Source organism: Pinus tabuliformis, chromosome 2_1 (genome assembly GCF_031772625.1).
Source record: "Pinus tabuliformis cultivar Carrire ecotype Pingquan chromosome 2_1, CPIR1, whole genome shotgun sequence".
Lineage (NCBI taxonomy): Eukaryota > Viridiplantae > Streptophyta > Pinopsida > Pinales > Pinaceae > Pinus > Pinus tabuliformis.
In genome coordinates this window covers 163658005-163730093 of record NC_142299.1, presented here as the reverse complement: position 1 = coordinate 163730093, position 72089 = coordinate 163658005, and positions in this window count along the sequence as shown.

The window sequence follows — 72089 nt, the reverse complement described above, 5'->3', positions numbered from 1 at the left end:
CACTCGCGATTTTGGCCTCAAAGATCTTTTCCAGATTGAAAATTTGATCTCCAACTCACAATTAAATATTGCAACTCAGAAATTCACTGGAATAAGAAGTGATAGTTTTTCAATGGAGGTTTCAAACAAATGAAGGTGAATCTAGAAAATCTGAAACACGGGTTTTTTCTAGAACAGACCGAATTAGATTTTTCAATAAGTATTTTTCCAAAATTCGGTCTGTATTAAGAGAAACAGAAGGTTCTTCGAAGACAATTTTCTCAGATTTGTTGTTGCGGCCGTTTTCCAAATTCTTCCAGTTGCAATACCAAATTTGACTTGTTCTTGCTGAATGTTGAGAATGTTGATGGAAATATCTTTTAGATATGATCTTTCCTATCAATTTGTTTTGTATAATCCAAATTCATAATGGAAATCTTTTTTTAATCATCTTTGTTGTAACTTCCCTTTGCTCTCTATGTATTTAAATGAAAACAAAGATCAAAAAGAGGGGAGAATTAGAGATTTAGAGGATAATTGAGAAAGATAATTGGGGAATAATGAGAGATAATTAGCAGATAGGAGATGGAAAATTCTTAGATAGGATGTAGGAGAATAGATAAGAGATAATAGATGAGAGGATGAACAATTGTTGAATTTGAGGCGAAGCCAAGAGCTTCATTATGCTATAATTATTTCTCTCATATGTTATAATGAAGGAAGTTATCCATTGTGTTCTACATCCATTATTTGTAGTATGATCTGAGTTATTTCTCAAGGCGGAACTAAGTCTTGGGCAGTTGGGCCCACTACCTTGGACGAGGTGCTACCTTGAACATGTAAATTAGTTTACTTATGTGATTTTTTATTTGAATTCCAATTGTCATTCCTTAAAGTAGATTTCCTTTCTTTGAAATAATTTGTTGTTTGCTGCATTTTCCAGATTTGTTATTTCATCCAATTTCTAGATTTCATTTGATTTGCTGCTCTATATTAGCATTTGAATTTTGTTGACTTCAATAGCTTAAATTTCCAATTCAGCAATTTGTGATTTAATCTAGCAACGATTCAAGTTGTGTGATTAGAATAATTGTTTTTCCTGTCATTTGCTTTCTTCTTTTTAATTTTAGTTTTATTATTCGAGTGATACATTGTATTTTTTGTTAAATGAGCTTGATAGTATAGAACACAATCATATAGAACCAGTGTTAGTTGTTGGTATTGTTATGCATATATTTTGCTGATTGCCTTGAAATAAAAAGACACTCCTCGGGTTGATAATTAATGTCTAGGAGATTAGTTGTTTTATTCATTTATTAAGAAATTAATTTTACCCAACAACATCGTCTTCGATTATATCATAAACCAGCTTCAAGGGATTCATTTCTCGACATTGTCTCGGAATCTGGCATTCAAATTGTAGGGGTAAGGGAAAATTCTCCTGCGCTGGCAAATTTTTAATATTTAGTAAGTGTAACAGCTGAAAAAACAACTTTTGTTCGTGTTCGATACACAAAAATATAAATAAAAAAGAGAGAATTAATAGCAAAACATTAAAAATAAAAAATAAAAAATTCCTATGAGACCTCTTATAGGGGTGTAGGCAGATAATGGTAACAGTTGAAAACCATTATGTGGTGGTTGTTATACATTTTTTTTTCCTGTAAGAACATAATTTATTTCATATTTTATACTCTGTTGTTACAAGCTTAAGCTTTTTTCTTCCTTCTTTTGAAAATGTTTTTAAAGTACCCTTAAAAGTATTATAAATAAGGGTTCTATTGTAAAGAGTAGTATTAGCTATTACATTTTCTATTACACCTATAACAACTAACAATTTGAAACAACAAATTGGGCACAACCATCCACTTCAATAAATGATATCACCAGTACAATGCCACCGGAATAAATGACATAACCATTATGCTGTTGCCAAAATCAATCACATCACTAATACTTTTCCTCTGCATCACCACTAATAAGTCATTCAAAAGGTATATTTATTTTTATTTACTTAACGATTATGGAAATTAATATGATGTTCCGTTCGAGGGCCAAGGATGGCCATTGCATTAAAACTCAGGGGACGGTGAATCATTTTGTGATCCATAATTTAACCAGACTTAAAGTGACAAACCTTGTAATCATTAGCAAATACTGCAATCATTATCATCCTTTTTTGTCAATTGTACCATTTGTTTAAATTACATTTAAGATAGATTTCTATGACCCAAGATTAATAATGAGATGATAATGAATATAGTATGACCCCATGATCTGACATCTCTGCCTTTACTGCCTCAATATCTCTCCCAAACGAAGCACTACATCTTCATTTCACAGAATTCTTAGAGAGCAAGTAGACAGAGCACAAAGGGTATTGTTTGAAGAAGATATGGGGGGAGAAGCAGTAAGGCACAAGCCTAATTCCATAGAGGCATTGGAGAATTGCCCAAAGTTATGTCAGATTTTCAAAGAAGCAGGGTGGTTCAAAGTTTTCAAATGACCCAAAGTGTCAAAAGAAACTATTTCCCTAGAGTTTTCTAAGAATTTGATCAGGAATCAGACGAAGGTCAGAATTTTGAAGTTTGAAGTCACCGAGGAAGTAATCACCAGAGTATTAGCATTGTAACCTAAAGGAAAGAGATGTTTAATCGGAAAATCAATGACCCTTCCCTCAAAGATGAATTTCTTGAAGGGAGGAACAATTGGTTAATAAGGGAAGGGGAATTGGCCAACTGTCACTTCCTCAACCATGGGGAGATGTTTCTTTATTCATCATTAAGTATATTACATGTGAAGGATAGATGAAGATAGTGTTTAACTATCATTTTCCACTATTAAATCATCTCCGACATAGGAAATTGATTAACCTTCCTTACTTCCTGTTGGATAATTTGAAGCATATGTCTATTGCTGTGAAGGTTGCTTCGCATTTGGAAAGTTGTGTCACCAATCATGACCTTATAAAATTAATCATAATGGAGGCCCTAGAGCACCAAGGCTGAAGCTGGGAAGATTTCATGAGAAAAAAGATAAGGACTTCACGACGAAAACAAGTCGAAACCCCCGCTGACGCTTTGAAAGAAGCTGGGGTAGTTGAGGAGTAAGGGAAACCCTCTGGAACCAAAATCAAGAAAAGGTCGCTAGAAAATCCAATAGGTGGAAAAACACCAAAAAGGAGGGTCAAAGTTAGCACCCAGCCAAAACCCCTGACTCCATCCAAAAAGAGGTCAAGAAAGCATGAGGACACAAGGAAGCAAAATAAAGAGGAACATTCCAAGCAAGAAGAGGTTCCTTTGCTAGGTAAGAACGAGACCCAAACCCTACTACATAAAATTAAAGAGTTAGAAAAAGAAAATAAAGAATTAAGGAAAAAAATAAAGGGTAATAAAGTGGAAAAAGGCGTCCCAGGTCTTGATACTTTGGCGGATGTTGTTGACAAGATGAGAACAAAAACTACACTAGGTTATGTATGTACAACATGTGCTAATAATTTACCAACAACAAGGTATAAAGTTTTTTTGCAAGTACCATCTCGAAAGAAACCCAAACAGAACCCTGGGAGGCCGTTATGAAAGAACTAGTTGACAAGACTACTGTTACACAAGAACCAACAATTGAAATGGAGCATCCCATGGAGTTTTACCTTGAAATTGAAACACAAGAACCTATCAATGATGATGATGTTGGAAATAATACTGAGAGGGGGGGGGGGTGAATCAGTATTATCAAACTCTTTTCAATATATCTTCCAGATTTATACTTTAAGTTATTCTTCAGATATTGATCATTAGTTTGTATGTCAGTACCATATAATAATGAGCAAGAACAAGAAAAACAGATAATCACACCAAGGAAAACCAGATATAAGGTGAAAACCCAATGTGGGTGAAAACCACCTGCTGCAATATGTCTCTATCTTCTTTCAATTAGAAACTTCTTTTCCAATGATTTTGTACTGGTGTAGTCCTTTACCAGTACGCAGGCTGCAACCTGCAGAGAGCTACAACCCTCTCTCGTTTTCTAGTCTCTCCTGGAAGGGAGCTACAACCCTCTACTTTTTCTTCCAAGGACCACTTTTCATAAATTTTCAAACTGGATCCATGAACATCAAATAATCATCAAGTACATGTGAATCACCCAATCAACTTTTTTTCAATCAATCAATGAATAAACCAATAACTTCTCAGAATGCAGTAACCATATCAACAATACCAGTAATCTAAACCCAGAACTCTTCAGCAATAGATAAAATACAGCCAACAAATGTTTCAAGAAAGGTCCGCAACTTCACCAATAGAAGCCTGCGAATATCCGCAGCTCTTCTGTGTCTAAAATGCGCAGATCCGCACCTGGTCCTTCTTCTGCTCTGCATACCTCTACACCTGATCCTTCTGATGCCCTACGTACCTCTGCTCAGATCTGCACCTGCGTTGTCTGCCTAATAGCATACCTTTGCACCTGGTCCTTCTATTCCCCTGCGTACCTCCGCATTGTGCCTTCTTCTGCGCTGCATACCTTGCACCTGCGCCTTCTGCTGCATTGCGGATCCCCGCACCTGTACCTTTTGCTGCGCTGCAGACCCCCGCACCTGCGCCTTCTACTACGATGCGGATCCCCGCACCTGTGCCTTCTGCTACGCTGCGGAGCCCCGCACCTACGCTGTGGATCGCCTGTGGACCTCTAAATAGAGCAAAATTAACATTCCTCCAATGTGCCACAGATAGTCAGATCCACAGATCTGATCATGTGCCTGAGAGATCACGACCTATCAATAAATTCGCCTTAAAATTCACCTTGATTTAGATCTAGCTTTTAAAACCGATCACCCAAAATTTCAGATCTTAAGATATTCAATTTTCACAAGTGTCTAGCCAAGTGATCTCCTTTCCTTTTTATAAGCAAGCCCTTATTCACACCATGGGACAAAACCATCGAAAACCAATACAAGGGATACAAACCGGGGTTCAATACTTTAGATCCTATACCACGGACCAAAACCATAGGATCATGATCGACGGGCTAAATACCAAGGGCCAAACATAAGAAACCCCATGTGTGCGCACTTCTCTACATTGGAGTGAGTGAACTGGGGTTCGCACCTTCTGAACGGAGCACCTGCGGATATGTCCGCACTTCTTGGTCGGCGTACCTGCGGGTCCGCAGCTTCTCTTAGGATCACCTGCGGGTATCTCATTTTCTATGATTTTGAGAGGCTGAACAGAGATCCGCAACATGAGTGAGTTGCCATCAAGTACAACACCTGTGCCATAGCGCCAAACCTGAATCATAATGCCAACAATCTCCCCATTTGGACTTGATGGCAACCCCAAGGTCCTCAAAGTCATTCTCCCCCTTTGACATCAAGGGCAAAGGGTTATGCTCCCCCTGAGAACATGCTGAAGTCTCTGCTCTACTGATCACGCTCCCCTGACTATAAACCAGAGCTGCAAAAGAAACTTTCTTCAAGAAGAACCATAATCCACAAAACACCATAAATGATTTTGACAAGAGAGATAGAGACATATTAGCAGCAATATTCAAATCAGCATCCATGTTCTCCTTTTGTACTTTCTCCAATATCATCTACCATAATGCCAACAATGCATTATTAGAAGAATATATGCTCCCCCTGAACCTGTGCCATTCGATCTTCAACCAATCCGTAACCCAGCAAATGTACGCGTATACCCCATATGAAACTTGCATAAAACCAACAATCTCTGAAACAGATGAGATTCAACAACAATATGATGCATCAACAACCCCCAGCTTTTGCCTGAGGTATTCAAAGGTCTCCCTGGGCAATGGTTTGGTGAGTATATCAGCAACTTGTTCCTTAGAAGGAACGTACTCCAACTTGAACTTTTGTTCAAGAACTTGTTCCTGAAGAAAATGATATTAGATAGGTATATGCTTGGTCTTTGAATGCATGACTGGGTTCTTTTAAATGCTGATAGCACTTGTATTATCACATAGAATGGAGATAGGTGGTGTACAAGTGATTTGAAAATCCTGCAAGGTCTGCATCATCCAAAGGAGTTTAGTACAACAAGATGCAGCAGCCACATATTCTGCTTCAGCTGTAGATAAAGCAATCGAACTCTGTTTCTTTCTGAACCAAGATACTAATCTGGAACCCATAAAGAATGCACCACCACTTGTGCTCTTCCTGTCATCCATGCTTCCAGCCCAATCTGCATATGTATAAGCATGAAGTGTGATATCTGTATCTCTAGGATACCATAAGCCATAGTTTTGAGTTCCTTGAAGATACTTGAAAATTCTCTTCATTGCCTGAAGATGAGTTTCCTTTCGATTTGCCTAAAATCTTCCAACTATTCCCACTGCATGGATGATGTCTGGTCGGTACCTGTCAAATAAAGTAGACTTCCAATCATAGATCTATAGGTTGGCTGATGCACTGCTGTTGATTCATCATTTGCACTGAGGTTGCATCCTGTAACCATGGGGGTACATACTAGTTTTGCATCATCCATGCCATATTTCTTCAAGATCTGCTTGAGATACTTGGTTTGAGACAAAAAGATACCGTCTCCATTTTGTTGGATTTGCAAACCAAGAAAATATGTCAGTTCTCCAAGCAAAGACATTTCGAATTCTTTCTGCATCACCAAGGCAAAGCTTTGACTCATAGCTTCTCCATTGCTGCCAAAGATAATATCATCTACATACACAACAAGTATTAGAAATTTGTCATTTTCAATTTTTATATAAAGATTGCTATCTGCTGATCCTTTTGAAAAGCCTTGTTGATGAAAATATTTTTCCAAATGGTAGTACCAAGCCCTTGGAGCCTGTTTAAGACCATAGAGAGCCTTTTTCAGTCTGCATACAAGATTTGGATCATTCCCAAGAATGAAACCATCTGGCTGCTCAATGTATACTTATTCTTTTAAGTCTCCATTCAGGAAGGCTGATTTCACGTCCATTTGAAATACTTTGAACTTCTGAAAGCTTGAGAGAGCAAGGAACATTCGGATGGCCTCAAGTCTTGCAACAGGAGCAAAATTTTCTTCAAAGTCTATTCCTTCTTGTTGAGCATACCCTTTACAAACAAGTCTAGCCTTGTTTCTAATTACTTCCCCATTTTCATTCAACTTATTTTTGAAGACCCATTTTGTCCCTATGACATTCTTATCTTTTGGTCTAGGAACCAACTCCCAAGTGTTGTTCTTTTCGATCTGCTCAAGTTCTTCATCCATTGCCTTGACCCAGCATTCATCTTTGCATGCCTCTCTTACATTTTGTGGTTTAGTGGAGGAGAGTAATGCCAAATAGCTTGAAGCTTCTGCAATTGTTCTTCTTGTTTGTACGCCTGCCTCCTTTTGCCCCAAGATTTGAGATTCTGGATGATTCTTTTGAACATACCTGGATGGAGTCTTCTCTTCTATCCTTGTCTATTCCTCTGGTGCCTCTTGAGGTTCTTCTTCATCTTCAGTCTGATTTGGAGGGTAGTCTTCATCCTCTTCGATATTTTCATAATTTACTTGCCTAGGAATGTTTCCTTTTTCATCAACCACCACATCAATGCTGTCAACAATTCTTCCAAGTCTTTTATTGTAACACTTATATGCTTTGCTGTGGGGAGAATAACCAAGGAGAATGCCTTCATCTGCTCTAGGTTCAAGTTTTCCAAGCTGTTCATCATTATTCTTAATATAGCATTTGCTTCCAAAAATTTTGAAATGCTTTACTGAAGGAGTCTCACCATACCAGAGCTCATGAGAAGTTTGAGTGCTGTTCACTCAGACATTTGTTTTGTTGAGAATAACAACCAAAACAAATGCAGCTTCACCCCAGAAGGTTGCGGGAGTTCTAGACTCATCAACCATAGCACGAGCCATTTGTTGAACCGTTCTGTTCATCCTTTCCACCACTCCATTTTGCTGAGGAGTCCTAGCTGTAGAGAATTCCCTTCTTATTCCATGTTCTTCACAGAAATCAAAAAATTCATTTGAGGTAAAATCCCCACCTCTGTCAGACCTGAGGCACTTAATTTTGTGATCTAATTCGTTTTCAGCCAAGGCTTTGAAAGATTTGAATTTTTCGAATGCTTCGTCTTTGTGTTTCATAAGTCCTACCCAAACCATCCTGGAGAAGTCGTCAATGAATAATATAAATTATTCTTCTCCTCGAGGTGACCTTGTCCTAAATGGACCACATACATCTGTATGGACTAGATCAAGAGGCCTACTGGCTGATCTTTTCTTCTCAGGGAAGTTAGTTCTGGTTTGCTTGTAAAACTGACATGATTTGCATATGGTGTTGTCTGGAATTTTGATATCTAGAAGACCACGAACTGCCTGGTATTTGCATGCTTTCCTTATTTGTGAAAAGCTTAGATGTCCCAACCTCCGGTGCCATAACCAGTGTTCATCATCCTTGCTCAAATAGCATTGTTGTTTTCCTTCTTCAAATATGTATAAATTATTTGGAGTTCTTCTGCCTTTGATCACTGTTTTTCCTGTATCAAGATCACGAACACTACATCCATTTGATCGAAATATTACCTCGGTTCCTTGATCGCACATCTGACTGACACTCAGTAGATTATGCTTCAAGCCATCAACATACAAAACATTTCCAGATTTGACCTTTTCTTTCAATGAGCAGTGCCTCTTCTTTTTGTGACTGCAGGGGTATCATTTCCGAAAGAAACTTTCTTTCCCTTTTCTAGAGCACTATATGATTCAAGTTTTTCTTTATCACCTATCATATGCTTCGAACATCCGCTGTCGATGTACCATTGATTTTCCTGTCCTTTTGCATATAAAGCTATCCCACATCTTTCTGGTTGCAGTTCCTTCATTCTCCATGTTCTGGCATTTGAGGTTTGCTCCTTTTGAGTTGTCTTCCGAAATCTGCTCCTGCATTCAGACTCTTCATGACCGAAGTTATTACAAATAGAACATTTAATTTCACTTTCAAGGGAAAAAAAGTTGTTATAGGTCCTCTTCGTGATTCCAGACATACTTCTTTGTTTTTGAGCTTCTCTAGTCATGATTGTCTTATAGGAAACACATTGAGCTTATTTGTGACCAAAGTTATGGCAAGAGAAACATTGGCCATTGAAGAAACTCCTGCGATTATCAAATATATTATCCAACTGATTGTAGTTTCTACTGTCATCCATTCTTGAGGCAAATTGGGAAGATTTTACCTGTGGCTGGTTGTAGCTTCTGTTTGTCCTTAAGGTAGCTTGCCCCCGATTTTCTTGATAGTCTTTGTTCGTTCTTGAGGTAAATTGTCCCTGATTTACTTGATGATTTCTATTAGGCATTTTCTTGCTCCTCCTTGTTGCATCAAGATAACTTTTGGAGGTGGATGCTTGAGATGCTTCTCCATTATATCGCAGACCTGTCTTGATTAATGGAGAAAGCTGCACATTGATCATCTCATCCAGAGTTTCAGATCCTTTGACAAATTTAAGATTAAGAGCTTTTGTTTTCTCAATCTCTTTTCTAAGACCAACAATTTCACATTCCATTTTTTCAAGATGTTTTTCCCTTTTGGCCAGTTGACATTGCAGAGAATCAATAATCACTTTTTTCTCTTCTAAGCAAATTTTGAGATTAGAAATCTCTTCATAAAGACCTTCTTCATCTACAGCATCCATGTAATCATCATCTTCAAAAGCCATTAAAAGTTTATAATTATTACCTCGTTCATCTTCGTCACTATTTGAAATTCCATCACTATCTTCATGAGTGTAATAGCTTTTCTTATTTGCATTCTATTTCTTGTTCCATCTAACAGGTTCCTTCCCCTTGTCAATCTTATCCTTATGAGGAAATTTTGCATCATAGTGACTGACTCTTCCACAAGCAAAGCATTTTAAGGGTAACTTACCTCGGAATCGTCCAGCACCCCGTTGAAGGTTTTTGAAAAAAATTGATTCTTCTTCTTCTTCTGACACGTGTCCTGACTCATAGTAATCTCCTTTGCCAGAAGCCTTGAAGGCAGCTTCTCTCCTGTCTGATGGTCCTCCTTTCCTCATTTCATAAGCAGTCAGAATTACGTGCAGCTGTGACATGGTAAGGTTTCGTAGATTCTTCTTTTCTTCTATTGCAGAAACTTTAGATTCAAACCTAGGGGACAAAGATCTTAGAACTTTTTCAACCACAACAGCCTCTTTTATTTCTTCACCCAAATTTTTAATACAATTAACAATCTCATCTACATGAAGGAAATAATTAGCCACACTTTCATCATTGTACATTCTGAGATTTTCATACTGAATTCTGAGGGTTTGAAGTTTTGCTCGTTTTACCTGATCATCTCCTTCATAGCTCAGAACAATCTTGTCCCATATTTCTTTTGCGGATTTATACTGCATAACTTTGACAAATTCTGATTGAGATAGACATCCTAATAGAGTATTGACCGCCTTTGCATTTGTTTCATATTTCTTCTTCTCAGCCAGATTTGTAGGAGTTGCTGATGGAAAAGTATACCCTGTATCTATGATATCCTGGACTTCTGTACCCAGAGATTGAAGATAGGCAGTAACTCTTACCTTCCAATATACAAAGTTTGTCCCATCAAAAATCGGTGGCCTGATTGATGCTTCCCTCTCGTAGTTGCTCATGATGATAGATCTTCCTTCAAGCGATCAAGCTTCTTCAGAAGGACCTGCTCGTATACCAATTGTTGGAAATAATACTAAGAGGGGGGGGAGTGAATCAATATTATCAAACTCTTTTCAATATATCTTCCAGATTTATACTTTAAGTTATTCTTCAGATATTGATCATTAGTTTGTATGTCAGTACCATATAATAATGAGCAAGAACAAGAAAAACAGATAATCACACCAAGGAACACCAGATATAAGGTGGAAACCCAATGTGGGTGAAAACCACCTGCTGCAATATGTCTCTATATTATTTCAATTAGAAACTTATTTTCAATGATTTTGTACTGGTGCAGTCCTTTACCAGTACGCAGGCTGAAACCTGCAGAGAGCTACAACCCTCTCTTGTTTTCCAGTCTCTCCTGGAAGGGAGCTACAACCCCCTACTTTTTCTTCCAGGGACCACTTTTCATAAATTTTCAAACTGGATCCATGAACATCAAATAATCATCAAGTACATGTGAATCACCCAATCAAATTTTTTTCAATCAACCAATGAATCAACCAATAACTTCTCAGAATGCAGTAACTAGATTAGCAATACCAGTAATCTAAACCCAGAACTCTTCACCAATAGATAAAACACAACCAACAAATGTTTCAAGAAAGGTCCGCAACTTCACCAATAGAAGCCTGCGAATATCCGCAGCTCTTCTGTGTCTAAACTGCACAGATCCGCACCTGGTCCTTCTTCTGCTCTGCGTACCTCCGCACCTGATCCTTCTAGTACCCTGTGTACCTCTGCTAAGATCCACACCTGTGCTGTCTGCCTAACAGCGTACCTCCGTACCTGGTCCCTCTATTCCCCTGCGTACCTCCGCACTGTGCCTTCTTCTGCGCTGCGTACCTCGCACCTGTGGCTTCTGCTGCGCTATGGATCCCTGCACCTGCGCCATCTACTGCGCTGCGGACCCCTGCACCTGTGCCTTCTACTACGCTGCGAATCCCTACACCTATTCCTTCTGCTGCGCTGCGTACCCCCACACCTGCGCTGTGGATCGCCTGCGGACCTCTGAATAGAGCCAAATTAACAGTCCTCCAATGTGCCACAGACAGTCAGATCCACAGATCTGATCATGCGCCCAAGAGATCACGACCTATCAATAGATTCGCCTTAAAATTCACCTTGATTTAGATATAGCTTTTAAAACCGATCACCCAAAATTTCAGATCTTAAGATATTCAATTTTCACAAGTGTCTAGCCAAGTGATCTCCTTTCCTTTTTATAGGCAAGCCCTTATTCACACCATGGGACAAAACCATCGAAAACCAATACAAGGGATCCAAACCGGGGTTCAATACTTTAGATCCTATACCACGGACCAAAACCATAGGATCATGATCGACGGGCTAAATACCAATGGCCAAACATAAGAAACCCCATGTGTGCACGCTTCTCTGCATTGGAGTGAGTGAACTGGGGTCCGCACCTTCTGAACGGGGCACCTGCGGATATGTCCGCACTTCTTGGTCGGCGTACCTGCGGGTCCACAGCTTCTCTTAGGATCACCTACGGGTATCTCATTTTCTATGATTTTGAGAGCCTGAACAGAGATCTGCCACTTGAGTGAGTTGCCATCAAGTACAACACTTGTGCCATAGCGCCAAACCTGAATCATAATGCCAATAGATGATATTAAACAAGAAGCAACAGTTGAGGTAGAGGTTCCTTAGGAAGAAGAGGTAAGAGTTGATCCACAAGAACCTGTTGATGAAGCTCCTGTTACAAAAGAGGCAGTAGAGTAAGCATAATAACTTGAATCAAGAGATGTTGTTACACCCCCCACTGATGTCGCATGCGAGATAATATGAGATTCTCAAGTAGGGTGGTGTTCAGAGAAACTTTTGCTGATATCAGAGTTACATAAATGGAAGCGGATGACACTCTCTTTGCAAAAGGGAGTGATTTCTTTGGAAAAACATCAAAAAGTCATATATACTCTCAATAATAGTGGTCCAAGATGAGGTTGATGAAAGAATGGACAAAGTGGGAAAGAAAGAAAACTATGAAGGAGAAGGAAGAACGGATGTAATAATTACAGAAAAAGGTTGAGGAATTAACAAATGACAAAGGTAAACTATATAGACTCACCCTGAACCTTTTAGGGTGCAAAAGTCCTTTCACATCTTTACCAATCCTTCTATGGGAGAGGTATTATTTTTTTTATTTTTTTTTCAGTTAAAAGATGTCTATGAGAATAGACCCTATCAGGGTAATTCTACATGAAGTTTCTTAGATGTTTTTCGTGCATGTGATTTTGACGAGAAAAGCTTGTTGTGTGAGATTTTTATACATGACATGATTTGTGAATATGCTATCCTACACATGATTGTACACATTTTCTCCTATATGGGGGACTTGTAGTTGTGCCCCTTCATATCCTTCATGAGAAATCAAGTGGAGTGGCATCTTGCCATGAAGTCTTCTAATGCAAATAAGGAGAAGGTAAACTTGTGGATAAGATCAGAATCTAGCATAGCCACTAAAATGAGGTGCACGTTTAGAAGGCTTCTTAATACTCCTAATATGGTCAAATAATAAACCCTCTACAGAAGGAGTATTGTCATATTATTCCTCAATATATTTACACAACTAAAAATTTGAGCATTAATTGGATGCTTGAAACGTACAGCGGTTGGTAGTGAAAGTTTGCATGAGAGTGATCTTTTTGGGTTTTCTAATTTTGTGGTTTCTATTACATAAGTCCAGGAATATACCCAAATTGTGAAATCAATGGGAAATTTCTAGATAGGAGTTAAACTTAAGTATCCTTTGATCTGGCTTCTAGTCAAAGACTATCAACCCCATTACCAATTGTACAATTATGAAGATGAATCTTGGCTACATCAGCTGATGGATGCTTAGGGTTATAGATCAGTTGACAAAGATATTGTTGGTGCTTATAATTTGATAGAATTACATCGGCGATACAACAGTGTGTTAAGGGAATAAGTCCCCTAGGGCTTTGGGTCAGAACACTATCAGAGCAGGAGTAATCTACAACAAGAAACATGTATACAACTCAGGCAACGTTCTTAAACAAACTAACTATGCGGGGATGAACATGCCCGGATGTCCTTCATTTGGGTAGTTCCAACCAGGGTTCAAACACTTTGTAGCTCCTAATGATCTTCGAACCTGCAAATCAACCAATTTGAATACACATAGCAGCATATAGATAAATCATTTTAGTGAAATCAACTTTATATCATATAAGTAGATGGTTAGTTATACATTGAAATAGTCGTTCATATATAAACCATTACAATAACATCTGATGCATAAAAAAAGTAGATCTCAGGAACAAGACAATGTTTCTTCTTATTGTAGAAAACTATAGTAAACATGGAAAGAGTTTGCCTGAGTCTTCCTCTTCTAGCTCCAAGCAGAACTGTCCTCTAGGTCCGTCCAGTCCTAGTCTTCAACAACCTCCTTCCATAACCAATACCATGATATCTCCAACAAGTGAAAGAATATCAACTCTCAAGGAAACAAGGGTTTCCTGAACTTTGGGAAGTGCTTGAAGCACAGGGATACTTTAGACTTGATCAGGGGATAATATCAATATAGTAATTCTATCATTTATGTCCTCCTTAAGGCCTTCCCATTGAAGTCTTTTTATACTTCTCCCAAATTAGTTTTTTAGTTGGGAAACAGTTGGGAACAGTTGGGCCATAGGGACTAAGAGGTAATCAACATGTAAAACCCGTGATATCTGCACATAATTAAGGAAATTTAATTTTTTTAAGTGTTTTAACACATATACGCAGGTTGGGTATAGACTGACCCGTGTGTACATGCTTTTGTCACAGGGAAAAGTACCATACAGGGAGAAAAACACTGTTTTTAAAATATTTGGACCAAGTCTAGAAGGAGGGGTGGCCCTAGGCCATTAACCAAGCATCACAAACACCAAGGGTGATATTTGGAGCTATGATAGATTCCCCTTAATATATGAGGTCAGAAGGGGTACATGGTGGCCGAAATGTGTTAAGTATATGGAAATGAAACTTGTCAAAAACTGAGAAGGACTTCACTAGATTTCAGCTTGCCAAGCCATCAAAAAGAAGATCAGAAAGAAACAACTGTCTGGGGCGGGCATACCCATGCCCAGAGAAAGTAAAGCATGTCTGCATATCAAGTACAAGTGGATCCACTATGTATACAAGCATAAATAACTGAAAGTACATAATGGATCATCTTATCGTGATCGAACAAGTACATGTCTGAATATCACATATAAGAAGATGATCAATGAAGCTAGAAGATGAAGCTGATCATTGATGTGAAAAACTGATCCCAATAGTACCAAATGAACATGATGGAATAAGATGATACTACATCGCAACTCAGATGCCAGCATATAAGATGTCGTTGTGAAGGACTGCAACATATAAGGTGGAATGGTGTCAACTAGCAACAATAGGAGCAATTGACAAGTGAACCAAAGAATGCTGATACAACCTGAGGTCTTGACCGAAAACTGTCGTACATTTCTGCACAATGGGAATAAATGATCTGAAGTCGACCATGTGAGAAATCATTTGGTTATCGGTCATTGATGTATACAGTTAACAAATGCGAGACTACTCATTGATAATGATAATGAGAGTCAAGGTACCCAGTACAATCTAACAACTGCGAATAAATGAGCTGAAGTCGAACACCTAGAAGAATCTATCAATTAGGGGAAAATGATGGTTTCCCACTGTCGATAGCAAAGGATCTTACATTGATGATTACAAACCCCACGGTACTACCAAATGGACTCTAGATCTTTGCCCCAGAGCAATGAGTCATAGTCAATAGGGAAAGATCTGCTAGAAGGAAGGCATTAAGGCATCCTTCATCAATCTAGCGCAAGTGTAACCCGTAGGCTAATAATGTGGAAGGAATCGGACGAAAGAAGATGTAGTAACCTGACCGAAGCACGTTTTCAGCATACACAAGACATAGCTAGCGCATGATAGAAACCCTCTGAACCAACCAATAATGAAAGCTGACACAGAGGTGAGGTATCCACCAATAGGGGAAAATGGAAACCAAGGCACTACATGAATCCCAATGTGTGATAATGAAAGTTGATGTCAAACACAAGGGAAACCACTCAGTCAAAGACCATGATACTGATTGATGTTGAGCACAAGGTGACCTATCAATAATCAAAATAGGGCTAGGGTGCGGCTCTAGGCTTGCCCTCAGAGCAATATGTTGTCATCGATAAGGACAAGACCCACCAGCAAGAAGTCAATGGAGGCCTTCTCAAACTGGCACGAGTAAAGGACCAATATAACTTATGTGATGACAAACAATACACTGACAACCAGGGATGGCTGATTGAAAAATAGGTCAAGAGACATCGCAGAGAGGCCAACTCAGGCTTACTTCCCTTGAAAAAAAGCACGACCCAATGATGACTATGTGGCAGCATATGATAACTCTGTATAAGTTCATCATGCAGGAGGCACGAATGAACTCTCCATATGATTGGAAGAGATAACAAATCTGAGGAGAATTGACTCAATAACAAGGTTAAGGCATACCTGAGTCAAACTAAATCCCGCCCAAATGGAGGAGAGACTTTCTTTTGAGTGCTTTGTTCAAGGGCGACACAACTGACTCTAGCTGCCAACAATATATGGAAATGTTGTCCCATTCCAACTCTTTTTTGGAATATATAATTTTTTTGTATTTTTCTTTAAACTGGAAAAAGAATAGAAGAATGTTATATTATAATGGAAAGAACAAGTGTCAGTGGAATAGATGATCTAGTTCTTGGGATGAGAACGATCTTATACTCAATGCAGGGAGGTGAAACTAGTCAAGGACACTCAAAGAGATGTTCCTTCCATGGGTCTGAGGGTGTGTCAAGTTGTAGAAGCTAAGGGATTGCGAGTTTGAGTTTGCAGAAGACATGGTCAAAAGGTGGTTTAAACACGAGTCCAAGTGAAGCTGGCTCAAGGCCAAAAGGTGCAAATGATCAAAATGCAATGTAGTAGTACAACTCAACACAAAGGAGCCTCTAGGGTATAAGGCCAGAACAAAGCGAAGAAGCAAAGAGGAATGAGTCTTCAACGCACAAGCCATCGCGGGACTAGAGAGGACTCCTGAGCCTACTCAATAAAATATCATGGGCAACCAATGTCACTGAGGTGCTAACTACGATGCCCATGTAAAGGATGGCTCTACCATCATGTCACGATTTAAAAATCGGTGAGTGAACATGGTTTACTAACCATAACATGATGGGATTGACCCTATGGCAAGTGTATTGAGAAATGAAGGATAGTATTCAAAATGCAACGGAAAAAATGGTTTCCCTAACCTATATGCTAGTGAGTAAATGATACCTACCATGACGAGTCAGTAGTCATGGAACCGATGTGAGATTTCCGAAGAAGCATCCAAAATGTCCTGAAAAAACAACCTATTCCTGACAATCCAAGCTCACAAGTTAAAAGATTCATGAGACGAAAAAAAATCAAGTTTTGAAAAAAATTGACATTTTCAAAGCTTATAAAATGACTTTTTGACTCACCATTTGTACCATTTGTGTTGAGAGCAAAAGCTATGGAGAAAAAAGAGCAAACTTGCCCCCCAAAGAATTGGACCGTTCAAATTGGATCAAAATCATCAGGTAACCCCCAATTCAAGCTTGCATTACTTTATGATTGTTTTTAGAAATTTTAATTGAGGTTTGACCGTAGGAATTTATGTTAAAAATTTCAACGCGACATTTATGCGGGTTGGATATTATAAACCCACGTACACGTAGGGCCTACATGCGACTGTGTATGAAAGGGACCTGCGTATACGCAGTTTGAACTCTAAAAACAAAAATATAACAGTTGAAATCAAATTTTCTTTCAAGATGACAATCACATGGAGAGAGAGGGAGAATACTACCATTGATAATGAAGTTATGAATGATCAGCAGGACTTAGATGCATTGAGGGGAAGTGGCTTGTTGAATTTTTTCAAAATGCCAAATATGAAGGCCAACACCCATTTGCTTGAAATGTTAATCCACTATTGGAGTATCGAAGAAGATGCATTTATGATTGATCAAATGCCTTTGAGGATAGAGGTAGAGAATATTTACTTTATCACTGCTCTCTCCCGGAGAGGAGAAGTTGTACATTTGACTGGCCAGACATGATGTAGTCTTTCAGTGGAAGACTATGTACATATATACTATCCTAAGCATCCAGAGAAAATTGGGAGCCAGATCCCAATAAAACATGTGGAGAGCTTGTCCCTGACGATCTTACTATTCACCATAGCCAGGATAAATGGATCAGCCTCATTGCACCAAGCATCACGAGTATCCATGAACTTGGTCATGGAGTGTCTCACCACTATTTTTGATTGGTATACACCTCTTCTTAACAATATGAAGAGCTAGTTGTCCTCCATTAAGAAAGGATAGACCAAAAGTTTCAGATATCGGACCATTTTATGCTCCTTCTTCTTCGAGAAGGTTCCTGGGCTGCGCCCCAGAGTATCAGTCTCTATCAGTAGCCCCTGAGATCCTTGGATGGGTAGGTGGGCTGACCTAATGAAATGCCTTGGAGGTGGGGACGTGCTAAGGACTGCTTTCAATGATGAGTTCTTCTCCTAGTGGGAACAACAAATCATCGTTGTTGACGACTATCCCTATGCTGGTATGGATTTTAGAGGAGATCCAGATTTGGTGCTACCACCAAATGCAGCATGGTGAGAGATAGGTAACCATTTTTTAAGTTTTATCAATTTTAAGATTTTTTTGTGTTTCTTAAATATGAAAATCAACTTAAAGATATTTTTGGTGGGATTAAAATACTGATATAATGATCATGTTCTAGATGTGGGTCCGGTATGACCAGACGGATTTCCACGACACAGGTGTCATGGAAGAGGTGCTGAAGAGAAGTCTGCTGAGACAGAGAGGGTCTTATTGCAGTACAAAGAAACTTGGTGAGGTTGAGTCATCGGTTACCGATGGTGTCCATCAAAGACCTACCTGAGGATATGTAGCACCGTGTGGTAGGAGTACCACGAGATTGGGTTTGCATTCTTCAGCATGTGGCCAACGCAATGATCACCTTCTTAGTCACTCATCCTGAGCCGGGTCATAGATAGACTGGACATGATTATGGGCATTTAGTCCCAATTTTGTATATTATTTTTGAAACACTTTATGTACACATGGGTGGTTTTATGATATATATATACAGTTCCAAATTTTTTATGTTTGTTTTTATCTGGATGAATGATATCGCAACATGCCCCATGAAAATATGCACAAAATATAATGTATAAATGGAGGCCATTGCTCGGCCGTAACCTAAGAAAAGTACTTCTTGAGGTAGAGCCCATCAGGGGGCTCCCCCAACTAGTTCCTAGAGATGTTTACAGGTACAATTCTTGAACCAATCAATATATGACCTTCGGTAGATAAATGTGTTGGAGCCAAAGGGTTTGACACTGTACAAACATCGCTAGTAAGCATATTGGAGGACCTAGATTCGACTTCATGCAAAGGAGGATGAAGATATGAATGATGATGTAAATCTTCCAATGGTCGATCTACAATTGTCATTGCTTCAAAAATTGCTTCGTCAGATGGAAAAACTATATCTAAGCAATCCATAGCAGAAGTAGAGTCAAGCATCCAAGCAGGAGCCACATCACCATCTAACTCCTCCTCTAAAAAAGGAGTCAGATGGTCATCTACAGAGTTATCGATAAATTATATCTAAGTTCTGCTGCAGACATAGGAGATGCTATTCCACCCACCTGCCCCTCATCTAATGTGGTCGCAAATGAAGGTAAGGTTCCAGGATCCAAAAAATAATGAGTTTGAACAAAATCTTTCCGTAAAGGTTCCTTGGAGGATGAAATCGTATCGATTCTAGCTGAAGGAGGGGGAAGATCAAATACACCCATCAAGGAAGAGTACATCCCAACTCCTAGATTCTTAATAGGTTCATGAGGGTTATCCACCAATGGAACAATAAAATCCAAAGTTGCACGAAGGTCAACTAGAAAATAATCCAATTGATCAACTTTAACAATTCTCCCCTCATGAGGAAAACAAAGGATGTGAAACAGAGTCGAAACTATGACATGCATTTCATAAATCCAATTCCATCCTAAGAGGAGATTGTAATCAAGGTTAGCATAAATGATTTCTACTTCGACATTAACAACCTTTCCTCCAACACATATAGGAAAAGTCGGGATAATCCTTTGTGGCCTATGAGAATGCCCGTCAAATGCTATCAAGAGAGTGGGTGAAGGAACAGTTGAAGGCAATCCAATGGCCTTCCAACATGACATGGACATTATGCACGTGGAAGCTCCCTCATCTATAAATTTTCAGAAAATATTAGTTTTCCGGTACGTAGACTTTATTTGAAAAGCCATATGATGAGGAAGTAGCTTTTTGACATTGAGCATATCAAAATAGAGCACTAAAGAATTGTTTGGATCCACTGCCCTGATCGCTGAAAGCAAAGCACTTCATTGAGAAGGAAACAACTGGAGTACCTCTAAATCAAACATAGCACAAGGACCTCCAGATCCTCAACAATGGAGTAGCTCCGGGTTGCCCTAGCATTAGGGTTGTTAGTCGCACGCTTGGTGGAACGTTTCGGTATCCGAGGTATAGACTCAACAGAGGGTCACTCAATATGAAGTGGATCTATTGTTTCTGGAACATATTTATCCTTAGATGTTTCAGTTTCACCATAATCTCATGATCGTGTAGCCACATTGACATTAGAACTCATCATGAAAACATTTGAGGAATTGTCCCCCTCCTAGTTGCCCCTACAAAGGTACCAGGATTTGAGTTTGCGCTAGCAAGTAGTTGTTGCCCTTGGGGGAAAGGGTTAGTTAAGACAACTTTGGAGCTAGAAGACCCTTGCTACACTAACAAGCACTGAGCATCTTGAATTTTCAGGCAGAGATGAGTCAAATGGTCTCCACTACATAAATTGCATGGAAATTTAACTTTCTTCTTAGACTCTTTTCCACCCTCACCAACACCATTGCTGGGCTTGTTTGCATTAAACTTCCCATCATGATTCTTTTTTTTACCTCATCCCTTCTTCTTCCCATTGAAATTTTGATTTCCTTTGGGGTTAGAAGCATGAACGAAATTTACGGAAGAAGGTTGGGAAGGTGAAGGAGTAGACGGTGCAGCATGATTGGAAGAAGTAGTTTGTAGAGACAGCTGTTGCAATTGGTTCAAAAGCTTCACCGCATTTACATTAATCAATCCAACAATAATGTCATCATGCGGACTTGGCTTCGATTTGGCTATATCAACCGTGGATCTAGGAGCGTCAAGCAAGATTTTCTGAAGAGTCCCAAACTAAGAATATATTAGTTCTAACTACTGGGTGCGAAAGATAGACTACTCTTCTGAATAAATGCCAGAAATAGAAACATCCTTAGAGATCTTGGGTTGTAATGATTTTAAAAACCATTCGAGAGTGAATTTAGGTGGAATTTTGGCTTTGATGAGCCTGTTTCTCCATCTCCATTCGTGGATATGATCCGAAATGTGAGTGGCCACGTCCTAATGAAAATTGGCCAGAAGTTCAGTTCTGGCTTCGTAATGGATAGGCAACTGAAAATGGTTCAATAAAATGTTAGCCAAATCGGTGAAAGACGTAAAGGTTCCCCTAGGCAACTCTATATGCCACTTAGCCACATTCCTGGTTAAGGTGCGCTAAAATAATATCAACCTGAGAGAATCGTTGATCAGGGAGTTAGATGAGCACCATAAATGGAATGTGGTTAGATGGTCGCCTGGGTCTTTACCACTCTTCCCTTTGAATTTTGGAATATCCGATGGAAGTTTGGTTGGGACCGGAGGCCAAGCCGGATTGTATCTGATTGGATCATTCATCAACTTAGTCAAGTCTGGCAGATTAAGCGTGGCTAGAAAAGGAAGTCATGGAGGACCTTGGGGATTCCACCCAGATTGGGTGGGGTTCCCAAAAGTTTCAAAAAGAATGACCTAGATTTTGAAAGGCACCAGGTTGCCCAAAGTAACTGGTAGAACCTACTGAACCAAAAGGTGACCCTTGTGGTCCAGCAAAACTATTAGTTTGACCAACTCCAGCCAAAAAACCTCCGTAATCAGCAAATTTTCCCTGTAACGAATTATTGCAAGGGGTTGATAGCCCCTAGTAAGGGTTCCAAGCATTAGCTAAGGGTGGAAAACTTTGGAATGAATTGATTGAGGAATACGACACATTCCCTTGTTGGTCGAAAAACTAATTCCCAGTCATCCCACTGACCACAGGGTTTGTCCAACTCTGGAAGGGATTACTACCTTGACCTGTGAAAGGAAAGGGCATAGACCCCACTATCGGATTGGAATGTGGTATATGACCACTTCCAAAAGGGAAACCCTGAAAAGAGGTCGATCCACTCATCATGGACGTGGAGGCGATTAATGGTACACTTAATGGAACTGAAGGAATACCTTGAGACGACATTCCAAAAGGGAAGAATCTAAAACTGGATGCATTGGCCTGAGAACTTCCACTCATTGACGGAATGGAAGTAGACCCAAATAAGGATGTGCTAGCAGTAGACCCAAATAAGGATGTATAGGGGATGGAAATAGTTCCTCCCCCTTGCACTGACATGGGAGTCTACATACTCGCAGTACTCGTGGTGGATGCCATGCTTCCAGTAGTGGTCATCAAAGGGATAGATGCGTGTGGACCCAGGTTTGAAGGCCTGTGAGTCAGAGTTCCAGCGTATACCAATACATATGGATGATCAGGAGGCAGAGGAGAATTCGAAGCCACAACTGACTCTGAAAGCTCTTCCACTTCAGTACTATCTTCCGACTGGAAGAGTACTCAAGAAAGAACTTGTGTGTTCCTCTCCAAATCTGTAGCAGTACCAGGTCTATCTTGCGAACTAATGCTCCCAAGCAGAGGATCAATCTTCGATGCACCTACTGCCACTGGTTGAAAACCACTGGCAGAATCACTCCTACGCCCTCTAGGAGAAGGCTCTGGACTCGCAAGTGAAAGCACACAAAGTCTATGGGACCGCCGAGGTGGTCGGTCAGCCACTTTGAATTATTTTTATAAGATCTACTTAAAGACTCAAAAAAATTGAAAGCTAGGCCAACTAGGAGCATAGAACAAACACTAAAAATGTCCCTAAAGAATTCAGCAATCAAACAACTTCCAAGTATTTCCGCTCTCGGTGATTAGGAACGGACACCAAAATACAAGAAAATTAATAATAAGGGCCTTCTGAAAATAGATTGGGGTAATTACACCCCAAGTCTACTATCGAAGGTATCAGAGGTAGTTACGCTGACCTCTAGACAACAGCCTTTGCTAGTTCAAGCCCTCAAGCTTCGCAAGGGTGCCCTCCAAAACTATCATTAAACGTGATGCAACGTCAACCTCAGGTGCCACGGGATTTCCCTCTGTAGCCACCTGTGTAGATCCCTAGGATAGGCAACTAAAGGTACCAAGTCGTATCAGAAGTCGGGTGGAACAGTCATGAGGTAAGACTCGACAAGAGAGGGGGTATCTCGTCCTTATCTTCACAAACCCTCATGATTAACTCCCAGTCACGGAGCTTTCCCAGTCTCCCTAACGCTATTGGATTTCACTCTTTAATTAGACTTTTATGTTTTACAATTTAGAATGGCCTTGGAGAGTTTACTCTCCTCTCACCTAATCCAAGGCCCTAAATAAACCTAAAACTTGTTGGTGTATCTGATTGACAATATAAAAAGTTCTAGTTTATTTTATTAAGCACTTGATTTTAAGTGGTTGTTCTTTTAAGTCAAGGGACAATATGGAAATGAAACCGATGGTGTTTATATGACGCAAAAGAAATTAATGAAAAACTAACTTATATGCAATGAACTTGTTTGTTCTTCGATGAAAAGCAACTTCTACTTGGGTTCTAAGAAACTTCTATAAAGCAAAAAAAAATTCCTTTTCTTTTCTTATAGCAGACTTCACACTCACAAAAACTAAAAACTATTGATGCTTTAATAATGCAAAACTACCCTAATGCAAGGTGTACATGATAATGCGAAATTCTAGATTACTCTAAAAAGAGATGAAAGCAATTGTTTAAAACTTTTTAATAAGCCAACTTAAATGTTTGAAGAGAATGCAAGTTTCAAATACAAATTTTCCTCCAAATAAGCAAGGAAAATCTTGAAAAATCACAATTCATTTCACAAAAACAAAGAAACCAAAATCAAATTCAACGAAAGAAAGCAAAAACAATGTTTTTGAGGAACTTTTCTTTTTCAAGAAGCGATGAAAAAAAACTTTTCAAAAGTACTCAAAATGCCACCAAAGACTCAAAGAACGAAAGCAAAGCACAAGGAAACTTTGTAACTTACCAATTCAACACGAATTAAAACTTGAACAAAAAAGGGTTTTTTAACTTGCACTAAACGATCCAAAAGCAGCAAAAAGAGCTTTAAGAAACTGATCAAGAAATCAGGAAAGACAAACTCTCAAATTCTTCAACAAGAAACTTTTGAAAAGCAAAAAAAAAATGTATGGCCACAAAAATGACGGGAATCAAAGCAAGCAAACCAATAATGAATTTTGACACAAAGACTACAACAATATTCTGTTATGGAAGACCAGAACAATCAAGAACCTCTATAAGAAGCCTTGTGTGTTCAAACATAAATCATAAAACTCAGTCTAATGCAAACCGAGGACAAAACTTTTCAAAGTAGGAGAGAATTCAAAATAGTAAGCTCACTAAATAATTAAAATCTGGAGAGAGAAACTGACCACTCAGAAACCACACAGACCAAGAAACAAATCTTTCTGGGCAGAAAGATTTGAAAAAAGCATGCAAAGAATTGTATATGTGACTGTGTCCCTACATAGGTGCATGTACACGTGCTTTTGCCAAAAGAAACTCGTGTATACATGGTTTCAGTTCACAGAAACAAGTGTGTGTACACTTTTGTAAATAGACAAAGGTGTATATACGAAGTTTTACAAGAAAAATAAAAAATGAGGCATGATGAAAAAGATCAGACTTGAAGTCTGAGTTCCTACAGGAGTAGGCAGTATTGTCATAGCAAGCAAACTAAGAACTGAGCCCCGACTGACACTGAACAACCCAAACTAGGAATAAAAAGATTGTTATCCCTAGTGGAGTTGCAAACTTTGTTAAGGGAATAAGTCCCCTAGAAATTTAGGTTAGAACCCTATCAGAGCAGGAGTAATCTATAGAAAGAAACACACATACAACTCAGGAAACATGCTTAAACAAACTAACTATGCAAGGATGAACATACCTAGATGTCCTTTGTTTGGGTAGTTCCAGACAAGGTTCAAACCCTCTCCAACTCCTAATGATCTTCGAACCTGCAAATAAACCAATTTGAATACACATAGCAACATATAGATAAAGCATTTTAGTGAAATCAACTTTATATCATATAAGTAGATGGTTAGTTATACATTGAAATAGTCATTCATATGTAAACCATAACAATAACATCTGATGCATAAACAAAGTCGATATCAGGAATAAGGCATCGCTTCTTCTTATTGTAGAAAACTATAGTAAACATGGAAAGAGTTCACCTGAGTCTTCCTCTTCTGGCTCCAAGTGAAACCGTCCTCCATGTCTGTCCAGTCCCAGTCTTCAACAAACTCCTTTCATAACCAATACCATGATATCTCCAACTAGTGAAAGAATATCAACTCTCAAGGAAAAAAGGGTTTCCTGAACTTGGGGAAGTGCTTGAAGCACAGGGATACTTTAGACTTGATCAGGGGATAATCTCAGTATAGTAATTCTATCATTTATGTCCTCCTTAAAGGCTTCCCATTGAAGTCTTTTTACACTTCCCCCAAATTAGTTTTTTAGTTGGGAAACAGTTGGGAACAGTTGGGCCGTGGTCACTGGGAAGTAATCAATAGGTAAAACCCGTGATCTCAACCCATAATTAAGGAATTTATTTTTTATTAAGTTTTTTATGCGGGTTGGGTATAGACTGACCTGTGTGTACACTCTTTAATCACAGGGTAAAGTAGCGTACAGGGAGTAAAACAATAATTTTAAAATATTTGGACCAAGTCTGGAAGGAGGGGTTGCCCTAGGCCATAAACCAAGCATCAAAAACACCAAGGGTGATATTTGGAGCTATAACATAGTGGTACTTGAAGATTCTGCATGAGTACATGCAGTGGCTTCAGCTGGGGAGAGATGTTTCATACATATTTTAAGCATATATTAGACACCTCTTTCCCTATTTTTGATCATTTTATCTCTTTAAACCTATGAAATTTATGTCACAAATGCCACTTTCCCTGGCTATAAGAGAAATATTTTGTCCAACATATTATTTTTCCATTTTCTGTTAAATATTGAAAGAAGTGATGTATTTTTGGAATGAATAACCAGGGTAATTGGAAAAGAGGTCTTCTGGTTATTTTTCTCTCAGGTGTTTCCCATATACTAAGGACTAAGGGATTAACAATGGTTGTTGTTACTTACTATTACACTGTGAAGATTTGTTGTTACATTTTGAATATTGTTACACCTCAAGGCTATTGTTGCATGATGAGGATGTTTTTACACCACAATTGCCAAGGACCGTTGTTGTTGTCTTAAAAGACAATTGTCGAGAATCATGAAAATATTGACGGATGGTTGAAGAAACTAAGCTATTATTATTGTAGAATATGGTCTAACTTTGATAGGTATTTTATTTGGAAATTGTTTGTAATGATTTCCATTTTAATATTAATATTGATCAGCATGAGAATCATGAGATTCTCATGATTGATCAGTCCCTTAATTTTTGGGGCTTGTAAAACTTTATAAAAAGGGTTCGGTCCCATGAAACGGGACAGTAACATAGGAACAATATCAACATTTTGATCTTGTAACTTTTAGTAATTTCTAATATAGAACACATCTAGTGATGTTTACACAGATCTTGTGTTGATTTTTCAACTAGTTTTCATTCTATCCCTACACCCTTCTAGGGAGGAAGGACCCTCCTCTTTAGCAGGGATTGCAGCAGTAGTAGATTTTTTTTTTAATTTTTTTTTAAATGTGGATTTATTATTGTCGTTGTATAAATTGTAGAACATATGAACTTCTATTTCGAATTCATTATATGATCTTACACAATATTGGATAGAACTACAATATTTAATCAGTTGATACACTTTCATTAATAATGTGTGGCACACCTGTTCTTTGACAGAAACACGAAGTGTGATGAGTGGGTTTCATTCCTATAGAATGTATTTTTAATTTTTGCATGAGTGCTTTAATTTCTACAATTGCATTTAACGACATTTCTTTCATTTATTTCCCTCTCTATTATGTATTGACATAGAGAGTGTAGACACCTTTGAAATAAAAAGACTTACCCTGGTTGACAATTAAATGATTGCGGTTCACTCAAATTAAAAAGTGATTAAACTGTTTGAACAACTAGACCCTAGCTAGAATGACGGTTACATGGTTATATGTTTCTGATTTATTTTTCTATATGTTGTCATGATTAAGTTATACATGTATCATGTTGATTTGTTGATCTTGTAGATGATGTATCCTCCTTGAACTATACTAAGGTACGTTGGTTTATTGTGATTTGGTTTAGATAACATGATATACCTTGCAGGAAGAATATCCAAATGGCTAGCAAGATGGTAGACTACAAAGACTCTCGCTATGGATTACATGTGAATCACGGTGTTGGGAATTATTCTGATTTTCTAGATACATTGAGAAGTTTAAAGGAGGAAATAAGGAGTTGTAAGGCACACAATGACCAAATAATACAAGCACAAGAGAAATTAGCAGAGGTAAATGCAATGATGCTTCAATTTGTTAGAATTTCACTGATAGGGACCACTTCAGATCAACCATGAGAAGGAGGAAAAAGCTAATGGGGCATATGGTAGTAGGTCACATGGTGGTCATAGGTTAGATAGAGAGGACACAGTTATAGATGATAGATTGTTGGATATTCCAGATAGGAGAGGTGATAGACACATGTATTATTCTAGTTCTGGTTCTAACAACCATGATGATCGACATCGTTATCATCCTTATAGGAGGAGATATAGGGCATATTTTCCAGATGAGTTTAAGAGAGAAAAGGCACCTATATTTGATGGAGAGATGAAGAAATCATGAGATGAAAAGGCATGGTTTCTTGGCATAAGGAAGTTCTTCAGGTTGCAAGATTACTTAGACAACATGAAAACCGTAATAGCTACATTCAGTCTCAGAGGTAAAGCAAACATTTGGTGGGAAGATGTGAAGAATTTCAAAGGTATACATGAGGATAGCTTGACTTTGAATGAGTTTGAGTGGATATTCCATAAGAAGTACCTATTAGAGAGATACTTTGCTGACAGGGAAAAGGAATTCTATGAGATAAAGATGGGATCTATGATAGATGATGAGTACACTAGAAATTTCTTAGAGCTACTGAGGTATATGCCTTACATCAAGGAGGAGAAGGCCAATATTTATAGATTCACTAGTGAGTTACCAATGACATTCAAAGACAAAATTGAGTTCGATGAGTCTATGTCATTAGAGGAGTCCATTAGAAAGCTGAAGCATTTCTATGAACAATTAATGTCCAGGTCCGAGACTAATCCAGATTGGAATGTTAATGCAAAGAACAAAGGAAAATAGTACAAGAAGAAATAAATACCTTAGGATTTAGGTAATAAGGAGAATGTAGTTCCACCTAAGAAGTAAAGCATTTAAGAAAGGATAAGGACATTAATCGGAAGAGCAGAACAAAGATGCCTGTTGGAAGCCTATAGAGTGTTGGACTTGTGGCAAAGATCATTGTAGGAGATATTGTCTAGAGAATTAGGGTGGTATGCCTTGGATATATAGTGCACAGGAGGCACATGCTATTAGGGATGTTCGTTATAATGTTCCTCTTATTTATGCAGCATTGGATAACAACAGGTAGACCATTATGCATCTATCATTTAGATGGACGGTAAGCTTTGTGGTCAAGTTATTTCTATTTGGATTGACCCTAGATCTAATTATAGCTATGTTAGTCCTCATGTGCTGGATAAGTGTGGTTTGAATAAGGAATTGCATGCAAAATCTTGGTTAGTGCATTTGGCTATAGGTACAAAGAGGTGAGTTCATTATTGGGTAAGAGCTTGTGCATTTGATTTGAATGGTATGCCTACTACAACACACTTGAATGTATTACTATTGGGATCATACAATATGTTGTTGGGCATGGATTGGTTGTACCTTTATAGAACCAAGGTGGACTATTATGACAAGGCCATTGAGTGATTGGATGAAAATGGGGAACCAAGAGTCTTACAATGGAAGAAGAAAGCCTCATTAGTTAGAATGGTGAAAACTATGTAGAGTGTGTGTTATTTGCAGTACATATTTCTAGTGACAAAGGTAAGGAAGTTGAGGATGCAAATGTTTTGGGCAGGTACCCAGTTCTACAACTGTTTCAGGATGTATTCCTTGAGGAGATTTCAGAGTTACCACCTCACAGGGAGGTAGAATTTTCTATTGAGTTAGTTACAGGGGTAGCTCCAACATCAAAGGCACCTTACAGGATGAGTACACCTGAGAAGGTAGAGTTGAAGCTACAATTGAAGGAAATGTTGGAAAAGGGATACATTAGTCCAAGTGTGTCACCTTGGGGCACACCAGTATTGTTTGTGAAGAAGAAAGATGAAACTCTCAGATTATGCATTGACTACAGGAAGTTGAACAAACTGACCATCAAGAATAGGTATCCATTACTAAGGATTGATGACTTGTTATATCAGTTGAAGGGAGTGGTAGTGTTCTCAAAGATTGATCTGAGATCCGGATATCACCAAGTATGAATCAAAGAGGAGGACATTTACAACAAAATTTTCCGTACTAGTTATGGGAATTATGCTTTTTTTGTAGTTCCATTCAGTTTTACTAATGCTCTAGGTACATTTATGTGCTTGATGAATAGTGTGTTGTGTTTGTATTTGGATAAGTTTTTTATTGTGTTCATTGATGACATATTGGTATGTTCTAAAAATGAGGAAGAGCATGTCGAGCATTTAGCAGAAGTGTTGAGGTTGTTGAGAGAGCATCAATTGTATGTTAAGCTCAGCAAGTGCAGTTTCTTCTAGACTATGGTACATTACTTTGGGCATGTTGTCTCCAAGGAGGGCATTACAGTAGATCCATAAAATATAAGGACCATCATGGAGTGGGTAGCTCCTAGAAATGTAGATGAGGTGAGATATTTCATGGGGTTAGCAGGCTATTACAGGAAGTTCATCAAGAACTTCTCGCATATTTCTTATCCTATCACATCATTGCAGGAAAAGGTAAGAAGTTTGAATGGAAAGAGGAGTGTGAGACTAGCTTTGAGTATCTCAAGTAGTTGTTGACACATGCACTAATGTTAAAGATTGCAGATCCAGACAAAGAGTTTGTCGTATGCACATATGCTTTCAAGAAAGGACTTTGTGGAGTCCTTATGAAGGATGGATAGGTGGTATGCTATGATTCATGAAAAATGAATGAGAAGGAGCATAACTACCCCACACATGATATTGAGTTGGAAATGATCATACATGCATTGAAGATGTGGAGGCACTACCTTCTATGCAGGAGGTTTGTGTTGATGAGTGATCATAGTGGTTTGCAATATCTATTTGAGAAATCAAACCTAAATGGTAGGTAGGCTCAGTGGTTGGACACAATCAGTGAGTTCAATTTTGAGATTAGGTATATCAAAGGTAAAGAGAAAATGTTGGTATATTCTCTTCATAGGAAGATACAAGTAAATCACTTAGCATCCATGAGATCCTATGGGACAGACTTATAGGATTGGATCTTGCATGTAGATCAAAAAGATGTGAGGTATATGGAGATTATGCATAGAATGGAGTAGAGTATAGGTACATGTACATGTGATTGTATAGGTACAGGTACATGTACAGGTAGTAGTACAGGTACATGCATAGGTATTAGTACAGAAACAGGTGCAGGTGCACATGATGTGGACTATTTACTTACAGAAGATGGATTGGTTAGATTCAAAGATAGCATATATGTGCTAGATAGTAGTGACATCAAGAAGGTGATCATGAGGGAGTTTCATGGAAAACCATATTCAGGTCACCCAAATTATCAGAAGACATTGAAAATAGTGAAGAAATTTTATTATTGGTCTAATATGAAGAAGGATGTAGAAGAGTTTGTGGCTAGGTGTTTCGATTGTTAGCATGTAAAGGTAGAGTGTAAACATCCAAGTGGACTGCTACAGCCGATTGTGATTATAGAATAGCAATGAGAGGTCATTTCCATGGAATTCATCACAGGTGGTGATGTAGCAAGGTATTAATTAGAGATGTGATCATATTTCATGGAGTTCCAAAGAATATTATGCTAGACAGGATGCAAAGTTCACTTCCAAATTTTGGAAGGATTTGATTGCAAGTTTGGGCACAAATTTGGCCTTCAGTACAACTTATCATCCACATACCGATGGACAAACAGAGAGGGTCAATAGGATATTGGAGGACATGTTGAGGATTTATGTGATGCATCAACAAAAAAAGTGGGAAGAGTATCTTCCACTAGTAGAGTTCGCTGACAACAATGGGTATCAGACATATTTTAAGATGAGTCTGTTTGAGGCATTGTATGGGTGGAGTTGCAATACTCTCATCAGTTGGAGTGATCGAGTTAACATGGTGTTGATTGGACCAGACATCTTAGTGGACATGGAACAAAAAATTTAGGTAATCAAGAAGAATCTAAAGGTAGCACAGGATAGACAGAAGATCCACGTAGATCAGAATAGGTTGTTCAAGGAGTTCCAAGTTGGGGAACAGGTGTACTTGTGCATCAAACCAAAGAAGAGGTCCTTGCGATTGGATCACGTGCCAAGACAGAACCATGGTTTTGCGGAACCTTATGTATTATTGATAGGATTGCGCAAATAGCCTATTGACTTGCACGTCCTCCGATAGTGAAAGTACATGATTTTTTCCATGTGTCATTTCTTAAGAAGTATGTTAAATATGTTTATCATGAAATGATTGAGAATTCTTTATTATAGGTGGAACCAAAGGGAGAATTCAAACCGTAGCCTTAGTGTATATTGCTGAAAAAGTTGGCCATGCTCTGAAAATGAGAAATCAAGAAAGTTAAGGTGCAATGGAAGCACTTTGGGCCCGATGAAGCTACATGAGAGATGGTGGATTAGATTCGAGATATGTATCCTTCATTATGTTTTGTTGAGGCAAGTCGTTTTGTTATGGAATTTTGGTATATGTCTTGATATATGTTTTGGTACATGTAGAAAATCTGTATGTAGGTTAACCCGATAATGCAATATCAATCAAAGGAGAATACTATAACCTAATTCTACTATCAATTTGCAGAAGCTTAAAGATCGAGCTAAAAAATATAACCAAAAGAAGAAGAATCAATGCACAATACACATGAAAATACTTTGGGGAAAGCCTCAGCTAAAAACCCCACTCTATTGTATTATCATACAAGGTGGAAATACATAGGAATTATACAAAGCCTTAGCTCTCATAGCTAGCCACCTCTCAGTACAATCCTCACAGATGCTCACAGGTAATCTTGGCTTCTCTCAAGTCTTCCTCTCTACCCTCCAAGCTCCTATTTAGTTGCGTTATTCCTTGTGGGTGATTCTCCTGTTACCAAGTGGAAAACCTCCCTACCAAGTGGATGATCATCTCCAAAATTGTGCTATCTTTAAGGATAAATCCTTGACTACATGCATGAGTTTTCTCTTTGATAAAACACATGCAACTGATAGTACACCATCCTTGATGTTAATCTCAATTGGGTCTTTCTCAGAATATACATGCATGAGTTTCTAATGAGGGAATCTTCAGTTAACTGGAGTAGCACTAGTTGAGTGCATGCATGCATCAATTGATTGTTAACTCACTATCAGTTCCTCAAACAATTTGGAACTAATTTAACTAGAATTAACTTAGTAAATAGAGTTAACTAATTAGAAATCAAATATAACTCAATCTTATATCCTTAATTTGAGGGATAACTCTTGCATGACTTCAGAAAGACTTATAACTTGAATTTCTCCAACTAATTAATTTAAAATAAATTAATTAATTATTTCCAAGTAGTTGTTAAGACTAAATTCGATTTTAATTCACAATTTAATTCAAGGACACATTAAATTAGAATATTCTTGTTGCCATATTTCAACACTCCCTCTCAACAAGAAATGGATTATTTGCCTCGATCATGTCTCTATGGAACTCAAATTTACACTTTGACATTGCCTTTGTCAACATGTCATCATGTTGCTCCTCTGCCGAAATATATTGCAGCAACATGATCCTCCTTGCTACATAGTCTCTGAGATGATGATACCGGAAGTCGATGTGCTTGAACCTATCATGAAATACTAGATTCTTAAAGAATTTGATACAACTCTGATTATCACAATAGATCACAGTTGGATCCATCCTCTGATCAAACAAACCAACTAGGATTTTTTGCATCAAGATGGCTTCACATGTTTCCTGACTTGCAGCAATGTATTCTGCCTCTGCCGAGCTGAGTGCAACCGACCTCTATTTCCTATTGTACCAAGAAACTGCCACTGACCCAAGGTTGAAAATCCCTCCTGATGTGCTCTTCCGATTTGATGGACTCCCTGCCCAATCTGTATTTGTGAAGCACTGTAGCTTCACTCCCTCTATCTGTCTGTACCATAATCCATACTGAGATGTGCCTCTGAGGTATCTCAATACATTCTTTGCCACCTCCAAAAACATCTTGGTAGGCAGAACCATCGCTCGACTCAGTTGGTTCACCGCATAGAACAAATCTGGTTGTGTTTTCACTAAGTACATCAGTGAACTCACACGCTGCCTATAAACAGTAGCTTCCACTACTTCCCCTAAAGTAGCATCCTCCTTCCTCTAGTTACCTACTAGAGGAGTCTGCATGGGCTTGCACTTCTCCATGTGGAATCTCTTAAGTATCTCGTTGGCATACTTTCCTTCAGACAAACAATTCCCCATCCTTTTGCCACACTTCCATGCCAAGGAAGTAATGCATGAGACCCATGTCTTTCATCTTGAATTCTCTTGCAATGTCCTCCTTTCAAGATACGATCAATTGATCATCAACAGTCAATATGAGATCATCAACATAAAGTACGATGATCAACATCTTACCTTCCACCGCGATGTGGTACAAGTTCGCATTCACTTCACTCTTTGTGAAGCCCAACCCAGTGAAGTAGTTGTCTATCCTGGTGTACAAAGCATGAGGTGCTTGATTCAACCCGTCCAACGCTCTCTTGAGCCAGAACACATGTGACTCACGATCGAAGGTCTCAAAACCTTTTGGCTACTCTTTGTACACCTCTTCCTCAATTTGGCCATTGAGGAATGCAGTGTTCACATCCATCTAATGGATCTTCTAACCCATCTATGCTGATGGTGCCATTATAGATATGAACTCCTCTGTCTGCACTGAGAAGATGGTTCTCCCACATTCTCTCTCGCATCCTCCAATAATCTGTCATCTTATCTTGTGCGCTTCCATCCATGTTTGCAAAACTCTGTTTGAGTGGATGTCTCCACTCCTAGAACCTCTACATGTGGCTACTTCGCATCATTCTGAGGCTCCTCCTCCTTAGGAAAAAATAGTTCCTCCACAGCCTATAGTTGGAGCTCCCTCTCAAGGGAAACTCGCATGGTCTTCTACTCATCAAACTTGAGATCTCTGCGAGCCATTGTCCTCCAACTGGTAGGCAAGTACACCCGATGGTTGTGAGGTGTATCAGTGTAGCCCAAAAATATCCCCAACTCTGTTGTTGGCTCAATCTTCTTCCATGTGTCATTTGTCACATGGCAATATACCGATGAGCCAAAGATCCTGAAGTGACCCACATCTGGTCTCTTACTAGAGAAATCTTCTTCTAGTGTCTTCATCCCAAGTATGCGATGTATGCTTCTATTATGCAAATAGAATATTGTGTTACATGCCTCAGCCCACAAGTGAAGTGGTAGGCCTTGGTCATGGAGCATTGCTGGTGCTGCCCCTACAATAGTTTTGTTCTTCCTCTCAGCTACCCCATTCTGCTATGGGTTATGAGGTGCCTTCAACTCTCGTTTAATTCCTTCCATTGAACAGAAGTCCTTAAACACTTTAGAGACATATTCTCCACCATTGTCACTTCTCAAGGCCTTGATCTTCTTCCCTGACTACGTCTCGACCAAAGCTTTGAACTCACAAACCTTTGTGAAGGTTTGGTCCTTCTTCTGCATGAAATAAATCCAACATTTATGAGAATAGTCATCAATGAAAATCACATAATACCTTTGCTCATTGTGGATGTCGTTGAGAATGGTCCGCACACATCAGTATGAACTCACTCTAAGATAGCCTCTGCTCGACTGTCTCAATCATGAAAAGAAGGCTTAGTGTACTTTCCCAAGGTACAACCTTTGCATTTGTCAACTTGCTTAAGTTTACCTTTGGGAAGTCTTATAGATATCTGCTGCATTATCTTTAAAGCCCCATGATGCAAATGGCCCAACTGCCTATGCCGCAACTCGCCAATGTCTTGGTTTTGCATCAATTCTACTTTTTTACTCAATGCTGCATAATCATCTACCTCTAGTTTATAGAGATTCTTCACCCAAATCCCTATCCTCTTGGTCTAACCCATGGTTATGTGTCTTAGGAACTCCTTTCCTTTACTGAAGACAACATCATAGCCTTTTTCCTCCAACATCACGACTGATACCAAGTTCTTCTTTAGTCTAGGCACATACATCACATTTGTCAAGGTGAGAGGAGCTCCATGCTCCCTCTAAAAAGTAACCGTGCCCACTCCTGAAACACTATACGTTCCGTCATCACCCATCTCTATGCACATCTTGAGATATTTCTCCTCCAAGGCACTGAATAAAATTTGATCTCTGGTCATGTGGAATGAGGCTTCACTGTCAAGATACCAGACACAACCCATCATTGATGACACCATGCATGTGATGAGGGTGAATTCCATTTTGAACTGAGAGGCTAATGCCTCACCTTCTGATCCTTCCGAGGATCCCTTCTTGGACTTCCTCAATGGGAAATTAGTTGCATAATGTCCCATCTTGTAACAAATAAAGCATCTTCCTTTAGAAGTTTCACTCTTCTTCCCTCCATGAGAAGAATTTGATTTGAAATGGGAAGCCTTACCCTTCCCTTTCCTTGCCTTACTTGCTAAGGCTAGATTTTCTTCATCATCATTCTTGGAAGAAGAACCATCTCGTGTGCTCCTCTTGATCTCCTCCTACATAAGATTTGACCACAGTCATTCCCAATCTGGTAGTTTCTTCCTTCCATTCACAGATTCCTAGTAGTTATTCCAACTCTTAGGAAGACCAAGGAAAGTGAGGCTCACCATATCATCATTGGCAATAGTTATTCCCACACTGCCAAGCTCATCTCTGCAGGTGGTGAGCTTGTTCAGATATGTGGAAATAGTATCACCATTCTCCATCTTGATTCTTCAATGCTTATCCTTAAGCGCCAATTTCCTCTGGTCGCTACTATTCTATTAGACATCCTTCATTGTCTTCCACATTGAAAATGGAGTATCCTTCCCATGGAAACTTGAGACAATATGGTCTCGAACTCCCTCAAGGATGATCTGTCTCACCTTCGCCACACACTTCGTCCACTCAGCCAACTCTTGCGCATTAGTTGAAGTTGGCTTTGGGATCTCTTGATCAATGAATTCCTTCAAGCCATTGTCTTCTAATACAACCTCCATTCTATCTTTCCATGCTATGTAATTCGAGCTACCTTCCAAGGCATACTCGAGTCTCAAGCCATAGAACGTAATTGGCCAACCTTGAAGTATGATATGAATTCGATTTGCACTTGCAACCCCGAACTTAAAACTTCAAATTCTCTTCTGAGTATACTATTCACAGCTCCAATACCATGTAGAATAATTTCTACAAATCCAGCTCCAATACCATGTAGAAAATCTGATGGTAGGTTAACCTGATAATGCAATATAAATCAAAGTAGAATACTATAACTTGATTTTACTATCAATTTGTGAAAGCTTAAATATCGAGCTGAACAATATAACTAGAAGAAGAAGAATAAATGCAAAATACACATGAAAGTACCTTGGGGAAAGCCTTAGCTAAAAACCCCACTCTATTCTATTATCATACAAGGTGGAAATACATAGGAATTATACAAAGCCTTAACTCTCATAGCTAGCCAGCTCTCAGTATAATCCTCACAAATGCTCACAGGGAATCTTGGCTTCTCTCAAGCCTTCATCTCTACCCTCAAAGCTCCTATTTCCTTGCGCTGTTCCTTGTGGATGATTCTCCTGTTACCAAGTGGAAAACCTCCCTACCAAGTAGATGATAATCTCCAAAACCGCGCAATCTTCAAGGATAAATCCTTGACTGCATGCAAAAGTTTTCTCTTTGAGAAAACATATGCAACTGATAGTACATTGTCCTTGATGTTAATCTCAACTAAGACTTTCTCATAATAGACATGCATGAGTTTCTAATGAGGGAATCTTCAATTAATTGGAGTAGCACTAGTTGAGTGCATGCATGCATCAACTGAATGTTAACTCACTATTAGTTCCTCAAACAGTTTGGAACTAATTTAACTGGACTTAACTTAATAAACTGAGTTAACTAATTATAACTCAAATATAACTCAATATTATCTCCTTAATTTAAGGGATAACTCTTGCATGACTTCAGAAAGACTTCTAACATGAATTTCTCCAACTAATTAATTTAAAATAAATTAATTAATTATTTCCAAGTAGTTGTTAAGACTAAATTCGATTTTAATTCACAATTTAATTCAAGGACAAATTAAATTAGAATATTCATGGTGCCATATTTCAACAGTATATGTTTTGGTGATGTTTGGTATATGTACATATATATATGGATGTAAGTACTGCCATGGGCTATGTTATAAAGATCCAATAAGTAGTATGGGTGTCATGTCCTCATGGTGTTATGTTTGTTATGTTTCCATGTTGGTTTTCTTGTCAGCAGGTTTATCATTATAAATACTACAACGACGTAAGTTATCAAGCTCCATTGGCAGTATATTTTGCTTACAATAGTCTTGTGGTTATAGGTGTTGTTGAACACTGAGGATGGTGTTCCCCCAAGGGGGAGGGTTCTATAGCAGCCTTGGCGAAAGTTCCATGTAATAAAAGTTAATAAAAGCAAAATAAGAACCACGATTGATGGGACATGTATTCCAAGATGAATGTCAAGACAGACATCCTAGTGTGGGTGTTCATTGGTTTATTAATGGCTAAGGAAATTGGAAAAGGAAATGGATAAGGCTTTGGAAAGGAAAAAAAGAATTTTTGGCACATTTATTTATGAAAATAATGGAAATTAGGAGAAAAGGGAGGTGAAAGGTCACAGGTTGCATGTGAGGAGTATATTGAAGGGAAAAAATGGAAAATGAAGAAAATAGAGGCCTAATTGATAAAAAGGCTTCCGAGGATCAATTTGTAGCCTTTTGTCAATTCAATTTTGGAGCTCTCTCCTTATTCTCTCTCTCTCACCCTTGGACAAAGAGTTTTCTTGGAGCACTCTTGGAGGGTGTGGCATACTTGGATTTTTGGAGAAAGAAGGAAAAGGAAGAGAAGGACATCATAAGAGGACATCAGGATCAACAACTACAATGATTTTTTCTTGCAGGTACTGAGTTGCATGTATATTTTACTCACTATTTTTGGCATGTATTGCATATGCATGCGGTTTATTGGTCATGATCTATCATTTTCATGGAGGATTTCCTGGATTGATAGTGGATTTGCATAGACTTTCCATTTCCTCGATAGCCATGGTGATTGTGGATTTATTTCCTTGTTTTGGTTTGGTTGGTTCTCATACTTCCTTTAGCTTGGGTTGACTACTAGTTCCTAGAAGCCCTGGTTGGACAAACGCTCTAGAAGCCCTATAAAAACTTGGGTTGAGTTACTAGGCTTTGAAGCGTTGGTTGGAAAAACACTCTAGAAGCCCTAGGTGGGAGGAGTTACTTGTCTTGGAAGCCTTGGTTGAAAAATGCTCTGGAAGACCAAAATAAGCTGTGGGTTGAGTTACTATTCCTAGAAGCCTTGGTTGGAAGAAACAGTCTGGAGCCCTAGAAGGCTTGGATACATACGAATATGATGATGGTTTTGTGATGTCAAACCATAAGGTGGAATCATTGTTTGATGGGTTGAGGTTGATGGCCTCTAGAAGCCTTGGATGTTTTTGGATTGATGTGTTCTATGAGATCCCACATTCATGCTTGGAATATGGCATGAGGGTGAATGGCTGAAGAGAGATTTGACTTAGCCATTGTATGGTCGGGTGGAACGTGGTAGTCCCATCTCAAGTTTGGATTTTGCATCATCAATATGAGATTATTTCTCCTTGTATTTCTATGAGTATTATATTAGTTTATATGTGGATCATATTGTTGTGATTTCCTTGGTATTTATGTTTCTATTATGTTGCATATGTATATGTTTTATGAAAATAGATATGTATGGCTCTCACCATGTTTTTACTTGTAAATAAATGAGTAATGTATCTATGAACTAATGGATGACACTAAAGCTAATGTCCCGAGGCATCAATGTCTCTTAGTGATTCTCATATTAGTATGAGACCCCTATGCTTAGAAATGTTGTTTACACTTATAGATAACATACTTGTGATATGTTTGATGCAATTCCTATCATGGCTAGTAGGGGTATAGTCAAGGGATTGTTCAAGTATTTTTTGCATCATTGTTTCATTGTAATGTTTCTGTTTTGAAGGTGTCATTCAATTATAGGCAGTGTCCTGGACTCTGGGCTTGAAAGTGTGGCTCAAATCCTATGGAAGTTGGTATAACATTGAAAAAATTAGTCCCTAGACATTGGCATTCCTTGTCATGAGAGCGTCCAAAGCCTCTTGGACGCTCTCAATCACATAGCATGGGAGCGTCCAAAGTTCAAGAGTTCTAAAACCTTAGTGGGGCCCAGGGGTTGGTTACCAAAAGTGTTGGGATGGTTCTTAGGGGTCCTATAGCTATAGTGGAAGGTTTGTATGATGTGTTTCCGTCGATTCCATTTCCTTAAGGACACCTAGGAGGTTGAATCCAATCATAGTATCCTCTCGTCACATGTTTACCCCGGTTGGTCAATTACTTAGGTACATGTGGGAGGAGGGTGTTACATGAACTTAGAGAGTACACAAAAATTTCTAAGCTTTGTCAAATCTCTGTAGGGAGCTCCAAACTCGCAAGATATTTCTTTAATTTTGAATAATGAACTATGAAGCTCTGTAACATACATTGTTAGAAGTTTGTTTCGAAGGAATCTCAATAGGAATATCGGATGGATAGATGGTAGTTGGTGTATGGTCTTCTTATTGAATTTCCATGCTTCACCTACATTTACTTCCATCAAAATTTTCACCCCCTGCATCAATATAATTACATAAATATAGAAACATGTCCAAATGTATTTATACATGAAATATGTACATACAATTCATTTACATGTACAAATTTGTTTTAACATAAAAAATAAAAATAAAATATAATTTACTAAAATGATGAGCATCATGATGATTTGACTGAGATTGATGACCACCTAGAGATGGTTGACCACCATTAGGCCCAAGTACATGAGTTTATTGAGCTTGTTGACCACCCTCACACGATGACATAGTGGTAGAATCTTCTAAAAAAAATAGAAATTACTATAAATTAATTAAGTTAAATTGAAAAAATCTATTCAATATATGTTGTACATATGATTATACATACTTATCATTTAAGTAAATGCACATAAACATATATATACCATACCACAATGATGTGAACGATGGCCCTCCATTGATTTATTTGATACTCTCTTCGACCTAGTGAGAGATGCTCCTAAAACGGATGAAATTTATTATAAATTAATAAATATAAATTGGAAAAAAATCAATTTCATATGTATGTACATATGATTATTCAAGTATCATTTAAAAACACGCACATTGCTGTATTCACAACTCACCTAGTGTCTTGCTTCCAGTGACTGGTACGAGATGTGAGATAGCAAGGAAGAAAAGGCCATTTTCTGAGTCATGGAAGTCACCAGAACTTGATGGGACCCCCTCTATTGTAGAGTGCTTGGAGAGAGATTTTTGGGGGTATATTCAAGTTTGAAAATAGGTTCCTTATTGAGAATATAGAGACCGTTGAATCAACCCCTCTCAAAACTCCAAAAAACCCTAAAAATTGGCTAAGTAGGTATATTCAAGTTTGAAAATAGGTTCCCGAATGAGAAGATAGAGACCATTGAATCAACCCCTCTCAAAACTCCAAAAACCCCTAAAAAATGGCTGAGTATGGGGCAGAAATCCCAAATGGGGCTGAGAGACTTATCACATATTGCATATCGGTGTTGGCGGGAGTCCCAGACCATTATATCACAAATATCATAGGAAATCATAATCAACGAAGTCAGAGGGCTCCACCCTCAAGGATTGTCGGAGGAGGTGAACACCAATTGTGATATGGACCAAATTATTGGGGAGTTCAATTTTCAAAATACAAAGAAAAGCGCTGCAAAAACAAGGCCTCAACCAGCCTTTCTCTCTCCTTCAAGAGGCCATGTCATGGCTTCTTATTGGTTTGCGAAGTTGATGTGGCAGATGACATCAGTGATGATGTATCACATATGGATGATGATGTTGTAGGGGACACGTGGCAATCATTTTCGGCATTTTTAGGGGTCCTATGAGCCTGTTTTTGGGTGGTAGATGGAACCACTCACAGGATGACATGTGGAAATGATGACATCATGATGACATCAACAGGTTATCAGAAATAGGTGATCACAATGTGCCAAATATTAAAAGAGGCGAGACAACAGAGAAGCGTCGATTGCAATATGAGGGCCTAGATGCGATAAATTATAAACTACAACCTATAAAAATTTTGGGTCTAAGAGATCAACCAATAAGAGAATTTATTGAAATATAAATAAAATCCCCTCACATGTTTATTTGAAACATTAAGCGCTTTATAGATGGGCCCTTGGTATCTGCCTGTTCAAAGCGGGCCTAAGACTTAAATAAGAAATCCTTGTTGATTCACCTATTTTAAATAAATTAATCTCACACCATAATGCACTGATAAACACTAAATAGAACTTTGATAGATTGATGGGTCAGCAACTGGGCATTTTATGAGGAATAAGGGTGCTTTTACAGAAAGACGGCCTGCAACACTGTCGATACCAAAGTTAGCTTAAACCTAAAGTGACTATGTCGGCCCATTTTCACATCAACCGTCTTAAATCACCCATTGTATCATGACATGGCCTTCACAAGAGTCTTTCACAATGAAGGAATGTTTGACACCTCTTCCTTCTCACTGGGATCCTTCCCTCTACTCATTTACTCCAATATTTTCAGATCATGTTCAAGAGTTCGAAGAGGCAACACAACTTGAGATGACACCCTTCCTCAGCTGAGAATGAAATATGATCTAACAAAAGAAGCCCTTGACCCATGAATGATCCTGTAATAATCATTAATTCCTTGATCCTCCCTTTCGTATAAATAGGGATTCTTGATATTGTAAAAGGGTTTAAAAATATGGAGAGAAAAGGGTCAATTCTGTAACTCTTGTGATAGCTTATAGATCTTCAGAATACCATAGATTGGTGGTGATTCATCCTTCTGAACTTTGCAACTTGTTTTTCATGTATAATTAATTGTTTGTTTATTCCTCAATCCTCCTATTCATGCATCAATAAGAACTGTAGTGTCTTTAAATTCTCATGCAGATTCTTTTGCATTTCTTGAAATGCACATGCCTCTGTGAGGGTTTGAAATTAAATTTGCAGCACTATATGATGTGAAGTCATCTTTCTTCTATTGTCTGTTCAACACTCCTTTTTTAACTCAGAAAGTAGATCATATTTATGGTTCCAGGCTCATGCTATGTGTATGAATTTCTTGGTGTTGTAAGCTCTGTAATTCTTATTTGCTTTCCTTGCTTTGTCTGTTATGATTTACTTTAAAACAATTTGATTAAATTGTGAAGTTCTAAAGAGAAATTCCTCCATTGTCTTGTTTTATTTCTGAAATCTACTTATGTGTATCAAGGCTTATATCATTGGCTTACATCTTTGGGAAGAAGTGCCACTCTCTCATGTTCATGTTTGAAACATAGGTGATGCCTATTGTTTTTCAAAATTCATTTGAGACACACTGATCTGGATGACCCTAGGAACTGTTCTTGTCAGCAATCCAAGGTTGTCTCTAAGGGGCTTTCTATGTATTATGTTGCATTTATGCTGCATATGCAGGTTTTAGCCACAACATCTTCTGGCACCGTTGTCGGGGAACTTATTGAATGATTTTTCCCATGGGATATGATAAGATAAACACTCTCTAGACTTGTGAATAGAGATGTTTTGATTACATTCACTTCACCTTGGTGACTCCACTACAATATACTCAGTTTTCATCCTCTTAGGATCTAGATCCTCACACTCGGTCAGACACCTCTCAGAAGAAGCCTCCATTTGTATCTAACCCTGAAAAGATGATTTCTAAGAAAAATTGGAAAGAGAAAACCCCACCTACCTCTACTACAATCTCACCAGCCTTTGTAACTACCCCTTCCAGTTCTCAGTCTACTATTGTTCATCGCTCAGGGTTGGCTCCTAAGATCTTGACATACCCAATTTCTGGCCCATCTACTCAAAACCGTATGGCCTCAATCCAAGTTCCTCAAGCAAATCCCCATCCTCCTCCCTTATTTCAGATGGTTGTCCTAATATTTTTGCTGAATAAGTATGCTCTTATTAACTTACCACAACCCCTGCAACTTTTGCCATAAGACTATTTGAAGTTGTTTCCAAGGTTCAATGGAGAAGATGAGAAGACTGCTTAGAAACACCTTGAATATTTTTTTGCCTTTGCTGAGAATTTCAATGTTGAACAAATGGATGTAAAACTCATACTTTTTCTATAGTCTCTTGATGGAGAGGCTAGAAAGTGGTTTAAAACCTTACCAGATACCTCCATCACCACTTGGGAGGAGCTTGAAACCTCATTTACACAAAAGTGGGGTGAAAAGAGAAATCATGTGTGCCTCCTTATAGAGTTCAATGCTATCAGAAAGAAGCCAAACGAAGACATATCTCAATTCAATAAGAGGTTCAATAAGAAATACAATAACATGCCTGCTGAAATAAAGCTTCCTCCAGCTACTAGTCGTGTGACTTACTTGGGAGATCTTGAGCCTGACTTTGGATTTGTTTTGAGAGAAAGGAAGTCTCTTACTTTAGATTGACTTCAAGTCAATGCTCTCAAAGTGGAAGCCAACTTTTCCTTAGTTGGAAAGATGGGTGGAAATAAGGAAATCATTATAAGTAGAAGAGGGAAAGAAAAACTTCTTCCTCAGGACAATAAAGACAAGTATCAGGTTCAAAGTTGGAAGCGATCGATAAACTCATCAGGATTTTGTCACAAAAGGTTGGAAAACTAGAAATCGATAACATAAATCTCTCCAAGAAAAACCCTCAAGGAAATAATCGGGGGTATAATCCACAATATAGGAGGCCTCCTTTACAAATGTTGCAAAGGGAGAGAAAATAACATCTAGATGAGATTCCACATCCTATATGTCTAGAAGAGGATCCAGATGAACTATGGCCAGATACACAAGATATGCAAGGGAACTTATGTTTTGCATTTCCCAAGGAGGAACAAGAAGATATGGCTCACTAGGAGGCAAGCCATAATGAAGAAACAAATATAGAGGAGGAAGACATGGATTATTATTACAAAATGTTTGCTGACTTTATGCAAGCACAACTGCATCACAAGTATGATCTAAGGTCTTCAAGAAAGAGGTCAAGGGAACCAAAACAACAAGAATCAAATGTTCCCCAAATTATTTCCCCATTTGTAGACAAAGGAAAGGGTAAATTGAACCATGACCATGCTAGGATAAAAGTCCCTTTGAACAAGGAAAGAAATAGAGAAGAGGGACATGTAGCAAACGAGGCACATGTTTTGCATAAAAGTGATGATGGTAATGAAGTTGAAGCAGAATCAAGGGGTATGGATAAGATCCCATCTACATTTTATCTTAAATGGGAGTTCAAAAAGGTGAAGATTGATGTCCCACTCACTAAGCTTCTAAGACAACCTACCTATAAAGCTTAGGTATCTCAATTCATGCATCCATCAGTCTCCTCACCCACTCATGATTCTCTAAATCTTCAAGGAGAGGTCAATGGTAGTTTTTGGGCCACATGTGGAAGAGCTTTATCCTTCTACTACCCCTTTCTATGTGACCCTTGGGGTCAATGATCTTCTTCTACACAATTTCATGCTGGATTCTAGAGCCTCTCATAATCTCATGCCGTTGGAAGTGATGGAACATCTTGGGTTATAGATCACTAGGCCTTACATGGATTTGTACTCTTTTGACTCCAAGAGGGTCAAATGTCTAGGAATGCTCAAAGATTGTATGGTGATATCGGCCAAAATTCTAGAAAAAAATGTGGTAATGGATATAGTAGTGGCTGATATACCTCCTTGTTTTGGCATGCTATTATCGAGGTCCTAGTGTTCTAAGTGGGGGGCTCAATTAAGTTGGACCTGATTTATGCCACCATTCCAACCTTTCGAGGAGAACAACGAAGGCTATATATAGAATCCATATTTGTGAAAAAATTCACCTTAGCTAAAGGCCCAAGGAACTCTCCAGTATATGGAAAAGAAAGTGATCTATCTTGCTTATTTTTAGAAGAATATGAGGCTGTTATGAAGGAAATGTCAGTTCACTTAACCTGGTAGGTGGAGCAACAACTCGTAGGTGACAACAAAGTTTGGAAATTATATTTTTATGGATCAAATTCGAAAGAATGAAATGGGGCAGGAGTATTGTTGGTATCTCCTGAAGGCCATATGATACCTCTTTCATTTAAATTGGAATTCGAGGCAACCAACAATGTAGAAGAATATGAAGCACTTCTCCTTGGGTTGCAGACTGCAAAAAATCTGAAAATCAACTATCTAACAGTTTATGGAGATTCTGAGTTGATTGTAAAGAAGATTAGGCTAAACATCTCAGGCTAAGGACATATCAAAATGAAGTATCATACCTGATTGATACCTCCTTCTTGGCCTTTAACATTCAGTTTCCACCCAGAGATGAAAACATGATGGTTGACTCTCTGGCTATAGCTGCTAGTACCTTCAAGCCTCCCCAAAATCCTTTCCTTACGTATGAAGTTGAATTTAGGTGTATATCCTCTATACCTAATAATATCAAGCACTGGAAGGTATTGGAAGATGGTGAACAAGTGAAACAATTCCTAGAGGTCATTGAGCAGTTTTCCAACTCCACCATTAATCAAGAAGAAGAAGAAGAAGAAGAACAAGAAGAACAAGAAGGTCAAGAAGACACTCCATGGAAATATGCAGTGGCTAGAAACAAATTTGCAGCTGAAAGGAAACACTATTCTCCATGGACTAGTTCCACTAGAAAGGCTCTTTACTAAGGACGACATAGCTGCTAAACAAATGGTCTCTGAAACTGATGATGAACTGCATGATCATAACATTGGTTCAAAATAGGAGCCCCAGATGATTAAGCTGTCAAAAGGAATCCCATTGCAGTACAAACAAAGGTATTTAGATCTCTTTAAAGCTTATAAAGTTGTTTTTTCTTGGTCGTATGATGATTTGAATTTTTTTGATACTAACATCACACAACATAAGATCCTTTGAAAAGACATGATAAAGCCCTATAAGCACCAACTTAGAAAAATAAATCCTCTCTTACTCCCCTCCATTGTAAGCGAGATAAAATCTTTGCTACATGAAAATATTATTATTCCTTTAATATATTCACAGTGGTTAGCAAATGTATTCCCTGTTGAAAAGAAGAATGGGGAGATACGACTATTTGTGGACTTCCACACCCTGAACAGGGCATCTTTAAAAGAAAATTACCCCCAGCACAATATGGACATCATATTATAGAAAGTAGTCGGTTTAGCCTGAATATCAATGATGGACAGGTTCTCCAGGTATAATCAAGTCGTAGTCCACCTTGAAGATCAGTAAAAGATGACATTTATTACCCCGTGGGGAACATTTATGTATGCGCATATGCCACTTGGATTGATAAATGTAGGTGCCATGGAAATTGCTTTTGTAGGGGAGAAGGACAAATTCATGGTGGTATAACTTGATGATATTATGGTCTTCTCGAAAAATAAAGAGGATCACCTTTTACATTTAAAACTGACTTTCGAGAAGCGTAGAAGGTACGACCTCTCTCTAAATCCCAAGAAATCTCAATTCACGCTAAGTGAAGGGAGGCTGCTGGGACATATTGTATCATGTGAGGGAGTGAATATGGACCTAAAAATATTTGAAGCCATCAGCGGCATTGCACTTCCCAGAAATAAAAAGGAAGTCCAAGCTTTCTTAGGACATCCCAAATTACGCAAAGATAGTCAAAGTCATCATAGATATGCTTAGGAAGGACAATGAGGTAAAGTGGAATCCTATTTTCCATGGTTATTTCAACAAGTTTAAGGAAGCTATATCTCAATCCCTAATGTTAGCTAGCCCAGATTACTCAGCTCCCTTTTACATTTTCTCTAAATTTGCTTCCACACTCACAATTGTAGTAGTAATGTTACTGAAAAACAAAGAAGGTCATGAAAAGGTTGTTTCCTTTTTTAACCAAGTATTAAGAGATGATGAATTGAAATATAATATACTAGAGAAGCAGGCTTATGCTCCGGTTAAAGCTTTAAAGGCCTTTCGCACTTATGTACTGTAGTCCAAGGTTTCAACATTTGTTCGCATGGAAGAAATCAAAGACATTTTGCTGCAGGGGACAGTGAAGGGAAGAGGAGCATATGGATAGTGAAAATATAGGAGTATGAGCAAGAAATAAATCTTACCAAGCTCATTAAAGGACAAGGTCTGGCTCAAATCATGTATGAATCTAACTGCCAAGCACTTGGGATAAATTTAATCATAGAAAATAGTAGATTTGAAGAGCACTAGAGCAGCATTAGAACATTTGAACATAAAATTTATGTCAAGTATGAGGGGTCTCAGTGGAAAGAGGTGAGACAAAAGAGAAATGTCGATTATGATATGAGGGCCCGGATGTGATAAATTATCAACTACAACCTATAAAAATGTCGGTTCTGGGAAATCGGTCGATAAGAGGACTTATTGCAATATAATGAAAATCCCCTTGTGCGTTTATTTGAAACCTTAAGTGCTTTATAGATGGGCCCTTGGTCTATGCTTGTGGTCCTATGCAAAAATTCATAAAAGGGGCTATCAAAGGGGACCTAAGACTTAAATAAGAAATCCTCACCGATTCGCCTATTTTAAATGAATTAGTCCCACGCCATAATGCACTAATAAACATTGAATAGAGCTTTAATAGATTGATGGGTCAGAAGCTAGGCGTTTTATGGGGAATAGGGGTGATTTTAAAGAAAGACGACCTGCAACACTGTTTAGCTTAAACCTAAAGTGACTATGTGAGCCCATTTTCACATCAACTACCTTAAATCACCCATTGGAGCATGATGTGGCCTTCACAAGTGTCTTTCGAAATGAAGGAATGTTTGACACCTCCTTCTCCTCACTGGGATCCTTCTCTCTTCTCATTTACTCCAATATTTTTAGATCGTGTTTAAGAGTTCGAAGAGGCAGCACAGCTTGAGACAACACCCTTCCTTGGATAAGAAGGAAACATAATATGACAATAGAAGCCCTTGGCCCATGAATTCTGATGTAATAATCATTAATGCCTTGATCCTTCCTTTCTTATAAATAGGGTGTCTTGATATTGTAAATGGGTTTGAAAATCTAGAGAAAAAGGGTTGATTCTATAACTCTTGCGATAGCTTATAGATCTATAGAATACCACAAATTGGTGGTGATTCCTCCTTCTGAACTTTTCATCTTGTCTGTCCTATAAAATTACTTGTCTGTTTGTCCCAGTCCTCCTATTCATGCATCAATAAGCACTGCAATGTCTTTAAATTCTCCTACATATTCATTTGTATTTATTTAAATTCACATGCCTGTGTGAGGGTCTGAAATTACATTTGCAACACTATATGATGCGAAGTCATCTTCCTTCTTTTGTTTGTTCAACAGTCCTTTTTTAACTCAGAAATTAGATCAGCTTTATGGTTCCAAGCTCATGCTATGTGTATCAATTTCTTGGTGTTGTAAGATTCGTAATTCTGAGTTTCTTTCCTCACTTTGTCTGTTATCATTTAATTTAAAACAATTTGATTAAATTGTGAAGTTCTGAAAGGCAATGCCTCCACTGTCTTGTCTTATTTCTAAAATCTACTTATGTGTGTCAAGGCTTATATCATTGGCTTACATCTTTGGGAAGAAGAACTACTCTCTCGTGTTCATGTTTGAAACATAGTTGATGTCTCTTGTTATTCAAAAGTCATTTGAGACATATTGATATGGATGACCCTAGGGATTGGTCTTGTCAGCAATCCAAGGTTGTCTCTAGGGGGCTTTCTTTGTATTATGTTGCATTTATACTGCATATGTAGGTTTTAGCCACAACACACATAAACATACATAACATGATCATGATGTAACAAATGATGGCCCTCACCTGATTCATCTGATAATGTCCTCGATCCATGACTAATCTTGTCACCGTGCATTAAAAATCTCCCTATATTCGATGCATGAGTCTCAATTGCTGCTCACCTTGAAGAATTAACTAACAACTTCTCATGTGATGATTGAAGCCCTCAATATATATATATATATATATATATATATATATATATATATATATATATATATATATATAATCTTTAAGAAAACCCTTGAATTTATCTCCTCCATTCAAAAATATTTAAAATTTCAATTTAAAAAGATAAACAATTCAAAAAAATAATGTAACTATCCAAGGGTTTCTTCAAAATTATTTGGTGTAAATTATTCATTTAAAATATACTCAAGACTTTAAAAAAATGTTTAAGTACACATCTTAAGAATTAAATACAAAATTTCCTAAAACATGTCAAGTTCACCAAGTTGTGCTTACACTTAGTATAATATTGAAAAGAACACATGGTCACTAAAAACACCACATTTATAACTAAAAAACACACACATATAAAAGATATCTTACAATTTCCATCAATAAATTTTGATGGTGAGCTTCTTGATGCTAATTCGCCTTTTACACATAGATATTGAATTGGAATTTCCCCACACAATATATCACTAGAAATCATGTTAACATTTGCACAATGACTTCTACTAAATGATTGAAATTAACTAAAAATATTTTTTTCTTCTCCATGAAGGTTTTTTTAACCACTCCTTTTTGACTTGCTACATGCCTTTCATTTGGTTGCACACAAGTCAGAATTGGTGAAGAATGCAATTCAATTGGATCCATACTCCCTAGCTATTCCTAAGCCTTCTATCGATGAAATATAGTATTCTTCATTAGTTTGTTGAATTTCCAGGTACATTCCTTTTCCTTTGGAGGACTTTGTTTGCTGCAATATTACATAGCACATAAGAAATGACTTCTTTCCATAGATTGGGATAACAAGAAACTTCTCTATATAATGCCCTTTCTTCAACCATGTTTAAGGGGTTTTTTGGTCCCTGTAAAAAAACAATTCAATAAAATGAATAATATATTTATTTATTGCAAATGACTTAGTTTGTGGGAGAATGCTGAAAAATAAATAACTATTTTGATTGAATGATGGAATATTATAAGGATTTAGCCTAGAATTTCATATTTGATACGACAATGGTGATTAACACCAACAAAGCAATATGACGAGGTCAAAACATGATGAGGAAGAAATCATTATATGGACTTATGTAGGTGCGTTGAGTTTGATACGTAAAAGGGATCATTAAGACTTCTTTCCCAAGGTTTCCTTAGATGCATATCATATCCTCATATGTATATGTTGAGTCGTATTTGATTTTCTAGTGTTGGTAGTTCTATATAAAGAATCTTACTCATTATAGGTAAGGATACAAAGTGTGATATATTGCCTCCTAAGGGGTAACTACTTGAAGAGCCACCCCAAAGGGGTATGTTATTGAAATAATTGGAATTTCTTTACTTACATGGGTATGTTATTAAAACATTTTCAATTACTTTACTTACATACTTACATATGATGAATATCCACTTGAATAAATCAAAATAGGAGGCAATTAAATGATATTGATGAATGGAAGCTCACTTCTCTAATCTCCCTCTTAAAATTCAATTGGAAAGGAAATGTACCATTATGAAAATTAATTTGTCAATTCAATGGTGAGAGATGTGATATATAGCTTGATTGTAGGGATATGGATGTGTATGTCAAATGAATTTTGTTTCACATGCAGTTATTTTTGGATGTGAAGAATTTGATGATTTATATATCAGCAACGATTTCAACAACTATGTTTAATGGATATATCTATATATATATATATATATATATATATATATATATATATATATATATATATATATATATATATATATATATATATATATATATATATATATTTATGTATGTATGTATGTATGTCATGGAAAGGAAATTAGTGGAATTTGAGAGAGCTTATGATGCAAGCAACAACTACCTAAAATTATCCTTAGATCACAATAAAAAAATACAGAATTAAAATACACACAGGTACATCGAACGCTAAATCAAAACCTGCAATATGATAATTTATTTAAGGAAAACGTGATTACATCTCATGATCTCCCTTGGGGTCAGTTGTTCTTCAACATGATTACATTATATCAACCCACCCTCTACATGCTTGCAGACTACATATATAAATAATTAAAGAAAGAATGACATTGTGGATCATTTTCGATCCAAGATTCTCTCACATTGTTTTAACTATATGCTCGAAATAGAAAATACATAACAATTAATTGATAGTTTCACAAGATAGAAAAAAAAAAGAATCACATCTTCTGTAGCCACACTGCCATATCTTGACCTTCTAGAAGTCGAATATTCGGCTTTTGGCTAAGATTAGTTACCACTATAGCTTATTCATTAACATGATTTCATTTTTATGTTCATTTATAATTCCAATTATTTGGTTGCAATCCCTAATGAAGTAACCAAGTAGAAGAGAACTTTTGTTGTGTTTATAATCCCAGCCAAATAATAAGTTGTTTGTGTTAAATGTTCAACTCAACATTGTATTTCATTTGATTAATAATATTTTTTATTGAACTGGAGCTTTCTTATTACTTTGTCACTCTCTCCATTCACTTCTCAAATAAAATTTAATTAATGAGTGCATAATTATTTCTAAAAGATGTTGTAATGAATTAGCAATGCAATACAACATTAATGTGAGGAAAATGTAATTAGTACCATCAAAAAAATTTGGACAACTATACCGGCTCATTATAATTTGAAATCATGATAGAAAATAAAAATAAAAATAAAAATAGAAATTCAATTTAAAATTAAAAACATTTGGTGACACCTCTCATTTCTACATGTTTGAACTCCTTGGGATTTTGAACTAATAGTTCAAAAATAGTTAGTCATTATAGCTAAGGAAACAAGATTGAAAAGAAGATAATAGATAATGCATTACACTCTTACTCACTATAATTTATTCAACAATAAAACCTAAACACAATAATCAGGTAAACATAGTTCAATCACACAAAATTCACACAAATAACATAAAATTTATCATAGATAACTCTAAAATAAAACTTTTGTCAATGATTGTCTATTGTTAGTGTTTTATTGATTTCAACAACTATGTTTAATGGCTTATTCACTAAAATTTATACAACAATAAAACCTAAACACAATAATCAGGTAAACATAGTTCAATCACACAAAATTCACACAAGTAACACAAAATTTAACCTAGATAATTCTAAAATAGAACTTTTGTCATTGATTTTCTATTGTCAATGTTTTATTGATTTCAACAACTATGTTTAATAGCATATCTATATCTATATCTATATATATAGATATCATGGAAAGGAAATTAGTGGACTCCAAGAGAGCTCATGATGCAAGCTACGACTTCCTGCAAATTCTCCTCAGATCACAATAAAAAATATCGAATTAAAATACACACAGGCACATGGAACGTGTATATATATATATAGATATCATGGAAAGGAAATTAGTGGACTCCAAGAGAGCTCATGATGCAAGCTACGACTTCCTGCAAATTCTCCTCAGATCACAATAAAAAATATCGAATTAAAATACACACAGGCACATGGAACGCCAAATCAAAATTTGGAATATGATAATTTATTTTAAAAGAACACTATTACATCTTATGATAATCCTTGGGCTCAAATCTTCTTCAACCTGCCCTCTACATGCTCACAGACTACATATATAAATAATTAAAGAAAGAAGAATATCATGGATCATTTTCAACCCATGATTATCTCACATCATTTTAACTATATGCTCAAAATAGAAAATACATAAAAATCAATCGACTTGTTTTCCTATAATTGTTTTTTCTCCTCTTATTGATTGAAAGAAAGTGAAGCAGGCACAGGTGTCAACAAACTTGGTTTTTAGTTGTTGTGCGGTTGGATGAGGAGGCTGGCAAATTTTCTCCAACAACGAGGTACAACAATTCCTCTGGTGCCCACCAATCTTGCAAAAACCCAAGAAAAAATTAATATATGTTCTGGAAAAACCAAAAAAAAATAAACAAAGAAATCTAGAAAAACAACAATGAAAATTTAACTCCACGCTGAAATTTTCCTGCAAAATTAACTCCATAGAAGAACAATCTGTAAAATATCGGAAAGAGCTAACCAGTGATATATTGGGTATTTAATGCCCTCAGAGCAGCACGCGACTTAACGCGATAACACGGGAGCAGGCAAATTCGGTATTAAATAATATTTGCCAGCTCCTGTGTTATCGGGCTAAGTGGCGTGCTGCTCTGAAGAGATTAAATAACCAATATATGGCTGGTTAGCTCCAGCCGTAAAATATCCCTCCATGGTAACGAACAAGCCGACAAGTGGACGAGCTGACACAAACAATTTAATCAAACAAACTTAGTTGATGAGCCGACACAAACTCAGTGGATGCGTGAATGAGCAAAAACTTTTCGACGTTATAATGAACCACACAAAACATTTTCGACAGAAATTGTTTTTTTGGCAAAAAAATGGTTTTCGACTGAAAAATTTAGTCGCCGGATCTTTCTTTCTTAGACCAAAAATTTGTCACATGATGTCATTAATATAAACAACCAGGTCTACGGTCAAACTTTAAATTCGAATTTTGGATAAAAAAAATACAATTCGGTCAAACAATTTTAAATAGTTTTCTCGAAAAAATGTAGTTACAAATTTTTCATGAGAAGTTATAGCAATTAATTATAATTATTTGTTCATAACACAAATAATGATAATATTAAAATTTCTCTGTTTTATTTATTTATATGGGTTAATATTAATATTAAAATCTATTTAGAAATTAAAGATAAGGATATAAATTCAAACCTAAGATGTTATACCTGAGAGGTGTCGGCCGAACTAGACTATATTATGAGAGAAAGCAAGCTATCATTGATCTCAATACCACCATCCCTATTGATATTATGTGGATGCTTCATAATCTCAAGGGGTTCCATAATTTTTATTTTCTAATAGAGTTCTTCCCTAGCAATAATTCTCACACTTTCTAAGCAAACATAATTCTTAGTACTTGAGGAGTGTTCAACAAGGGTTGAAGTACAAGATCTTTCAGTTTTAATGTTAGCTTCATGCTCCTTCAGTCTTCTTTGTTCCTGAATATAACGTTTACTACAAGACCAATCAATTTTGTAAAATCCTTTAAACTGATATTGGTCAATAATATTCTTAGCAGACCTCATTCTTTGCTTAATCATTCCTGATATTTTGGATAGGGTGAATATGTCTTTCCTACAAAAAATCTTTGCAATCTTATCAGTAACTCCCTAGATGTAAGGGAGGTATACCTTACCACATGGAGCTTGAGGGATTTGGGATTTTACCTTTCCTTCAAATCTTCTTATATCCTTCTTAATATCCTTTTCCTTATAACCTACACTTTTAAACACAAAAGTTAAGTTCTTTTTCTCTTAATCTAGGTGTTCAGAGTTAGGTATTATAAGGGACCTAACAACAAGAGTATTAAGGACTCCAAAATTTTGAGAAGGATGATGATATGATTCAACAAAGAGATAGATAATTTTTTGTGTGAGTTTTCTTCCTGAAGAATTAATGTCCTAGAGTACCATCCTCCTTCCCGATAATAAGAATAGCTAGGAATGATATGCATCTATTCTCCTCTAGTTCCATGATAAAATTAATCTCAGAAGAGATGGAATTAAGGCACTTGAAAAAATTATTAAGTTTTTCCTGACAATGATTCCATTTTACGCTGGTGTCATAAGAAAATATCTTCCACCAAGCTGGCTTTAAAGGGTAGGATTCAAGGGTTTTCTTCTCAAAGTAATCCATGTATAAATTTGGAACAATTGGTGAGAGTGGACATCCAATTGTGACCCCAAATATTTTCTCATAATATCTTTCTTGGAAACAAAAAATTATAGGATGCAAACATATCTCAGTAAGCTTAGTTGTTTCTGGATTACTAAAATCTTTATTAATGTGAACGACTTCGTCCAAAGGAATTTTGGTGAATAAGGACACCACATCAAAACTCACAAGAATTTTATGTTGATCCACCATTTCATTTTTGATAAGATTAAAAAAATCATTGGAATATTTAATGAAATAATCAGTATTTCCAACAAGAGGCTTAAGAATTATTATCACCAAAAAATGATCACCTAGCCATTTCTAACTAGGTGGATCGAAATACACCATGTAGGATTAATTTTACCATAGTAAAATCAATTTCACCATGGGAAACAATTTAGTAAACCATTTTTATTAAATACTTTTCTGAATAAAATAAAAACCCCCATGAGAATAATTGAATAAATCATTATTTATCTATTTTTCTCTAGGAATAATTATTAAATCATTGTTTGATAATTATTCTTTGTCACATTTGACTAAACCCTTAGGAATAATTAAATAAATCACTATTTATTTATTATTCCTTAATTCTATTATTGAAATAATTGTTAAATCACTATTTAATAATTATTTCAATTTCATACCATTCATAGTCCTCGCAAAATAATTAATAAATCATTTTATTTGTTAAGTATTTCTAAATAAAGATATTTGACCATTCTGAATATCGTTTCCCTCTCCAAAATATATAATAAAGTATTCCTAATAGTTAGATCTTGATTTGGTCAATATTATTTTATTATTCTCCATTTTCGAGATTAACTCAATACTTTCTAATAAATAGGAGGGTTTTCCATTCATTCTTCACCATGAGCATTATCATCATCACCATTAACGTCTCTTTTTATCTAAGCTCTCACTTGAGTTCTCCACATTATTATGGGGTTTTCATGCATCGAGAGAGAGAATCGATTACTAAAGCATCAATGACATCAAAGGATGCATCCCACAGAGGGGGATTTGTAGCCCTTTTTTATAGATCTCCTTCACCATGTGTTATCATTAAAATATTTAATCATTTTAAATTCTTTCCACTTGGGATACTGCATTGGATATATATTGTTGTTTGTTCTTTTGGATCGTATATGTTATTTTTTTGTAGGCTTTCTAAGATTTATTACAAATTTCAAGTGTAAGCAGCCAAAAATTATTGTTAGGGTCACTTGTCACCTAGTGACATAAGTGAAATGTTTTTAGTACACCTTCCAAGATATTTCACACTAACAAATGGTGACTCCACTGGTGTAATAATAACATTCTTAGGTGACTAAAGTTTCAATAAGTTTCAGGGTCTTCTACAACTATTTTTAGCTTCTCAATTAATATTTATAGTATTATTTCCTTTTTTGTCAGATTTTTGGATTCTCGTGGTCTTATGGTTATTTTCGGAGGTCACAGGTACCAATTGAGTTGGAGATGAAAAAATTTGTGTGAGATTTTCCAACTGAGAGTCCCAGGAGAAAAGTGCACTTTTCAGCCCCAAATCTGTGTTCCAGAGTGTAATTTTTCACTAAAAAATTGTGTTTTCCACTATTACAGGTCAGTACTTGTGTTTTGAAATTATTCCAGAAAAATTTCAGAATTGTTTTCAGATTTGTCAAGAGTGTTGTCTGTAGACTCGGAAGGGTTTCCTATCTATGTTTTAGTCTCCCCTAGGCCTAGGTTCTATTAGTTTTTCTCTTTGAGGAAGGAAAAAACCCCCAAGGTTTCAAGTACACCTCCACATTGTTGGGAAGAGATTAGGTGAGTGAGGAGTCTAGGGTTTCAACATTTTCAGCCACAGATTTTTAGAATTTGATCAATTAATTTTTAACACTTTTAGATTGGTTTATTTTACCTTTTCTCCCTTTAGGGTTTGGGTTTTTTATTTCCCCCTTAATATCCCTGTTGGTGTTTAGATATGAATCATGAAATTTACCCAATGCAATTTACCCAATTACACATTAATTGTCAACCCAGGGCTCGACTGGTTGTTTCAAGGCTATCCTGCAAGGTATATGCATGCCACTATTTCGCTACCCAACATTAAACATTTAATCATAACATAAAAATGTGTAATAAAAGGTTAAGGCTAAGAGCAACACACTGAAATCATTACACAACAAAGAGATAACATGGCAGAAAATAAACCTACACACACATCTAATCTAACAATGTCTTTTCAGGAGAGTGGGCCCAACTCCCTGATCAGGGTTGTGGAAATATCGAGAACTATAAAATACTCAAAAGATGAGAAATTATATTAATCAAAATAACATTACAGAGGTCTACTATTACAACTTAGAAATCTCATATATCTCCTAGTGGTGGCTTTCCCAGCCTTGTAATCACTACTTATACATTTCATTAACAACTAACAGTGCCCAGTATTACGACAGTTGCCTGCCTACAAATACATAACAATTCTTGAGATATAACAGAATACAAAGATAACACTTGTGTTGGTTGATAGGTTGAATCACCATTGTAGTTGATATCCAAGGATAGTGTTTCTAGCTCGATAGTCATCATATGTTGAATCATGCTTTTGATCATCATTCCTCCAAATCTTCACGGAAACTTAAGTTAACAAGTCGCTTTAGGAAAAAAATCCCCAACAACTATGCTTCATTGATTAAAAATTCACAAAGACATGACAATAGGTGTACCTTTTTCTAAATTCAGGCTTTTGTGATCCATATTACACTAAGAAGAGTCTTTTCGGTAGAAATCACATAGGAGAAAATTTTGCCAACGCGTTTCAAACTAGCTAGTGTGGTTCATCATCAGCACCAGATGAAGATACATACCACGATACATGCTTAAATAGAGGGTGATGTAGATACTAAAAGATCATATAACAACTAGTTCATGAAAATTAATATTTTAATAATGATTATTAAGATCAAATAATATTCCTATAACGGCTAATATAACGACTAGTTTAAGAATAATAATATTATAATATATAATAATAATAATCGTTAAGAAATATGGAAAAATGTAAACATTAATAAGAAACAAACAATCCAAGTCAACCAAATACAAGGAACATAGTTGGAAAATGACGCAGGGTTACCCTTGCGCATACCCACACTATGCATGTATACCTATCCATAAATACCACTTTCCTAGGAATTGACCCTCACTTAAGTCAAATCTACAAATCATAAATGATTAAGGCCCAATATAATAGTTCCTTTTGGTTAGAACACAATCACCCCGCTTTAAACCCTCTATCAGGACTATTCAACCCTTTGTAACCTTCATATAAGACCTTATTGGAGGCTTCCTTCTAAATCCTTCTATCAAACTTAAAGCCCTCTTCGACCCTTTATAAGACCATAGTCACATATATATTAACCTTTCTCCTTTATAACATGGGTTAATATATATAAACACACAAAACCATATATCGACACTTAATTCCTCTTTAAATCAATTACAAAGGAAATATCGCGCAACCATACCTTTCTTTGATTTCCGTACAGACTCTACACAGTCCTCGAGGTTTAACCTCATCGTAATCGGCTATCGGCTTTGTCCATGATTCCTCATTTCCCTTTCTCGATATCGAATTTCCCTTTTAAACTAGGGAAATACACTATTGGCACTTAAATATCATTAACCCATTTACAAAGAAAAACTCCACCATAACACATATATCAGACTTCAGGTTCATTAAGCCTATGTCTATAAATGCATCAGGTCTGCCCCTTAGAGCCTTCCTGCTTATAACTTCCAATCCTCATTGGCGCCGATGTGCGATGGCTGATTAAAACATGACTGTGGATGAGGATCGCGATCCGACGGTCAACGATTTATCATGCGATTGCAATTTCTTGTCATAGCTCTTAAATCCTCCGCTTAAAAGTCCCAACCCAATATGGTTTATGGACCCAATGGGGTTTCTAGGTTGCGTTTGATGGGTTTTTGGGTCTGCCACATATCGCATGACAGTTTGTGTTGCGAGCCCGATTAATCCACCCGCGTGATTCAATCTTGGTCGTCGATCTCCAAGATCTGACGGCTACTATGCATCATTTCTTCAGCTCTCTGTTATTGTATTTGCAGCATTTCATTAACTTTTTAATGGTTTTTAGCTTTCTTCAAAGCTTGGTCTCTCGGTGTTTTAGCTACACTCTCTGTCCTGAGCTTTGGATTTGATCATTCTAATGGATTTAACAATCCATTATGATCCTCCTCATCATGTCTTCCTCTGTGTGATCATTGCACTTTGACTGCACACACACACACACACACACACACACACACGCATATATATACAGAATACTATAGTTTACTCAACCTCCACCATTCGATGCCTACACTTATTCAATTCTGGATTTAAATCTTTGTACATATAGATAATTCGACACATAATTACAAAGTGAGACTCGTTGTCTCTTCTTGGCCTGATCTTCTAGTTTAATGGCCTATAATCCATCATCTACCCATAAGCTTACAAACAATAACTAAAATATCTAATCTCTCTGTCTGTCTCGGTTTCTAACCCTTGTTCATGCCTTTTTGGCTTATATTTATACGAAGGAATTCTAAACCAATTTCTGGTTTAGATCCATGAATTCCTCAACCTCATCCCTAAAATCTCTTTCTCATCCCTAAGGAGTCTCTCAAATCCACAAAATCATGAACTAATTCCTAATCTAGGATTTACAATCAATTCTCAATCCTCTCATTAGGCAACTATCTTAAATCTCTCACGTTCTCCTATATTCGAGAACAATTACAATAAAGCCTCACAATATTCAATTAATTTCTATTCTCATCAAAATCACTCAAAACATTAAATAATTACATAAATTCAATACTTGGGAAACAAACTTCCTTGAAATACAAGACCCCCTATTTCTACTAGAATGCATTGATTATGTTGAGTTGGATGCTCCCGCATCAGACTCCCCAAGTAAGAAAATTTATGACCACTTGGTCATAAGTTTGGATAATTGTTTCCTCCTGGACCCCAGATTTTATTTTGTAATTTGTCTCTGCTTGTCAATTTTTCTATTGTTGTTGTTGTTTGCTTCTTTTCTCTAGGTCTCCATACTTTATGTTGTAATGCTCCACTTGCCCTGCTCTCGAAGTCTGTTATTGTTTTCCTCTTGTTGTCACTCCTCTCTGTTCTTGCTGCTGTCTTTCTCTGAGACATTTTCATCATTTATCTTCTTATCAACTCAATCTCTCTATCTAGTATACCCTTTGTCTACTAATTGTTTCCATCTCTTGATTGTTGAACTCTTATTCTTTCTTTTTCTTCACTTGTTCTGATTGCTTCCTTTTCACCCTTACTCTCTTCTTTACTATTGTTTTGCACCTTTTTTGATACTGCCACATTGTTTTTTAGAACAATTTCCCGCTACTGGTTTCTACATATATCAACTTCTTCTTGATTATTATTTATGACAATTGCTTTGTCATCCTCCTTCACCAATCTATCCTGAACATTTATCCTCTACTCTTCCAACTTCCTCCTTTGAAAGTCTAATTCTCTTTATAACTCAATGATTTTACTTGGAGTGAACTTTGGAAATTTTACATAATCTTCCATTTCCTCATTTGTTATTGTCTCATTATCACATGGTCCTTCTTCCTCTGCTAAATATTTCTTAACATCCTTCAGTAGATGTTCTTCCTCTTCTTCTTCCATTTGGCTATCCACCTGTGCCAAATATGTTCCAACTTCTACAAAAACATCTTTAATTATAAGACAATCATTATAATAAAAAATATAAGGCCTCTGTACCTCTTTTCCCTTTAGCAACACTTCAATATGTTGCACTGATTTCTCTTCTTCTGTCAGCATATCAGAATGTTGATCCGAACACAAAGAACTCTTGAGACTGTCAGCTAGTCTCCCCTTCTCATCATCTATTTCAACAATGTTTTCCAACATTTGTCCATTATAATGAATTGATTCTTTCCCAGTCTCTTTGTCATATTCTACTTCAAAACTTCCATCTTCTGGAAGGTATTCCTTCACATATTTGACAACTTTAAAAGACTGTCCATCTTTTTCCAAACCTACAATTATACACAAGTCATTCTTTTTAGAAATACCATACCTTCGGGTCTCACTTGATGCTTCAATCATCAAGTCCTTTGGCTGCTTCGAATCATTCATATGATTCAACTCCTTTGGCTCTTCATCACTTTCAAAAAGTAATGGTCCACTTTTTGGTTCACATATCGAAAATTCAACATCTTCTTCAGCATCTTCATTTTTTTGTAGCTCAACTCTTTTGAGTTTCTCTATAATATGTTCAAGTTCCCCTATATCCTTTATTAACTGCATATTCACTTGCTAATTCCTCTTCTCTTGTAGCCTCTACCACTTCACTTTCTTTCTCATGACATAACCATGCTTCTAGTCTGCTTTATTTCTTTGCAAAATGTCCATTAACACCTCAAGTTGAATGGATATCTCAAACTTCTCCCTCTCATATTCCTCTTTTCTTATCTATCTCTGTATGCCATTTGCCTTGGCATCCTTCTCCTTTTTTCCTCTATTGTGGTCTCTTTTAGAACCTTTGTTATGACTTTCACTAGTCATCATCCTCTCCACCTCTATGAGTTTCTCACTCACTTTACTATGAGTTGCAATAAAGCCTCTTCAACAGCAAGTCATGTCCTCCTGCCACTTAGCTCACCAAGGTCTCCTCACGCAGTCTTTTGGCAAGCAATTGGTTCTCTATCCCTAGAACCTCTCTTGAGCACTTCTCTTTGCTCCTTCTAGGCTTCAACTCATCTGCACTTTCCAAGAATACAACTGTCCTCTTTATCCAATCTCTATTGGAATTCCTCAAGGTTCTGCCACATCTCTGTTTTCACTCAGAAACTTTCACCAGCTTCCTTTATCTCTTAGCAATTCTACTACATCCTCTGTGGAATTGCCTTTTGGGAGTTGCAATAATACTTTTGCTTCAATGCAAAGACTACAATCTTCTAATCTTCAATCCAATTAAAATAAACCATATCATCTTACCTTCAAGATCTCTGCGTGATCTTGTCCTCCCATTCACCTGCACTTTTGAATGGGATGTCCTTTTCACTAGCTTTCAGTTGTATCTTCAACCTCTATTACTTCAAAAACTTACAAACATCCCTCTTACAGTTTAACTACTGTAATCTTGCTATAAAAATTCATTCATTCAATATCTGCTAATCATTAGACAAAACTGCACACCTTCATTTACTTTCAGAATCTCACCATTCTTGCAATCCTGTTTCTGCAGATCTTTATGCTTCCACTACACAATTTCTCAATATTCAACTACTGTCAATCAGATTTTAGAATCTGATCCTTTCTTCCAATCCTTTGGCTTTATCTTGGTAAAGCTTAGCTATCAGTAACAATTCCTTCTTGCTAAGTTTTCTTCCACTTAGAATCATTAACAATTTCTTTCATTTCTTCTTCTTAATCTCCTTTTGTTGAGATACTTCATTAGTTGCAACCATCATTCTCCAGTCTATTTCTTTATCAACAAACTCAAATCAGAATTAAATAAAACAATACCTGTATCATTTCATAAGAAGTCTCCATTCACCATTCACATTCGAGTGAATCTTCATTCTTCAAACATCGTTGTAGACTCTTCCTATCTCTGCAATGTCTGCTTAATTCTACATTACCTACCTCTAAGAACTTAACTGTTCTCCTCCATTATCCCAGTTGTACTCTGGTTGCTTGAATGTGAGATTAGAATATGATCTCCCTTGCCTTCATGCACATCTTGTCCAAATATCTCTGTTATTAATTCTTTTAGTAACTTCCACACATACTTTCTTTCTTCTGCTTGATACTAAATGTTTCATTTATGATTCAGCTTTGATACAAAAATGATGCAAGGTTACCCCTGCACATGCCCATAGTATACATGTATACGTATGCATAAATACCACTTTCCTAGGAATTGATCCTCACTTAAGTTAAATCTACAAATCATAAATGATTAAGGCCCAATACAATATTTCCTTTTGGTCAGAACACAATCACCCCGCTTTAAACCCTCTATCGAGACTATTCAACCCTTCGTAACCTTCATATAAGACCTTATTGGAGGCTTCCTTCTAAATCCTTCTATCGGAACTTAAAGCCCTCTTCAACCCTTTATAAGACCATAGTCACATATATATTAACCTTTCTCCTTTATAACATGGGTTAATATATATAAACACACAAAACCATATATCAACACTTAATTCCTCTTTAAATCAATTACAAAGGAAGTATTGCGCAACCATACCTTTTTCCTCTTTCCTTACAAACTTTGCACAGTCCCTGAGGTTTAAGCTCATCGCAATCGGCTATCAGCTTTGTCCATGGTTCCTCATCGCCCTTTCTCGATATGGGACTTTCCCTTTTAAACCAGGGAAATACACTTTCAACACTTAAATATCATTAACCCATTTACAAAGAAAAACTCCACCATAACACATATATCGAACTTCAAGTTCATAAGCCTATGTCTATACATGCATCAGGTCTGCCCCTTAGAGCCTTCCCGCTTATAAATTCCAATCTTCGCTGGCGCCGATGTGTGATGGCTGATTAAATCATGACCGTCGATCATGATCGTGATCTGATGGTAGATGATTTATCGCGGGATCATAATTTCTTGTCATAGCTCTTAACTCCTCCACTTAAAATTCCTGACCCAATATGGCTTACGGAACCGATGGGGTTTCTATGTTGTGTTTGATGGGTTTTCGAGTCCACCACATATCGCATGATAGTTTGTGTTGCGAGTCCAATTAATCCACCAGCATGATTCAATCTTGGTCGTCGATCTCCAAGATCTAACAACTACTATGCATCATTTCTTCAGATCTCCACTATTCTGTTTGCGCCATTTCTTTAATGTTTCTATGGTTTTTGGCTTTCTTCAAAGCTTGGTCTCTCAGTGCTTTCACTGCACTCTCCCTCCTGAGCTTTGGATTTGATCATTCTAATGGATTCAACAATCCATTATGATCCTCCCTACCAGGTCTTCCTCTGTGTGATCACTACACTTTGCCTGCACAAACACACACACACACATATAGATACATATATATAGAATACTATAGTTTACTCAACTTCCACCATTTGATGCCTACACTTATTCAATTCGGGATTTAAATCTCTGTACATATATATATAATTCAACACATAATTACAAAGTGAGACTCACTCTCTCTTCTCAGCCTGATCTTCTAGTTTAATGGCCTCTGATCCATCATCTGCCCATAGGCTTACAAACAATAACTAAAATATCTAATCTCTCTCTTTGTCTCAGTTTCTAACCCCCGTTCATGCCTTTCTGGCTTATATTTATATAAATGGTTTCTAAACCAATTTTTGGTTTAGATCCATGAATTCCTCAACCTCATTCCTAAAATCTCTTTCTCATCCCTAAGGATTCTCTCAAATCCACAAAATCATGAAATAATTCCTAATCTAGGATTTACAATCAATTCTCGATCCTCTCATCACTCAACTATCCTAAATCTCTCATGTTCTCCTATATTCGAGAACATTTACAATAAAGCCTCACAATATTCAATTAATTTATATTCTCATCAAAATCACTCAAAACATTAAATAATTACTTAAATTCAATACTTGGGAAACAAACTTCCTTGAAATACAAGACCCCCTATTTCTACTAGAATGCATTGATAATGTTGAGCTGGATGCTCCTACATCAAAAAATAAAAAAGACTTAAGACCTGATTAATGAGTGAAGATCCTATAACAAAAATAATAATTAAAGGAGACTAAAATTAAAACAAAACAATCAAAAGGGAGGGTAAAATTATTATTATTATTATTATTTTGCAAAGGCTAGCTTTTGAAAAATAATATTTTAATAATGATTATTAAGATCAAATAATATTCCTATAATGGCTAGTTTAAGAATAACACACACACAGATATATATATATATATATATATATATATATATATATATATATATATATATATATATATATATATATATATATATATATATATATATATATATATATATATGCATGTGTTAAGAAAGATCGAAAAACGTAAACATTGATAAGAAACAAACAATCCAAGTCAACCAAAGATAGGGAACAAAGTAAAAAAATGATATATATATATATATATATATATATATATATATATATATATATATATAGAGAGAGAGAGAGAGAGAGAGAGAGAGAGAGAGAGAGAGAGAGAGAGAGGAATCAAGACTTGATTAATGAGTCAAGAACCTATAAACAAAAAAACAATTAAATGAGACTAAAATTAAAACCAATAGAAACAAAAGGGAGGGATTTTTTTTTAAAGGTGAGAAAATGGATCAAAATTATATTAACATTAAATACAAATACCTATATAGAAACGAAAAAATTCATAAATAGAAACGTCAAACCCTAAAAAAATAATAATCTGGAAACAGAAACAAATTAGGAGGATAGGATAGGGACCCAAATTTTGCTAATATTACAACCATCGTCTCTATTTAAATTATTGTGCCTTTTTTCAATTTCCAAGGCCTCCCTAAATTTATGATGATGGAAATGACTAACCTTGGCAATAGCATGGGATTCCTCAATGCAAATGTGATGCCTATATTTTTTTCATGTTCTTCCAAAGAAGAGGAGCAGCTCCTCCCATGCTTGATGTCAGCTGCATGCTCATGAATCCTTTGATTAATCAAGCAACCATACCCACCAATGTAGGGAGTCCCATAAGAGAAAGGGATAACATAAACACCTTTCATATTTTTGGGGTCCATAGGGTCTTTAACGGATCTTAGGGAGCTTTAGGTGGTATTTATAGGCCCCTTAGGTTGAAGGAACATTATGCTTCTTTAGGATCCTCACAATCTTGTCCATAGTTCCATGGCTAAAAGGGATATGAAACCCAAAAAAATGATCCTTGGTTTCTTTCTTTGTTTGGTTATGTTATATTCTTTCCACGACTAGCTACCGTAGTTAACCGGGGGTTAGAAGGGGGGTAGAGCCCCGCCCCCCCTTCGTTTTGCTGATTTTGTAGTGGGGGGATCATAGGGGGATTTGAGGGGGGCGAGTAACCCCCCTCTATGGGGTCTAAGGCAGCGCCCCAGGGAATTTTTTTTAGACCTTATATTAGTTGGGGCGAGCTTACCTATGGTTTTGTGCATTGCTTTCGCACATGGTTTTGGGTGCAATGTTTTTCGGTGCATGGTATTGGATGCTTCGGCATGTATATATATTTATTATAAAAAGGGAAGGAACATAATGGAAAATCAATCTGGTAGTCCCAGTTTTGGGATCAGGGGAAATCTCTGTGTATATGTTTTTTATGTGTTATGCTCTTGCATTGTTTATTTTCTGTGTTTTAGAATTCATATGTAGGTAATTCCTGTACGGATTTAAAACCTACATTTGGTATCAGAGCCGTTTTGGCTTCAAGGGGACACCTTTGTTACTGAGGGGTTTCACTCAGGCCTATGGTAGACCCTGTTTAGTGGGAGATATGTGCAATCAATTTTGGTGGTGAAAGAAGATGGCGAGCAATGGAAAGATAGAAATCAAGAAATTTAATGGTCAGAGTTTTGAGTTATGGAAACTCAAGATGGAGGATCTGTTGGTAGATAAAGATTAGTGGATCGTGATAGATTCGGGTACTAAACCAATGGGAGTGTCCGATGAAGAATGGAAGAAGTTGGATCAGAAGGTAAAGAGAACAATACAATTGTGTCTCAGATTCAATATTGTTGAATGTATCACGCGAAGCTACGACTAAGGCTTTGTGGGTCAAGTTAGGGACTTTGTACCAATCTGTCTCTGGTGAATAAACGTTTCCTATAGAAAAAGTTGTATAACCTGAGGATGAAATATGGAGACTTGGTGACAGAGCATTTGAATGCATTTAATATGGTGGTAATTTAGTTATTATCTATTGATATTAACATTTTAGATGAAGATAAGTGCATTAGTTTGTTTTGTTCTCTACCAAATTCGTGGGAGATTCGAGTTATTGCAATAGGTAGCAATGCAACTGCCTTGCAGTTTAATGAAATAGTATCATCCTTGCTGATGAAGGAGATGAGACGGAAAAATATGGAGGGCCAGAATGGTGATTCCTTGTCTGTACAAGGATGGTCCCAGAACAGAAACAAAAATAAGTTATCGAGTGGGAGATCTAAATCTAGAGGGAAATCTAAATCTCTAGGAAAACCTGTAAAGGTGGTGTGCTGGAAATGTGGAAGGGAAGGGCATTACAAAAGGGATTGTAAATCTAAAGTTCTTAACTATTGGAAATACTGGGGCGGGGGGTGGTGAATCAGTATTCCTTTTCAATTGTTATTTCTACTAGTTAAATCATTTATATTTAGAACACAAAATGAACAATATGAATAAATGCTTTTATTAATATAATCTTTACAATAAATCACGTATAATATATATAAGGATCGAAAATGTTCCCAAGCACCAAGCTGGACATTTTTTGAGGCTCCAACCTCTAGGGCAGCAACCCTATCTTCTCAAGGCACCAACCTTGTGTTTAGTAGCACCAACTCCAAGGACACCAATCCTTCCAACTCTGAGGCACCAACCCCAATGGCTTCGACCCTATCTTGTCAAAACACCAACCTTGGATTTAGAAGCACCAACTCCAAGGACACCAATCCTTCCAATTTTGAGGCACCAACCCTGAGGGATTCGACCCTATCTTGTCAAGATATGTTTGGTAGTAGTTCTCTACTCCCAAAATCTTCTTCACTGAATTATGTCAATCTACAGCTTCACTGTAGTCTCCATGCTACATCATCAATGACAACTTGTCTTCATATGAAGGAGTCTTCACAACTCTTCATATTGCCCACACAGAGTCTGCAAAGTTACCTCATGATGATTTCAAATATCCATCATGATCTCCAATAATGTCTCCAAGATCTGTTAATTCTTTTCAACAAGATATCTTTGATAAGTTGTATTAAACCTCAATGTCTACACCAAAAAAACAATTCTATGTTTTCCAACCCTTTGTTCTTACTGTTGCGGTAACTGTTTCGGGAGTGACAGCTTCTTATTGTCGTGATATCTTACTTCCAAGAAGCAAACTCACAAAAACTTCAATGCTAGTGTTGTCTACTACTCCCTTCAAACGATGACAGATGAAACTTTATTTCCTTTCACATAATTGTTCTTCAAATTGCATTATGTACTTCTTCCATCAATTAATTTATCATAGGTATGAGCCTTTTTCTAAAGATTAACCCAATCAACAAAATGTTTTACCTTCGTCTTCTGCTAGACCTTCCGGCTTCCTTCTACACTTGCTCAACCTTCGGCTTCCACTTTCATACTGTTCCTTCAGCTTCCTCTATCTCTTCAAGTTCATGAGTTGTGAACTATTACTTCTTCTCTTTGTTAGATGCCCGAGATCGATTTGCCTAACTCAAGTGAAGCGTTTCAACTTCTATATGTATGTGTATGAGTTTTTCCAATGAATCGAAACGACACATTCAATCGGAGGAGACGCCGACTTATGAGTTAAAATATATCGAAGAGTCTTTCATCCACAGACTTAATTATTCACGCAAATCATATCATAAGAGAGGTTATGCCCATATTGGAGGTCCCACATGCCATGTCATTCCTTTAATCCTACAATCGAAACTTTCATGAAAATCAAAGGTTTTACAAGTGTGCACATGCTCTGTCCTCTGATATCATCATTGATATTCACATATCAACATAGTTAAAACCATATAATGGTTGGTCCCACCTTCCACATCATCGCATTAATCGTAATCGCAACTTTCGAAGGTCTTCTCATAGCATAGTCGATCCCCTATAGCTAATGGAGCAGATGCGGTATACAATAAACTGTTTTTAATGAATCCGTCAGGTCCACAACTTTATCGCAATCAGAGGTTTTACACATCATCCCTTTGAAACTTGTGATTTAATGGACACAATATCATATTGAGTCATATTATAGTGGTGCAGTCAGGTCCACAATAATATCGCAATCGGTGTTTTTTAACATGACATCCTTTAAGACTCATGATATGCAACAGATGTGATATTTCTTTAGGATGTATTATAATGGTGCAGCAGGTCCACATACTATCTCAATCAGGGTTTCGACATGATAAGGCTTTAAAGCTTGCAATGCACTGGATGCGATATTTCAATAGAGTTGTTACCATAAAATGATCGGGTCCATAGTACATATCACAATCGGTGGATTTCAATGTGGCAAGGCTTTAAAGAGGCTTGCGATGTGGTGGATGCGATGTCATATTAAGATGTATTGTAATGGGGCTATCGGGTCCGTGTTACATATCGCAATCAGGGGTTTTGAGCAGTGGAATATAATAGAACCATCGATAAAGTCATCGATATGTTTTCTTTGATGCGTTGTGGACTTTAAAGAGTTTTCATTACTTATTAGCTGGATGTTCCTCAGCTCAGCTCTCTGATACTCTACAATACTCCTCTGATATGTTAACTCCTTTGATATTTCACCGATATTTCATGCGATATCTCCGATATGGATGTTACTCTTGAACATATGTGATAACCTTCTTCTCTTGCTTCAATAACCTACTTCTTTGATGGTTTCCAATGAACTCTTCCTCTTACTCTTTGAATTCACGATGGCTTCTCCTCTTTGGATTCTTACTCCTATTGCTTCACATATCTACTGCATCTATTCTGTCTGTATATATATATATATATATATATATATATATTCAATCCACTTGGGTCCTCCATCTCATCATATCATAATATATCAGACTTTCATCACTATGAGCATTATGATCAATGGGCATCAATGGGAAACCAAGTATCAAAGAATTTTCCATCACTAATACTTCCATATTGACATCAATGACAACCTAGATTAACATTGACAAAGGAAAGGGATCTGATGATTCTCCTTCTGCAAAGGCGAAAACCACCTTAAATGAATGTGGGGATGTGTACTTGGCTTCTTCAAGTACACATGTAGATCATGAGGAATGGTTGATTGAATCAACTGCATCCTTTCACTTCACTCCCCGTAGAGAGTGGTTCTACGAGTATGAGAAATATGATTGTGGTGATGTCTACTTAGGGGATGAGAGGAAGGCTAGAACCGTTGATTGTGGAAAAGTCAAGTTGAAGTTGCAAGGTGGAAGGATTAGAACAATTCCGGGTGTTCTGCATATTCCTGCATTAGCCAAAAATCTGATTTCTATAAGTAAGTTGGATGATGTAGGTGTAAAAACAATGTTCGAGAAAGATACCTGCAAGATGGTTCGGGGAGCACGGGTATTGATGCGGGGAGTTCGGATTGGAACTCTGTACAAGCTACAAGGTAGCACTATTGCTGATGGGTGCAATAGTTTTGTGGTTCCTGAAAGTCGAATAGAAAATCTAGTGGTCTCTGGATAGAAGACCATGCTATGGCATCAAAGTCTTGGAGATATTGGAGAGAAGGGCCTTTGAATACTTCATGGTAAAGGTATGGTAGAAGGCATGACTAATAGCTCTTTAGATTTTGATTTCTGTGGAAATTGTGTATATGGGAAGTAGAATTGGGTGAGTTTCCCCTCTGGTGGTAAGAGGGCGAAACATATATTAGAGCTTGTGCACAGTTATGTGTTTGGACATGTGAAGGTTCCATCATTGGGTAAGTCTCTGTACTATGTTTCATTTATAGATGACTTCTCAAGGAGTACATGGATATATTTCCTCAAGAATAAATCTGAAGTATTTGATAGGTTTAAAGAATTTAAGGCTCTGGTGGAAAACTAGACAAAGAAGAAGATAAAGGTGCTGAGGACAGATAAGGGTGGAGAGTTTTGCAATAAGGAATTTGAAGAATTCTGTAAGAAGTGTGGTATAACATGGTAGAAAACTAGTCCATACAAACCTGAACAAAATGGAGTTACAGAAAGAATGAACAAGACATTGATGGAAAGGGAAAGAAGCATGCTCAGTGGTGTCGGGTTAGGACAGGAATTCTGGGCAGAGGTGGTGGAGACTGCATGTTACCTGGTCAACAGATCACCTTCATCAACATTAGAGGATAAGACTCCATAAGAGGTATGGACTGGTAAGAAACCCTCTCTTTCACATCTGAGGGTATTTTGATGTGATGCGTATGTACATGTTCCAATGGAGAAAAGAACCAAGTTGGATAGTAAATTTGAAAAGTTCATCTTTATTGGGTATAAGGATGGTTTAAAGGGTTATAAGCTTTGGAACCCAGTAACAAGGAAGGTTGTGTACAACCGAGATGTGGTGTTAAGAGAGGTGAAATATGTTATTAAGCATGAAGTCCCATCAAAGGAACCTGAGAGGAAAGAGTTTGAGCTAAAGGAGGAAGAATCAGACTCTACAATAGAAGAGGAATCAGAAGATGAAGAGCCATAAACTCTGGTTTTGAGAAGATTAGTTCAAGAAATAAGGTAGCTAGAAAGGTATAGTCCATCTACTTTTTGTTCAAATTTTGCTTTATCTATTACTGATGATGATCCCAGAACTGTGAAGGAAGCTGTAGATTCAGAGGATGGAAAACTCTAGAAAGAGGACATGGTTGATGGAATGGCATCTTTGCACAAAAATGAGGCTTGGGATCTAGTGGAGTTGCCAGTTGGAAGGAATCCCATTAGCAACAAATGGGTGTTCAAGAAGAAGACAAATGCAAAAGGAAAGGTGGAGAAAAACAAAGCTCGGTTGGTAGCAAAAGGTTATTCCCAGGTGCCGGGAATTGATTT